General features: G+C 34.5%; 1 pseudogene; it reads right to left on the reverse strand.

Annotated features, from left to right (window-relative positions):
- Nucleotides 1-28941: 28941 nt before the first annotated feature.
- On the reverse strand, nucleotides 28942-49700 carry LOC120069668 (beta-galactosidase 15-like; annotated as a pseudogene).
- Nucleotides 49701-72089: the final 22389 nt, after the last annotated feature.

Raw genomic sequence — 72089 nt, forward strand, 5'->3', positions numbered from 1 at the left:
CTTATTCATTATCTTTTGGATAATGAATAATGAATAAATTTCCAATTTCCAATTTATTTATTTATTATTTTGTTTTTCTTCTAAATTTTCACCCCTTTAAATAAAATTTCGTTCTGCTTATTATTTGATATTTAATTTCCTATATGCGTACAAATCTGAGTCGTTACAGATCTAGCCATTAAAATATCTGAATATTTACAAATGGTTTTGAACAATTTGGTTCATAATAGAGGTTGCTAGAACAAACATAATTTTTTAAAATGAACATTTCATTTATCCCAAAAATATATACAATTTGTTCTTTACAAGATTAAAATGAAGTAAAATCAAGTAGCAACTTCTCCCACTAGATGAGCTGAGCAAATGGTCCCAAGGTCAAGTTAGCCTGGTTACCTTTCTCTACTCACTTCTCGGCAACATACTGAGGGCAGTGTCTCCTCCAATGCCCTTCTTCATTGTAGTGGAAACATTTCCCTTTAACTGCAGCGTTATTCTTGCCTTTCTTTCCAGTAGGCTTCTTCTTCCCTTTCCTTTTGCCCTTCTTCACAGGAATACTCATATTCTTTGAAGAGGAGGAAATTTTTGGCAGATGGAAAGCAATACTTTCTTGTTTTGATTTCAAAATTGAAGCTATACAAGGAAGTATAAACTCCCTTCCTGATTACCTCACTCGAGAATTTCTTCAAGGAAAAACTAAAGAAGAGAGTGAAAGAGAGAGAAAATAGCAAATGAAGTCCACTTGCAAGAAAGAAGAAAAGCATGATCAAGATCAAGAACAACAGCAACGATCAACAGTTCCTCATACCAAAGCATTGTATTCTCAAGCGTATCAATTTATCAAAGGCGAATCATCAACGATAATGGAGGATCGAAAAGAAAAAACTCCTCAAGCATTGTCGTTATCAAATAAATTTCAAAATTTGGGATCTTTCATCCCTTCAAGGCCTTTTGCCTTAACCATCAACTCTTCCCCTATCAATTGAGTCGGTATCAACAAGAATAAATTCATAGAATAAACGAGTTTTTTGAGGATGGGTTGGAATATAATGGAAATTTGACGGAAATATTTTTTGAATTTTTTAATTCATAGATTTACCTATGAATTTTTGTTCAAGAGTTGTAATGTATGAGGTATGGGTTTTGTTATGGTCAACTTCAGGCTTGGAGGACATTCCTCTCTTCTCGACAGTAGTAACATTTACTTCTGACTCTAGACCCTTTGTTCTCAACATTGTCTGGTTCGCCTATAGCTCATTCAGTAGAGTAGTCAAGTTGTATTCAATTTTATTCTTTAATGCATTCAAAATTGCAGAAAACTCTTCAGAAGAGATTCTAGAATAAAACCAACTAGACTTCTCTTGTCCATGACAGCACCATTTACTTCCGTCACGTTAAAGTGGACCATCGTGTCTAGGACATGTTCACAAACATTGGTCCCCACTTTGATGCGACTGTTGTAAATGTACTTAATGGCATCATGCCTTAGGGTGAAGGACATTTGTCCAAACATCCCTTGCAAAGATTCCATAATCTCTTTGGAAGTACTCATATCCTCATGCTTCTTTACCAAAACATCAGATAAGCTGGCGAGGATATAAGCACGGGCTTTATCATTAGCCGTGACCCATCTGTCATATACACCTCGAACATTTAGATTTGTGTTAGAGCTAAAAATGGGAGGACAATCCTCAATTATGAAAAATCGCAAATTGCCTATCAGAAGTATTGTGTTCAAATTTGAATTCCAATTCACATAATTATCCCCGACTAGTTTATCCAATGCCAACACTTGTATTATTGAACTCGTCATTCTGAAATTATAAATCCAATCAAGTTTTAGCAATTTTAATAATGTACACAAGATTATACTTTTTCTACGATACTACATCAAGACATTCTTCACTAAATACTACCTCCAGAATAACTCATATTCCAATAGTCATTTAGGTACCACTTTTGGTCAGACATTATTAATACTTAATAATTCTGTAAGTGTAGACCTACCATTTTTCAGATTTAACAAAATGGTATGAGTATGCCTCCGAAATAGAAGACAATACCCAAAATAGAACTATAAGACCCTATTCATTTTACTAAAGCCTGGGTTGTTCCGAATCCTATGTTACAAATCTCCGTAGGGATAGCCATCGTTAAACGACTAGCAAAGGGCCGCTTAAAGCTAACCAGCAGATGCAACATAGGAATCTCATGGTTCAGACTAATGGAGGAGACCGAAGGTTATTATTATTATCTTTTTATCAATGTTTGCTTTGGATTTGGATTTTAAAAATGATGTGTTGGGTTTATAAGTTTGAGATGTTCAACTATGTAATTTGTTGTTTTAGTTTGGTGCCAGTGGATTTCTAAATGACATGTGCTATTTATTAGGTTTCTTTTGTTATGTTTGTTTATTTAATACGTGTCTATGTTTTTTTGTTTAATAGGTATCCATCAAAAAGTACAAATCAACCTCCAAAAGAACTGTCCATTGGAAGATTAAGAGAATCTTAGGAATTACAATTGAACAAAGAATGCTTCCAAAATATTTTATTTACTTGCAAAAATAAACATGAAAGATACATTACTTTATTTTGTATCATTTGTATACTTTGTTCTAAGAAATGATTACATTTTTTTTTCAATGTTAATATATTTATAAATTTTCAATTATGAATGAAAGTCATAGTATTTAATATGTTATGAAATATTTAATATGCGTGGGCTGAAGTCGAGTCATGAGTTTATTTTTAACACAAATATAAAAAATCATATGCAAATTATTCTTGTTGAGAAAAAAAAAAAGGATGAGCCTTTTATAGTCATGAGCAAAGCTATAACAAAATTTATATAGTGAAAAAAAAGTGTCATCAAAAGATTATTATAGTAATTATGGCTATTAGAAAAGACCAAAATACCTTACAATAGCATAAGATTAAAGCTATAAATATTTTATTATAGTGTTAAAAAAGTGCTATTATAAGATAAAGATAGCATATTATTTTAGTTATATAAATATAACTAAAAAAAGTGCTATCGTATCTATTATTTCTTGTAGTGATTGATTCAAGGAAATCAACTTCAAGGTTAGTATTCATTCTAAATGGGGGAGCAGTAGTGAGGAGTATCAAGAAAAGTTGTATTGCTGACCCCACATTGGAAGCTGAGTACGTAGCTACAAGTGAAACAGCAAAAGAAGTAGTATGACTCAAAAAGTTCCTAACTGATTAGGAAGTGGTTCCAAATATGCACTTGCCAGTCACCTTATATGTTGATAACAGTGGAGGAGTTGTAAACTCAAAAGAACATTGAAGCCATAAACGTGGAAAGCACATCGAGCGGAACTACCATCTCATCAGGGATATTGTTCACAAAGGAGACCTAATTGTCACGCAGATAGCCTCACAAGACAACTTAGCTGATCCATTTACAAAGACCATCTCGGCTAAAGTGTTTGAGGGTCACCTAGTGGGACTAGGACTACGAGATACTTTCTATTAGAGCAAATGGGAGAAATAATAGGTCTCTGATGCCCTAGTTTACTGTATTTATACTTTTGTTTTTGTTCTTTCAGTATACTCAACAATGTATATATTTGTATATATTTATCCACTGGAGTTTTAGTCCAAGTGGAAGTATTGTTGGGTTGTATGTCCTAAAACTCACAATTTATAAAGTTAAACATATTCTATTATTGTTGGGTTTTATGTCCTAAAACACGTAGTTTGTAAAAAGATAAATATATTCTATAGTCAATAAACTTATTATTGATTCTATAAATTGCATACGTAAAAATCTAAATCCAATAAACTAAGATCCATGGCTATTATATTAATATGCGAACTTTATGTAGAGACATGGAGATGGATCAAGTTTGAGTAAATAGCTAAAATAGTGTATAGTACATGATTAAGATTGGGTACCTTATTCTGGTAACACTATTGGATGCGGCCTACTCTATAGTTGTTACAAGTTGTTGTAAAGATACCACAAATAAAGTGATCCAGATTCATTCATGTATTGACATAAGGAGCGGGGGTGTCCTATGCAATCAGTTTGTATGAGACCGGACCAAGAAATAAGTCACTCTTACTTTATAACGTTGTTTACTATATAAGACTGACTATTGCACTTAGATGACCTAGGTAAGTCGATCTTAATCCTGAGCTAACTATGAACTCCTGTTTATTCGGGATTATCCTTAGATTTTAATAGGTGAAGGTTGGCTCAACGACCCCGGCTCAATAAGCCTCCCATTTCAGGGGTAAGATCGGGTAGATAGCTGGGGACATAGGATGCAATACGGAATTCACACCTACCCGATTTAGGGATAGGAGAAAGATGTTTCTCGTAAGTTATGAAACCCAGATTTCTTTTTTCCTTACTTTAGCAAGTGATAGAAGGAATTAACTAAGTGAAAGTTAAATCCTAAGTTAAGGGGAATGAAATTTCTAAGTGCTAAGTAGATTTTCCTTGAATAATTTAAGTTGAGATTTAATTGGTAAAATTGCAATGAAATCTGTATAATAAATAGGTTGTTGAAAACAGTTAGTGTGATTGGTGAAAGAAGGAATGGAGATTTGAAAGGAGAAAATAATATTGGAAAAGTTGGGGAAAATTATTAAGTGGGAATAAATATAGAAATTAAGTACGTGGAATTAATGTGGAATAATATGAAGATTAAGTTTGGAAAATTCGGGGAAGAATACGGCTAAGTATGAAAAATTAGGTGAAGTACGGAGTAAGGAATTAAGGAAAAATATAGAAAATATTATTTTGGAATTATCCTGGAAGATCTGTGTAAAAGTCTCACAAAGTGGTGAGCAAACGTGTACGGAGAACAATGTTCGCAGTAGCTAAGAGTGAGATCGTTGAGAGTGGGATCAGCGAGATCGTTGAGAGCGAGATTGAATAGAAGATGGGAAAGAGCGAGACCAGAGAGAAAGTTGGAGAGAGCGAGAGTGGAGAGAAAAGTTAAAGCTGGAGAGAGCGAGAGGGAGAGCGAGATTGGAGAGAGCAAGACCAGCGAGATTGCTGGAGAGAGCGAGACTAGCGAGAAAGTGGGAGAGAGCGACACTGCCAAAAGTGGAGAGAGCGACACTGTCGAGAGCGGAAAGAGCAAGAGCGCCTATGCTAGCCTTGCTTTGTCCGATTCGAACGTCACGCCCACGCCTCGCCTATGCATTGAACGGCCGAGCAAGCTTCTGGGCAATGTATTTGGACTCGTTGGGGTGGATTATGCATGGAAAAACCCTAATTTGAATACAAATAAAGCTTGAAGACATAAAGGAAAACGTCAATTAAAATCTAGGTGTCCGATTAAGAGAAATTCTTAAACCCTAAGAAATTGTGTTGGATGCGTTTGGGAAGAACACATTGAACCAAGATGAAGTCAGCTTACGTTGATAAAGGGAGGATTAAACATTTGGCCATGCAGCCAAGTAGGTGCTGTCAATCCCACGAGCAATTTGAACGCCTATAAATAGGGAGTTGGGATTTCATTTTCAAATCACACAAAAATTATAAATTTCGTAGAGAAAGTAGAGGGCAGTGAGGGTTCAGAGGTATGTGTCAACTTTGGACGAGGAGATCTTCCAATATACTCGTGCAACTACGTCTCCTTTGTGTACAATATCCCTAATGAGATGGTAGTTTCGCTCGATGTGCTTTCCACGTTTATGGCTTCAATGTACTTTTGAGTTTACAACTCCTCCACTGTTATCACCATATAGGGTGACTGACAAGTGCATATTTGGAACCACTTCCAAATCAGTTAGGAACTTTTTGAGTCATACTGCTTCTTTTACTGCTTCACTTGCAGCTACATAATCAGCTTCCAATGTAGGGTCAGCAATACAACTTTTCTTGATACTCCTCACTACTGCTCCCCCATTTGTAATGAATACTAACCCTGAAGTTGATTTCCTTGAATCAATCACTACAAGAAATAATAGATACGATAGCACTTTTTTTAGTTATATTTATATAACTAAAATAATATGCTATCTTTATCTTATAATAGCACTTTTTTAACGCTATAATAAACTATTTATAGCATTAATCTTATGCTATTGTAAGGTATTTTGGTCTTTTCTAATAGCCATAATTACTATAATAATCTTTTGATGACACTTTTTTTTCACTATATAAATTTTGTTATAGCTTTGCTCATGACTATAAAAGGCTCAACTTTTTTTTCTCAACAAGAATAATTTGTATATGATTTTTTATATTTGTGTTAAAAATAAACTCATGACTCGACTTCAGCCCACACATATTAAATATTTCATAACATATTAAATACCATGACTTTCATTCATAATTGAAAATTTATAAATATATTAACATTGGAAAAAAATGTAATCATTTCTTAGAACAATGTATACAAATGATACAAAATAAAGTAATGTATCTTTCGTGTTTATTTTTTGCAAGTAAATAAAATATTTTGGAAGCATTCTTTGTTCAATTGTGATTCCTAAGATTCTCTTAATCTTCCAATGGATAGTTCTTTTGAAGGTTGATTTGTACTTTTTGATGGATACTAAGAAAACATAGACACATATTAAATAAACAAACATAACAAAAGAAACCTAATAAATAGCACAAGTCATTTAGAAATCCACTGGCACCAAACTAAAACAACAAATTACATAGTTGAACATCTCAAACTTATAAACCCAACACATCATTTTTAAAATCCAAAACCAAAGCAAACATTTATAAAAAGATAATAATAATAACCTTCGGTCTCCTCCATTAGTCTGAACCATGAGATTCCTATGTTGCATCTCCTGGTTAGCTTTAAGCGGCCCTTTGCTAGCCGTTTAACGACGGCTATCCCTATGGACAGTTGTAACATAGGATTCGGAACAACCCAGGCTTTAGTAAAATGAATAGGGTCTTATAGTTCTATTTTGGGTATTGTCTTCTATTTCGGAGGCATACTCATACCGTTTTGTTAAATCTGAGAAATGGCAGGTCTACACTTACAAAATTATTAAGTATTAATAATGTCTGACCAAAAGTGGTACCTAAATGACTATCGGAATATGAGTTATTCTGGAGGTAGTATTTAGTGAAGAATGTCTTGATGTAGTATTGTAGCAAATGTATAATCTTGTGTACATTATTAAAATTGCTAAAACTTGATTGGATTTATAATTTCAGAATGACGAGTTCAATAATACAAGTGTTGGCATTGGATAAACTTGTCGGGGATAATTATGTGAATTGGAAATCAAACATGAAAACAATACTTCTGATAGAAAATTTGCGATTTGTCATAACTGAGGATTGTCCTCCCATTCTTAGCTCTAATACAAACAAAAATGTTCGAGATGTATATGATAGATGGGTCAGGGCTAATGATAAAGCCCGTGCTTATATCCTTGCCAGCTTATCTGATGTTTTGGTAAAGAAGCATGAGGATATGAGTACTTCCAAAGAGATTATGGAATATCTGCAAGGGATGTTTGGACAACTGTCCTTCACCTTAAGGCATGATGCCATTAAGTACACTTACAATAGTCGCATCAAAGTCGGGACCAATGTTCGTGAACATGTCCTAGACATGATGGTCCACTTTAACGTGATAGAAGTAAATGGTGTTGTCATGGACAAGAGAAGTCTAGTTAGTTTTATTCTAGAATGTCTTCTGAAGAGTTTTCTGCAATTTTGAATGCATTAAAGAATAAAATTGAATACAACTTGACTACTCTACTGAATGAGCTACAGGCGAACCAGACACTGTTGAGAACAAAGGGTCTAGAGTCAGAAGTAAATGTTACTACTGTCGAGAAGAGAGGAATGTCCTTCAAGCCTGAAGTTGACCATAATAAAACCCAGACTTCATACATTACAACTCTTGAACCAAAATTCATAGGTAAATCTATGAATGAAACAATTCAAAAAACATTTCCGTCAAATTTCCATTATATTCCAACCCATCCTCAAAAAACTCGTTTATTCTATGAATTTATTCTTGTTGATACCGACTCAATTGATAGGGGAAGAGTTGATGTTAAGGCAAAAGGTCTTGAAGGGATGAAAGATCCCAAAATTTGAAATTTATTTGATGATGGCAATGCTTAAGGAGTTTTTCCTTTTCAATCCTCCATTATCGGTGATGATTTGTCTTTGATAAATTGATACGCTTGAGAATACGATGCTTTGTTTGAGGAAGTGTTGATCGTTGTTGTTGTTCTTGATCTGGATCATGCTTTTCGTCTTTCTTGCAAGTGGACTTCATTTGCTCTTTTCTCTCTCTCTTTCACTCTCTTCTTTAGTTCTACCTTGAAGAAATTCTCGAGTGAGGTAATCAGGAAGGGAGTTTGCACTTCCTTTTATAGCTTCAATTTTGAAATCAAAACAAGAAAGTATTGCTTGCCATCTGGCAAAAATTTCCTCCTCTTCAAAGAATATGAGTATTCCTGTGAAGAAGGGCAAAAGGAAAGGGAAGAAGAAGCCTACTGGAAAGAAAGGCAAGGATAAGGCTGCAGTTAAAGGGAAATGTTTCCACTACAATGAAGAAGGGCACTAGAGGAGACACTACCCTCAGTATGTTGCCGAGAAGAGAGTAGAGAAAGTTAACCAAGCTAACTTGACCTTGGGACCATTTTCTCAGCTCATCTAGTGGGAAAAGTTGCTACTTGATTTTACTTCGTTTTAATCTTGTCAGAACAAATTGTATATATTTTTGGGATAAATGAAATGTTCATTTTAAAAAATTATGTTTGTTCTAGCAACCTCTATTATGAACTAAATTGTTCAAAACCATTTGTAAATATTCAGATATTTTAAAGGTATATCAAATTATAAAAAATTATGAACTAGCCATTATTGAGAATAAGATGCTATCCCCATATAGTTTTATCTAAAGCCTATTGTATACTAACATGTTTATAAGGATTCTCTCGGCTAAAGTGTTTGAGAATCACCTAGTAGAACTATGAATACAAGATAACCTAGGGCAAGTGGGAGAAATATCGGGTATAGAGATACCAAATGGTAAAGATGGGTATGAGATGCCCTAGTTTATTGTATTTCACTATAAAACTCAGAAACTCAGTCTTATATATCGGATATAAAAGTTACCACTTGAGTTTTAGTCCAAGTGGAAGTTTGTTGGGTTTTATGTCCTAAAACTCATGGTATGCAAACAATGAAACTTATTCTGAAAAATTCAATAAAGGTGCTATTGAATAGATCTATTGCTAGAATAGAAATTCAATAAACCTAAAAGTCCCTTGACTATTGGATTAGGGTTACCCTTAGATTTGTATAGATGAGGGTTGGCTCAACAGCGCGAGCTCAATAAGACTCTCATTGCAGGGGTAAGACCGGATAGATAGCTGGGAACATAGGATGCAAGAGCGAATTCACTCCTACCCACTTTAGGGATAGTAGAGAGGTTGTTCCCTTAAGTATTGATTCTAGGTTTTGAACAAGGGATCCCGCCCTCTCATTTAGCATGAGAGCGACTCGGTTTTGTTGATTGAATCACAAAAAAATTGTTCATTAGGGGATCAGTGGGGACTTAAGGAACAAGAGGTAATTTTGGGGGTAAAACAGAGATTTGACCTAGCCGTTATTACGAACAGCCAGTGAAGGGTTGACTTACTAATCATGGTTACATTGAGTTGACATAATGTATTTACAGTGAGGGGAGTTCAACTATGAGCTTTAGTGGAGTGACCCATTAGTTAACAAATAGAGGTTAGATCAGTCTTATGAGTTTAGTTGATTAATCTCGGATCGTTGGAGCCCATGATATGTAGGTCCATGAGGTCCTCATACTAGCTCGGAAATGGATTAGCTCTAGAGTAGCGCGATAAGTTAATTTGAAATGTTCAAATTAGAATCAAACGGAATTGGAGAAAATATATTTAAATATGATTTAAATATATAAAGATGAATTTGTTGTGTAAAATTAATTTTATATTAGATATTAAATTAATTAGAATTATTTAAATTGTTTAAATAATTATTTATTAATTTTATTAGAAAATTAATTTATGAAATTAATTTGTAAAATTAATAAATTTTGATTTTAAAATCAATTTTAGATTTTGAAAATAGAAAATTACACAAAAATGAAAAATGGTTTTTCATCTTCATCTTCAACTTGCTCACTAGGAACCCACCACTTTTAAGCTTCAATAACTCCAAGCATGAGCTGCATCCCATGAAGCAAATCTCTTTGCATGATCGTCTGTAATATATTGAAGATATTGGAGAAAAGTTGAAGTGATTAAACCGAATGGATTTTTCTGAAAAATTCATATGAAGAATGTGTTCTTCATTTTTGGTTGTTGCAGTGAGCTTTCTTCAAATTCCATTTAATTTAAGATTATTTTGAGTCTCATGACTCAATCTAGAGCATCAAGAGAATAGTAGGAAAGATCTTGTGGTGGTCTACACAAAGATTTGGAGGATTTTGCAACTAGAAATAGAGATTTCAATGGTTCTTTAAATGTACGTTGTTGAAACCCATTAACTCTGTTTAAGCATGTTTCTTTTATGCCAAAATTAATCAATTAGATTCTTATGGATCATATTCTCTTTTGCTACGTGCTGATGCCGATCCAACAACCGAATGTGCACATGTCCACATTATCCTGTTAGACGTGCTATAGGAAAGCTAACAATGTCTCCGGGTACAATCTCAGTTTTAAATGCGAGTCACAACAAGCAAAATATCATGAGTTAAATCAACCAATAAAATCTAGAAAACGCACTTCCCGATCATGCCAATTTCCAAACATTACACATATATATCATAACATATATATATAGAATTCAACATAACAAAATAATAAAACCACTCACAGTCCTCCTGTTTATCCTTCAAGAATTTTCCAAGCATAACTCCTGGCCCGGTCTCCTTGAATTTCACTTCTTTTCCAGAAATTCCAAATTAGTAAAAAAAATTCCTCCAGTAATTCCCTTTTAATCCAGGACTAACTTAAAAATAAAATAAGGAAGAAAATGTATACTTCCTTAGAAAAATGAGGACAACAAAAAATTGAACCTAGAGTTGAGAGATTAAAATCATATTGAAACCTATTTTGTTTACCATGTACTATTTTATTATATGACCCCAATGCACAAAATGAAAAATCAAAAAATAAAAAATTTGAAGAAAGATACTCAAATTCATGAGCTTCACACTAATGAGACAAAACTCAAACTCAACTTTCACTATAATTGAATTTATTAGCCATACTTTATTACTCATGTGAAGTTGGTGTCTTTAAAATTAAAACCAAAGATGAAAAATGAATAAGCAAATCCTTATTGGGAAAACAGACTTTTGGTGTAATATTTTTAATTGTGTGATAGGTTATTTCAGGATAAGGTCGAACAATATTTTTGAAATTCTTTTCTAAAAAGAGTATTTTCCAAATTTCACTAAAGCAACTCATACCGATAAAGTTTGGCCAGCTAAATTCACTTACATTATTCCTATATTTAGAATTCATCAACAAATAGAGTACAAAGATTGATGGAAAGACCTATCACATATTTACATAGATTCCTTGTATATAAACACATTGATTCCGACATAAACCAAATGCCTAAAGTTGTAAAATCAAAGATGGTTAACCTTCAATGGCTTGTTCTTCCCCTCCTTGCAATTTTATCTTGCTTTTCTTTTTGTAAAGGAGATAGTGTCTCCTATGATTCAAATGCCAAAATTATCAATGGTGAACGACATGTTATCTTCTCAGGAAATTCATTATCCACACAACACCGAAGCAATGTGGCCTGATCTTATTCAAAAAGCTAATGATGGTGGACTTGATGCAATTGAGACGTACATTTTTTGGGATCTCCACGAACCTCGACGAAAATATGATTTCTCTGGACATCTAAACTTTATCAAATTCTTCCAACTCGTTCAAGAGGCTGGGCTATATGTTGTGATGAGGATTGGTCCTTACGTGTGTGCCGAGTGGAACTATGGAGGCTTTCCACCGTGGTTGCATAATATGCCGGGAATCCAACTTCGAACTGACAATTATGTCTACAAGAATGAAATGCAAACTTTCACAACAAGGATAGTGAATATGTGCAAACAAGCCAACCTCTTTGCATCACAAGGGGGGGCAATAATCTTAGCTCAAATCGAGAACGAGTATGGAAAGATAATCATGCCATTGTTTGATTAATACGCCTGAATGTTTTCTGATGACGCCTGAATGTTTTATAATGTGATTTATATGAAATATGATCATGCCATTGTTTGATTAATACGAGTTTGAGCTATTAATAAATCTTATATACGTTTCCAACCATTTATAGAATATTTTTTTTATAATTCATTGATGTTTGGAAAGAGAAAATTTATGTTTATACTAAATTACCACTCACTACGCTTTAGCTCATGCTTTCCATGTTTTATGTTTTTCCCCACCCCAGGTAGCAACAAGTTCCTGGTGCCTGCTAAGCCGTCAAATGCCACTAATGTTATTAAAACATTTGTTGTATTATTTGTGCATGTATATGAAATTATTCCAGAACAGCTAGAACTTGTGAGGTACATGTCATGGGAGGTTTTGTTCAAAATCATCCTTACCGTTGGTCTATAAATCTCTTTAAACAGTATTGTAATTTAAACTAAATCAAATTCCTAAACTCTGTTAATGAACATAGATTATTTTTGGAAATGGGTTTAGATTTCTGGGTTCGATCTTTAGTACAGGATATGTTAAGAGTTGGGACGTTAGATGTCATAGAGAGAAGTGATGTTTAATGTCTTCATGCTCCGTTCTAGGTTAGAAGGAAAATCTAGAACGAGGTGTGACAAATAGTCAGTCTTAAACAATAAACAGCGTTATAAAGTACGAGTGACTTATTTCTTGGTTCGATCTTACGCAAACTCATTGCATAGAATGCCCCCACTCCTCATATCCATACATAAACGAATTAGGATCACTTTGTTTATAGTACCTTACAACAAATTGTTACAACTACAGCGTGGGCGGCATCGGATAGTGTTATCAGAATAAGACAACCAACCTAAAGTTCAAGTATTCATATAGTAGCCATGGATCTTAGTTTATTGGATTAATAACTTATAAGTGCAATTTATAGATTCAATGACAACCAACCTTTATTGAAGTAATGTTGAATAACATCTTTATTGATAAGTGAAGGAGTATATCAGCATGCAGCGGAAGCAACAAGGATCAATAAGCATTCTAATTCATTAATTTTGGTTGTATATAAAGCATGTTCATACCATAATAAGAGGGTTTTAAGTCAAACCTTTGTACAACTTCTTTAATAACTGTAGATATATTATGTCCATTAAAGTCTATAGTTGCAATCCCCTCACTGTAGATATATTATGTCCACTCGATATAACCATGATTAGTAAGTTAACCCTTCACAGGTTGTTCATAATAATGGTTGGGTCAAATGTCTGTTTTACCCCCAAGATTACATCTTGTTCCTTAAATTCCAACTAATCCTCTAATGAACAATTGGTTTGTGATCCAGTCACTAAACCAGATCTCTCTCAGCCTAGTGAGAGGGTGGGGCCCCTTGTTCAAGACCTAGATTCAGTACTTATGTCACACCCCACATCCCTTGCAGGGATTCCATAATCTCTTTGAAAGTACTCATATCCTCATGCTTCATTACCAAAACATCAAATAAGCTGGCGAGGATATAATCACGGGCTTTATCATTAGCCCTGACCCATCTATCATATACATCTCGAACATTTCGGTTTGTGTTAGAGCTAAGAATGGGAGGACAATCTTCAGTTATGAAAAATCGCAAATTTTCTATCAGAAGTATTGTGTTCAAGTTTGAATTCCAATTCACATAATTATCCCCGACATGTTTATACAATGCCAACATTTGTATTATTGAACTCATCATTCTGAAATTATAAATCCAATCAAGTTTTAGCAATTTTAATAATGTACACAAGATTATACTTTTGCTACGATACTACATCAAGACATTCTTCACTAAATACTACCTCCATAATAACTCATATTCCGATAGTCATTTAGGTACCACTTTTGGTCAGACATTATTAACACTTAATAATTATGCAAGTGTATACCCGCCATTTTTCAGATTAACAGAACGGTATGAGTATGCCTTCAAAATAGAAGACAATACCCAAAATAGAACTATAAGACCCTATTAATTTTACTGAAGCATGGGTTGTTCCGAATCCTATGTTACAACTCTCCGTAGGGATAGCCGTCATTAAACGACTAGCAAAGAGCCGTTTAAAGCTAACCAGCAGACGCAACATAGGAATCTCATGGTTCAGACTAATAGAAGAGACCGAAGGTTATTATTATATCTTTTTATCAATGTTTGCTTTGGTTTTGGATTTTAAAATTGATGTGTTGGGTTTATAAGTTTGAGATGTTCAACTATGTAATTTGTTGTTTTGGTTTGGTGCCAGTGGATTTCTAAATGACTTGTGCTATTTATTAGGTTTCTTTTGTTATGTTTGTTTATTTAATATGTGTCTATGTTTTTTTGTTTAATAGGTATCCATAAAAAAGTACAAATCAACCTTCAAAAGAACTGTCCATTGGAAGATTAAGAGAATCTTAGGAATTACAATTGAACAAAGAATGCTTCAAAAATATTTTATTTACTTGCAAAAATAAACATGAAAAATACATTACTTTATTTTGTATCATTTGTATACTTTGTTCTATGAAATGATTACATTTTTTTTTCAATGTTAGTATATTTATAAATTTTCAATTATGAATGAAAGTCATGGTATTTAATATGTTATGAAATATTTAATATGTGTGGGCTGAACTTGAGTCATAAGTTTATTTTTAACACAAATATAAAAAATCATATACAAATTATTCTTCTTGAGAAAAAAAAGTTGAGCCTTTTATAGTCATGAGCAAAGCTATAACAAAATTTATATAGTGAAAAAAAAGTGTCATCAAAAGATTATTATAGTAATTATGGCTATTAGAAAAGACCAAAATACCTTACAATAGCATAAGATTAATGCTATAAATAGTTTATTATAGCGTTAAAAAAGTGCTATTATAAGATAAAGATAGCATATTATTTTAGTTATATAAATATAACTAAAAAAAGTGCTATCGTATCTATTATTTCTTGTAGTGATTGATTCAAGGAAATTAACTTCAGGGTTAATGTGGGGGAGCAGTAGTGAGGAGTATCAAGCAAAGTTGTATTGCTGACCCCACATTGGAAGCTGAGTATGTAGCTGCAAGTGAAGCAGCAAAAGAAGTAGTATGGTTTAAAAAGTTCCTAACTTATTTGGAAGTGGTTCCAAATATGCACTTGCCAGTCACCCTATATGGTGATAACAGTGGAGGAGTTGTAAACTCAAAAGAAAATTGAAGCCATAAACGTGGAAAGCGCATCGAGCTGAACTACCATCTGATCAGGGATATTGTACACAAAGGAGACATAGTTGTCACGCAGATAGCCTCACAAGACGACTTAGCTGATCCATTTACAAAGACTGTCTCGGCTAAAGTATTTGAGGGTCACCTAGTGGGACTAAGACTACGAGATACTTTCTATTAGAGCAAATGGGAGAAATAATAGGTCTCTGATGCCCTAGTTTATTGTATTTATACTTTTGTTTTTGTTCTTTCACTGTACTCAACAATGTATATATTTGTATATATTTATCCACTGGAGTTTTAGTCCAAGTGGGAGTATTGTTGGGTTGTATGTCCTAAAACTCGCAATTTATAAACTTAAACATATTCTATTATTGTTGGGTTTTATGTCCTAAAACACGTAGTTTGTAAAAAAATAAACATATTCTATAGTCAATAAACTTATTATTGATTCTATAAATTGCATACGTAAAAGTGTAAATCCAATAAACTAAGATCTATGGCTATTATATTAATACATGAACTTTATGTAGAGACATGGAGATGGATCAAGTTGGAGTAAATAGCTAAAATAGTCTATAGTACATGATTAAGGTTGGGTACCTTATTCTGGTAACACTATTGGATGCGGTCTACTCTGTAGTTGTTACAAGTTGTTGTAAAGATACCATAAATGATGTGATCACGATTCATTCATGTACTGACATGAGGAGCGGGGGTGTCCTATGCAATCAGTTTGCATGAGACCGGACCAAGAAATAAGTCACTCTTACTTTATAACATTGTTTACTATATAAGAATGACTATTGCACTTAGATGACCTAGGTAAGTCGATCTTAATCCTGAGCTAACTATGAACTTCTGTTTATTCAGGATTATCCTTAGATTTTAATAGGTGAAGGTTGGCTCAACGACCCCGGCTCAATAAGCCTCCCATTTCAAGGGTAAGATCGGGTAGATAGCTGAGGACATAGGGTGCAAAATGGAATTCACACCTACCCGATTTAGGGATAGGAGAAAGATGTTTCTCGTAAGTACTAAATCTAGGTCTTGAACAAGGGACCCCACCTTCTCACTGGGCTGAGAGGATCTGGTTTAGTGACTGGATCACAATCCAATTGTTCATTAGAGAATTAGTAGAAATTTAAGGAACAAGATGTAATCTTGGGGGTAAAACAAACAGTTGACCTAGCCATTATTACGAATAACCTGTGAAGGGTTAACTTACTAATCATTGTTATATCGAGTGGACATAATATATCTACAGTGAGGGGAGTGCAACTATGGACTTTAATGGACATAATATATCTACAGTTATTAAAGAAGTTGTACAAAGGTATGACTTAAAACCCTCTTATTATGGTATGAACATGCTTTATATACAGCCAAAATTAATGAATTAGAATGCTTATTGATCCTTGTTGCTTCTGCTGCATGCTGATATACTCCTTCAATTATCAATAAAGATGTTATTCAATATTACTTCAATAAAGGTTGGTTGTCATTGAATCTATAAATTGCGCTTATAAATTATTAATCCAATAAACTAAGATCCATGGCTACTATATGAATACTTGAACTTTAGGTTTATTGTCTTATTCTGATAACACTATCGGATGCCGCCCACGCTGTGGTTGTTACAATTTGTTGTAAGGAACTATAATCAAAGTGATCCTAATTCGTTTATGTATGGATATGAGGAGTGGGGGTGTCCTATGCAATGAGTTTGCGTGAGATCTAACTAAGAAATAAGTCACTCGTACTTTATAATGCTGTTTATTGTTTAAGACTGACTATTTGTCACACCCCGTTCTAGATTTTCCTTCTAACCTATAACGAAGCATGAAGACATTAAACATCACTTCTCTCTATGACATCTAACGTCCCAACTCTTAACATATCTTGTACTAAAGATCGAACCCAGACATCTAAACCCATTTCCAAAAATAATCTATGTTCATTAATAGAGTTTAGGAATTTGATTCAGTTTAAATCACAATACTGTTTAAAGAGATTTATAGACCAACGGTAAGGATGATTTTGAACAAAACCTCCCATGACATGTACCTCGCAAGTTCTAGCTGTTCTGGAATAATTTCATATACATGCACAAACAATACAATAGATGTTTTAATAACACTAGTGGCGTTTGACGGCTCAGCAAGCACAAGGAACTTGTCGCTACCTTGGGTAGGGAAAAACATAAAACATGGAAAGCATGAGCTAAAGCCCAGTGAGTGGTAATTTAGTATAAACATAAATTTTCTCTTTCCAAACATCAACAAATTATAAAAAAAATATTCTATAAATTGTTGGAAACGTATATAAGATTTATTAATAGCTCAAACTCGTATTAATCAAACAATGTCATGATCATATTTCATATAAATCACATTATAAAACATTCAAGCGACATCAGAAAACCACACCGACTCTGTACCCGAATACTCGTTTACAATGGCGGGTTACTCTGGACAAAGAATGCGCCCTGCGATGTAAACAAAATCACAAGGTCATACGTGCACACAGAGCTGCCTCAAGGCTAGGCATAGATACACACCATAGGCCCAGGTTACTCTGGACGCCCCAATATACTCTGGCCACATCTGACCCCGATGGTAGCTCCTTGATAGCCTGGGTGGTGCTACAGGTGCAGGTTCCTCTGGACTTACCGGTATACTCTGGCCACATCTGACCCCAGTAGCCCTCTGATCGTCTAAGTGATGCTACTAAAACACATTCAAGTAGCACGGGAAAATAACATCTCTTGGGTACAGAATTAGTAGTTTGAAACCACTCTCACAAACATTCAACATTTCTAAATTCAACATCAAGGGGTTTTCATATAAAACCATGCAAGTCACAATTGTGTAAACTCTGGTTCCAAACTACATTGGCATAAACCAAGCTCATATAAACCAATGAGAGTTCAGAAATTCCGATTTGAACATTTTCGAAATATTAGTCAAGTAAAACAGATCATGCCATCACATTTCATAAATCATAGCATATTATCATATATAATTACTTTCTATATCAAAAAATTCAAAAATAAACCACTCACTGTTAATCGGCTCCTCCTAATAATTTTGGTTTCTCCATCTCCTGTTTATCCTGAAATTATATTGATAATCCTCTAGTTATCCTTCACATGACCATAATCCAATTATTTGAACATTAATCTTTAAGTATAACCAATTTCACTTAAACTTTTGTCAAATCCCTAATTTGATCCAAGGTAGACTTTGCGTTGTAATTTGGTCCTTCAATTACTCTAAAATTAACTCAAGACCTTAAAATTAATCTTCAATATGAACTAGTTATATTCCAATTTTCCTTAATTTTTCTCATTAATCCTAATTAGGGTTTACTTCAAATTAACCCCTTAATCCACTTCATAGTTGACTTAGATCCCAATATCTTCTAATTTCAGGTTTAATGTATCATAACAATACCAATTGGATCCCTAATTATGCTTGAGAACACCTCAATTAACCTAAAATTGATTTTCCAGCTTTTAGGCGTCAAACCAGGAAAGTCAACTCTTTCTTCAACCTCCAGCCCAAAAATTTCCAGATTTGGCCTCTGTTTCTTTGGTGAGCGTTTCCGACTTAAATTCATCAGTTTTCGGCCATTTAAAGCTTAATTAACCTATACAAACCTTTTACCTATCCTCTTAATTAACTTACCTCAAAGTTTGGACGTCTGAGTTGTCCTAGAACTCCCGAAATCGACCAAACTCTCCACGGTGCCCCTGTTTTTCCTGCGCGAAGTTGCAGAAATTTTAGAGCTTAAAATCATAAATTTCAGCCAACAACGATCTGTTGATAGACCATAGAAGTCTAGAAGAACTTATAAGTAACTTACCTTTAAAGTTGGAGCTTCGAATTAGCCTCTAATGCCACGAATTTGTAAAACCCGAGCATTCTCTATTTTCACGATAAATCTATCGCCATTGTTTTTCTTCGTTTTCCTTACTTTTGCGGCCAAATTTCTTCAAATAAAGCCTCCTACGAGCTTCTTCTTTACTTCCTATTTAATTTGGTTGCATTTTGCCTAATTTGCCTTCACGTGAACGACCCTAATTTGGAAACAACTTTTTCATCTTCTTCGGTCGGCCAAACTAAAAAAAAATCGAAATTCCCTTTTTCTCTTCGTTTTTCAGCTTCAGTTTCCAGTTTAACACATGCCTAGATGATTAATCCTTAACCTCAAAGCCATCCAATAAGAAATTTCAATAGAAAGTACCTCAAATTTTCCAAAATCTCTCAAATTCTCTTTTTTTCCTCTTCCTCTCGGTTTTCATCATTTTCCCTTAATTTCCTTTAATTTCCAGCACGTTTATGCCCAATAAGCCTTAAACAATCCAAATTTACTTTTAAAACTCAAAAATTACCAAAATTTCACCACTTTTCAAAATGTTGACTTTTCTTCTACTTTGAAATTGACCATTTGACCGTTGACTTTGACAATTGACTTTCACCTATCCCGCATATGCAAAATTCATCATCGAATTTATTTTACATGCTTAACTAGGTCTGTTACCCCCAAATTATTCCTCAAATCCTTATTTCCTCTTCCTAAATGAAACAAACGTCAATCCAAATCTTTTTATTTTTAATTATAATCTTAACAAGAGATCCACATCAAACTTTATCTCGAGACCCGAGTTCAATCTCAACTATATGCTTCATAATATTTTAAGAAAGAGTAGAAAAAGAGAGGGCTTACACTATTTCTCTTAGATAATCTAGGTAACTCGATCTTAATCCTGAGCTAATTATGAACTCATGTTTATTCGGGATTATCTTTAGATTTGCATAGGTGAGGGTTGGTTCAACAGCGTTAGCTCAATAAGCCTCCTATTTCAGGGGTAAGACCTGGAAGATAGCTGGGGACATAGGGTTCATTAAGAAATTTACGCCTACCCAATTTAGAGATAACGAGAAAAGTTGTTCTCTTAAGTACTGAATCCAGGTCTTGAATAGGAGGCCTCACCCTCTCATTGGCCCGAAAGAGATCCGGTTTAGTGATTTGATCACAAACCAATTGTTCATTAGAGAATCAGTGAAACTTAAGGAGCAAGATGTAATATCGATAGTAAAACAGCATATTGACCTGGCCGTTATTACAAACCACCAGTGAAGGGTCTACTTACTGATTATGGTTAAATCAACTGGCCATAAATATATCTATAGTGAGGAGAGTGCAACTAACGAGCTATAGTGGTGTGACTTGGTAATTAAGGAATACTGATTAATTGGGTCTAAAGAGTTTTAGCCAATTAATCTTAAATCGTTGGAACTCATGATCTATAGGTTCATAAGGTCCTTTTACTAGCTCGTAAAATATACCTTGAATTATTGAATTGAATGAATATAGAATGATATCAATTTGAATTGTTCAAATTGAATTTCAGTTTGAAAATGTTCGAATTAAAATTAAGGTTTGAATCCTAAAAAGTTCAAATTCAAATTAAGGTTTATATTAAATTGTTTTTTTATTAATTAAATATGTTTAATTAATTAAAAATCAAATTAATTTCCATTTTCAATTCAATTTCAGAAACTATATTTTGAAATTTTTTTATTTAATTAATTGTGAATTATTTAATTTAGTTTTTAATTAATTTTAGAATTAATTAAATATAAAGGAATTGAAAATAAAAAAACCTTAGTAGTGTATCCACAATCTGTGAACGCATGAGGTGGTTTTATTCTGATACACGCACCTAGCACTCTTTTGAGTGAAGTTTGAGGTGGCTTTCAGCTGGATCTACATACCTACAATTAGAAGAAGATTAAAATTTTGCTGAAATATCTAGTTGAAGAGTTGAATTTTTTTTTCCTGAAAAAGCTCTTCTTACATAAAAAACCCACAGAAAGTCTCTTCAAAATTCACTCCAATTTTGAGTTCCACCATTCAAATTCAAAGCTGAGAATAGTAGAGAAGATCTCTTGGTGGTTCACTGAAGAGTTGGAGTTAGAATCACATGAAGAGAAGCTTGAAATTGGAAGAATTCATCAAAGGTATGTAGCTTAGAAACCGTTTTTTGAAGTTTCTATTTAAGCATTGTTTTAGAAATCAAATTAAATGTAATTAGAGTGCTTATTGATTTTGTTTGCTTCCGTTGCATGTTATCTTATCCTAACACTATAGTGGTATGTCTCAGTTGTTAATGAATATTGATTAAATTCAGGTTTAAGAGTTTAACCGATTAATTTTGAATTATTTGAGCTCATGATCTATAGGTTTATAAGGTCTCTCTACTAGCTCGTAAAAGATTAAACCTTGTATTAGAAAATTGAGCGAATTTCAAGTGTTCAAATTCGAAATTAGGGTTTGGAATTTGAAATATTCGATTTTATTTTTAGGGTTTGGATAACTATATTCAATATAATTAAACGTTTAAATTTATCTAAATTAAACGTAATCGGAGAGTTTAAAATATTTAAATATTTATTTAAATATTGAATACATGAATAAGATTCATGTTTGAATTAGGTGTTTTATTAATTTAATATTTGATATTAAACTATTTATTTAAATACATCAATTTTTATTTTTAAAATTCAATTTTTAGAATTGAATTTTATTTTCATCTAAATTAATTAGAATTATAAATTATAAATTAAAATTAAAATTTAATTTGAGTGGAAAAATCCAACATTGATTTTTAGTGGATTTTTCCACATTTCAACACCTAGGCCACTCACTTAGTGCTGATGGGAGCCTTAATTAGCTGAATAAGTTAGTGCTTGCACGATCTATCTTGATGAATAGTCCAGATTTCAGGAGATTACATTCATGCAATCTTATTTTCTGAGAATTTCAAGCGATAATTGTTTTCGCCTTCAAACTCTCTTAATCACACTCAATCCCCTTCAATTTTGAGTTTCCACCCCTCAATCCTAGGCTTATAATGGTAGAGAAGAGCCTCTTGGTGGTCTACTAGCGTTTTGAAGTTTCAATTTTATGGATTAAGGAAGGAGCAAGAGGAAATCAACAAAGGTATACACACATAAAATCCTATTTCTATTGAAACTATTTCTTTGCATGCTTTGAACTCAAATGAAGTGTAATTAGATTACCTAATGATTCTGTCTGCTTCCGTCTTATGCTTGTTCACTCAATCATGAAGGATATGCTACATGCCTGTGTACTGTAGTTCAAAGGAAGCTGGGATTCTAATCTACCATCGATAGAATTTGCCTACAATAACAGTTATCGTTACAGCATCGGAATAGCACTATATGAGGCATTCTATGGTAAAGGGTAGAAGTCCTTTATGCTAGGATGAAGTTGAAGAAAGGAAGTTATTGGGACAAAAACTAGTTCAAGCTGCTATTGAAAATGTGAAGCTGACCAAAGAGAAATTGAATACAGCTCGAGATAGACATAAGAGTTATGCAGATAAACGATGTAGGGATTTAGAATTTGAGGTTGGTGATAGGGTCTTCCTCAAATTATCTCCATGGAAAGGTGTCCTACATTTTGGAAGGAAAGGGACACTGAGCCTGAGATACATCGAACCTTATGAGATTCTGGAACGCATAGGACCATCAGCCTATCAGTTATCACTACCTATGAGGTTATCTAAATATCATAATGGCTTTCATGTATCCTTCTTAAGGAAATATGTCCCAGATTAATGCATGTTTTTGGGTCTCAACCCATGCAGCTAAAGGACAACTTATCATATGAGGACGAGCCTTTGTGGATATTAGACAAGAAGGAGTAGGTGTTATGAAACAAGACGATACTGCTGGTTAAAACACTGTGGAGAAACTACATAGTAGAAGAAACAACTTGGGAGGGTGAAGATCGGATGAAAACCAAGTAGCCACATCTATTCTCCTGATGACGTTCACTGAATTTCAAGTACAAAATTTCAATAAGGTAGTCATAACTTGTAAGCATTAAATCTTTGTTATTTTACTAATTTTTTTTTATTTTACTTAAGCTTAAGTTAGATTTAAATAACTCATTAGGGATTTGCATGAATTAAAGTGAACTCTGTGAAATTAAGGATGCAACTTGAGTAAATTTTAGTCAAAGTGTTGAATATGAAAATAAAAAGGGAATTTTTTAAAGGATATTATTACTTTTCAAGGAGAACTAATGCCAAATATGAAATGTAGGGGAAAGAAGTTAAACTATGTGAAGGAAATTACCTAAGGATTGTAAATATAGAAAGGGAATGAAAGAGGTGTGAGACCCGGGAGGCATAGAGTTAGAAGTTTTCAAAATTATTTAGGGAATTTGAGTAAGAATTGTATAATGTTAAGTAATTTCTTTTATATGAATTTCAAGATAACGAATGAGGATGAGATAAACAAGATTTAGTTGGTTGAAAAGTTGGAGGAGGAGCTGGCAAGAAATTAAGTGAGGCAAGGGATGTGTTGTTGGTTGCATATAAAAAAGGAGGTAGAATTGGCCAGTGTTCACAACTCACTTTTGAAAACCGAGAATTTCTTCAGCCAAATCTCATAAAGATCAAAGAAGTAGAAGATGGAGGAAAACAATGGTGAATCTTGATCGAAAGGTTGGTGAAAATCAAAGGAAACCAAAAGCTGGTCTAAAATTCGGGCAAACCCGAGTATGGTGAAGATATGAGTTGATTTTTGGCCGGTGAAGAGGACTCAAAGGCTCAAAATCAAAGGTTAGTTGCTTTAAAGGTTATTTAAGAGTTTTATGGAAGAAACTTTTGTTCAATTCGGCTAGAAATGGAGAATTTTGTGATGAAAATGCAATTGGAAACAAGGGTCTGATCAAGGGGCTATCGGTTGAAAGTTGAAGAAGACTAGCTTGTTGGAGCCTGTGGACACATCGTTGGGCAATCGATACCTCACGCACACCCATGCATTGACATATGTGCGCCAACCATGCACTCCACACCCTTTCTGCATTCAGCAGCGTCTGTCCCCTCATCCTTTGCCTTCAACAATGTTTGTCCATGCATTCCTTGTGTTCGACACTCAGTGCACAGACCTTGCGCTCAGTAGCACCTTACGCCTAATGCATTGCAGCGTGTTGTCTAGCACCCATAAGCCTGCCCTTATGCACGTGTCCCAACGCCCACACCCTAACCTTTTGTTTCAAAATGTTCAAGAAAATACCAGATGAAACCAAATGAAAAATAAGGAAGTCAAAGATTAAGAAAGAAAAACATGAGGGAACTGTAATGGTTGAATCCTAAGAAGGGTTCTATATTCATTCATAATGTCATAGTCTTCTATTATTATGAGCTAATACACATTAAAAAACAAGCATTCAACATCAAAAGAAATATAACTCTCAACTTGATCATCATGATCAAGCAAAAGTCACTTAGTATTTTTCCCTCACACTTCTTCTTACTCGTCAAATTATAGCCATAAATGGCTAAAAGGTATTAGATATATAGTGGGATTCGAAATAAGATTTCCATGTGCTGAAGAACGAAATCCACAACAAACATTGAGCAATCGAAGCTTCTATGTCAGATGTACATTCAGTCAGTCATTCGGTCTTCATAACTCATAGTGGTAGATTGAACACACTTAGATATTATGCCCACTAATTCTACTACTCTAAAATTAATTTTAAATCTAAAACGTTTTTTTTTAATTTTCTTATAAATAGACGACAAAGAGTTTGATTTTAGAGATAGATTTATTTCTCCCTATTTTCCATCTCTTCGATTTTCTCCAAGCAAAAGTTTTTTCTTGTTTCCAAGACTTTTCTGACGAGCGCTCGTCTGTCAACAGTGTTATGTTAACCTTAGGGAGAAATCGGTGTGAGATGATTAACACTACATAGATCTGTAACGATCAAATGATTTTAAAACAATAGGTTTGTAACTGTCATGCACTTTTATTGAAACATTAGATATGTAATCGTTTACTGGTTACAAGATCTGTAACCATCAAAACGACAAGTCATTCCCAACAACGCTACAACTTCAAACCTAAAAGATCACATAAAACATGATTTTGATGCAGTAGAATATAACAGATTTTTTTTAATTTTCTTTTGAATGTAACGATCAGTGTATCCCCTAAGTAAAAATGAATTTTTTTTTTTAACTAGGATTATCACAAATTTTTTTTTTGAAAAATAATATTTTGATTTAAATTAATTTGTGAAATTATGAAGATATCAAATCATACAAATAATATGTGTTTTAAACTAAGATATGATTATCACGAAATTTTTAGAAAAAATAAATAAATATTTTGGTTTTTGAATTAAAGATTAAAATTAGGAGGACAATCAAATCATTCAAATGAAAATAATGCCAAAAAGAAAAAAAAATTAAAAGATGGTTATGACGAAATTAAAAAGAAAAATATTTTGCCTTTAAGTTAAAATTTGAAATTAAGAGATAATCAAATAGTCCAAATAAAATATTTATTATATTTAACCCTCTAATAACATTCATATATTTTTCATCAAATACAACTAAAGTATGTATTTTTAACATGATAAAACATGTGCACGTTCAACTAGTTTATTACTAGTATTTTATATCTCTTTTCCGAAAATATAGTGACTCCACTAAATATAGGATATTTGTAATATATAGTAGAATAAGCGAAAAAATCTAAAAATATATTACATCTTTAAAATATTTGTAAATATGAATGAGTTGGCTAGTCAATCTTTAAATTTTTTTAATTTTCAATTTCGCCCTCCATTGTTTATCTTGTTGTACATTTTTTTTGTAGTCTTTTTTTTCTCCTCTTTGATTTTTGCTTCTTTCCTCCAATTTTTTTCATATATTCCTTTTCTTTTGAGAGCTTTTAATTTGAGAAAACTGAGGAGAAGCAAGAAAAATGGAGGCTAGGCATGAGATTTTTAGTCTTTTACTAGTTTTTTGATCTATATATGCAATTATTTTATCCTTGTACTATATATTCTACTATTTTGGGCTTGAATTCTATTTATGCAACTAGCCCTTAAATATAAATTTTTGAAAAAAGGAAAACAAAATATATTTTAAATTTTAGTTAAAAGTTATCGTATTAAAAGTACATGTTTTTCTTACAATTTCAATATTATTGGGTTTTCGATAATTTCTACGAACAGACTATTGGTTGTTTACATTATTTAGACGAAGCTTCGGAATATTTTATTATTTTTTTTATATTTTTAAGAAGAAAAACTTGTGTAACGACCCGACCCCCCAGGACTTAAGTTAGGCCATTACTAAAATACATGCATGCATGACACTTAAAACGACACTCCTTTATGTTGAAATAAATGCTAAATAGATAAGGAAGTTCAAAAGTTCTTTATTAAATACAAACGTCGAAAACAAGATTAGGGTACCCATAAATCATAAAGATTAATAAATAAATATGATAAACAATTCTTACTAATAAGTTTCGAACAACAAAACTAACATTAAGAGAAATATGAAAAGAACTTTAAATCTCGTTATGCAGAAGCATAAAAACTAGTCCTAGTGGCTCGATCACGAATTTCGTTTGTCCATCGCCGGTGCATCTCTACCCTTACCTGAAACAACAACATGAGAAAGAATGAGTATAAAATACTCAGTAAGTAACCCCACTACTGGGGTCAGGCTGGGTATCTATATCCTCTAGATACCCGCCTATGGCACATATACACATGAAACAAGGAGACTAAGTTCTATCCTACTGTAGTTAAGCATGCCCCCTACCTCTGATGAATCCCGAAGGAGACACAAACTGGTGAATCCCGAAGGAAACACAAACTGGTGAATACCGAAGGAAACACAAAATCTAATGGGTATCTAACTAATGAGTAAGGATAGTCACATGGTCTCAACATCAAAATCATCATCGTACGAATCTATGACATACATGTAATCCTCGATACCATGACTCTACCACATACACATATACATCAACAACATGTTCTACAACATTCATGTATATCTTAACATCATAGTTCTACAACATACATGTATGCTTCAACATCATCAGGTCATATACAATTATATGGAAACACATACCATCTCATACTAGCATTCAAGTATCTATGTGTATATTTAAACAATTCAGATCTCGTGCCAGAACATACTTTGATTCAGATCATACTATAATTTATCATGCTAACATTTTCCATAACATACACTTATCATACTAGCATACAACTAAAGCCTGGCCCATGGGCAGTTCCAGTAGTAGGATTACTTACCTCAAATAAAGTCCAAAAGTTAAGTCAAGTGAACAAACTCCTTTTTAGCCCTCCAGAACTTTGGAATGAGATCCTAGAATATGGACAAAAATCGATCTTAGCCTTTAATCCCAATTTTTAATCATGAAATTATTCCTAAATTACCAGCACAACTTACCCAATAGTGGTTTGACCAAGATCACCTCAAAGTTCTAACACCAAAATTTTGTTGGAATCATACTCAAGTCGTTCGTGTCTAAATTCAAAACTTCTCTAAACTTAAATCTAAAGCCCAAAGTGTAGTTTGTTCCAAATTGTCTTTCTCTCAAATGCCTTAATCTAAGAAATTCAATAATAATGGTTAGAACCTCAAACAAATTCCAGCAACAACATTTTAATTCAAAACTTCCAAGGCTTAATATACTTACAAAAATGTTGCTTGGTCCAAAATTAGTTTCAAACTCAAATCCCTTTGCAAACCCAACATAATCCTACACCATGCCTGGCAACACACTTCGACCTTAAAAATTCATTCACTGCTTGAATCTATGGCCCAAACATAATGGGTGTTAACAATTTTAGCCAAAGCCAATTGAGTAACCAAGATCTTTAAGAAAAAATTCTAAAAGACTCATATCTTACCCAAAATTTCACCACAAGCCAAAATCTGACGAACGCGACGAAGGGAGGCAGTGACTGGCGAAGATCGACGGCTAGGCTGGCAGCATGACGAGACTCAGATGGCTCCTCCGGCTGGCGAGCAGTGCGATTCCGATGACGGCTCTCTAGCTGGGCGAGCGGGGCGAGCTCGGGTTTGGGCAGTGAGGGAGGCAGCGGCGAGATGGGTTTGGGTAGTGAGGGAGGCAGCTGCGAGATTGGGTTTGGGCAGTAAGGGAGGTGACAACGACATGGGTTTGGGCAATGAGGGAGGTGGCGACGAGATGGGTTTGGCTCGTGCGGCGAAGGAGGGTTGTGACCGGTAGGAGAAAAAATTGGGGGAGAGGGTTTCGTGCGTGAGGGAGAAGGGATGGGTTTTCTTTTTATTTTATAATAATAATAATAATAACTAAAAAGGAAATAATATAATTACATTTAAATCATTTCCTTAATCCACTTTATACTATTTATTTCCTTTTTTTTTCAAAAGAAAATTAATTCCTGCCATTAATTTTCAAATTAAAATTCAAAAATTGAATAATTTTCACATCAACACTTAAATTCCCGCACTTATACTTCAAGTCCAAAATTCCAAAAATGCCCTCCAACTAAGGACAATTACTGAATTTCCAAATAATAAAGTTACTGAAAATTACATTATTATTAAATAAAATGTGTGGGGTGTTACATTTTTCCACCCTAAAAGAACTTTCATCCTCTAAAGTTCATCCTTGAAAAAGCTCTGGGTACTGGGCCTTCATCTCATCCTCTCGCTCCTAGGTGGCTTCCCTGAACTGGTGATTCTGCCACAAGACTTTCACAAAAGCAACTTCCTAATGGCGCAATGTTTTTACCTCTCTGGCGAGGATCTCTATGGGCTTCTCCTCATAGCTCAAGTTGTCATTTAACTGTAAGGGCTCGTAGTCAACTACATGGGATGGGTCTGTCACATACTTCCTTAACATCGAAACATGAAAGACATTATGAACTGAAGACAGTGTTGGGGGCAAAGCCAAATGGTAAGCTACAGGGCCAACTTGTTTCAGGACCTCGAAAGGTCTAATGAATCTCTGACTCAAGTTTCGCTTCCTGCCAAACCTTAGAATACCTTTAATGGGTGCCACTTTTAAGAACACTTTCACACCAGTCTCAAATTCCAGGTCTTTACGTCTTACATCAGCATAGCTCTTCTTTCTGCTCTGGGCTATTTACATATGAGCCCTCATCTTCTGTATTGCCTCATTCGTGGTCTACACCAATTCAGGTCCTAACAATCTCCTCTCTCCTACCTCATCCCAACACACAAGGGACCTGCAACCCTTCTCATATAGGGCCTTAAAGGGTGACATCCCAATAGTGGACTGGTAGCTGTTATTATAAGCAAACTTCATTAAGTGCAAGTGAGCATCCCAGCTTCCTGAAAACTCTATGGCACAGGCACACAACATGTCTTCCAGTATCTGATTCAATCTCTCTGTCTGCCCATCAGCCTGAGGGTGGAAAGCTGTACTAAAGTCTAACCGGGTCCCCGAAAGCTGCCTGGAGACTTTTCCAGAAGTTAGACATGAAAGGAGGGCCTCTGTCTGACACAATGGACACGGGCACTCCATGCAATCTTATCACCTCCTTCATGTATAACTGTGCCCATTTATTCACTAAAAAGGTGGGCTTTCCAAGTATGAAATGTGCTAACTTTGTAAGTCTGTCTACAACGACCCATATCACAGTGAAACCTTTGACTGTCCGAGGCAACCCCACGATGAAGTCCATAGACACATGCTCCCACTTCCATTCTGGTACACTCAATGGCTCTAACAAGCCTGCTTGCTTCTGCCTCAAGGCTTTCATCTGTTGGCACACCAAACACTTACTGATGAACTATGTAACCTTTCTTTTCATATCATTCTGCCAGTAGTAACGTTTCAGGTCCTGTACATCTTGGTCCTGCCCGGGTGAATCGAAAATAAGGAACTATGAGCCTCTGAGAATAACTCATCTTTAATATCACTAACTGCTAGAATGCACAGACTCCCTTGATAAAGGAGGCCACCTTCTGCTGAAACTGAGAATTCGCCATTCGGGCCTGACTCTACCCTATAAACTCTCTCTTCCAGATAAGGGTCATCTCGCTGTGCATCACTAATCTTCTGCCTTAGACATGGTCGCACCGACAACTGTGCTAACTGTGCTGTGACCATTCCCACAACCACTACAATCTCTGCCGTCTCCATATCCCTGCACAAGTGAGTCTGTCTGGTAATGAGGGCTGTTGAATGGGCCACTTTCCTACTTAAAGCATCTGCCACTATGTTTGCTTTTCCTGAGTGGTACAAAATTTCACAGACATAATCCTTCACCAGTTCCAACCACCTTCTTTGCCTCGTGTTTAACTTTTTCTGAGTGAAAAAGTACTTCAAACTTTTGTGGTCGGTGAAGATCTATATCTTCTCTCCATATAAGTAATATCTCTAGATTTTAAGAGCAAAAACCACTGCTGCTAACTCTAAGTCATGTGTGGGATAATTCAGTTCATGCTTCTTCAGCTGACGTGAAGCGTAAGCAACTACTCTACCATGCTGCATCAATACGCATCCCAACCCCTTCTTGAACGCATCACTGTAAATGACAAAACCACCTGATCCATCTAGTACTATAAGAACTGGGGCTGAAACCAGCCTCTACATTAGGTCCTGGAAGCTATTTTCACAAGCCTCATTCCAAACAAATGTTACTTTCTTCCGGGTCAACTGAGTTAATAGGGCGGCTATGCGAGAGAAGTCCTTTACAAATCGTCTATAGTAGCCTACTAACCCCAGGAAACTGCGCACCTCACTCACTGTGGTTGGACGAGCCTAACTCGTAACTGCCTCAACCTTTTCTGGATCCACAGAGACACCTTCCTTCGATATTACATGCCCTAGGAAGGACACCTGTTTCAACCAAAATTCACATTTAGAAAACGTAGCATATAACTTATTGGCCCTGAACGTCTCCAACACTTTTTCGCAAATGCTTCTCATGCTCGACCTCTGTTATGGAATAAATCAAGATGTCATCAATAAAAACAATCACGAAAGTTTCGAGGAATTCCTTGAACACCCTATTCATTAGTTCCATGGACACTGCTGGTGCATTTGTTACACCGAATGACATCACTATGAACTCATAATGTCCATACCTCGAACGGAAAGCTGTCTTGGGTATGTCACTGTCTTTTATTCTCAGCTGGTGGTATCCTGACTAGAGATCAATCTTAGAGAATACTATAGCTCCCTGTAACTGGTCAAACAATTCATCGATCTTGGGAAGGGGATACTTGTTCTTGACGGTCACCTTGTTCAGCTCTCTATAATCAATGCACAAACGTAACGATCCATCATTCTTTTTGACAAACAAAACAGGTGCACCCCATGGTGACACGCTAGGGCATATGAAACCCTTGTCCAACAACTCCTGCAATTGGACCTTCAGTTCCTTCAACTCTGCTGGGGCCATCCTGTATGGAGCCTTTGAAATAGGGGTTGTGCCTGGCTCCAATTCAATGGCAACATCTATCTCCTGCTGCGGGGGCAGTCTGGGAAGATCTTCTGGAAAAAACGTTTGGAAAATACCTCACTAATGGCTCCAAAGTCAAGATGACTTCATTCTCTCTGGTGTCCACCACACTGGCCATAAAGCCCTAGGCTCCTTGGTTGAATAGTCTACTGGCCTTCAATGCGGATACCACTTTGGGTAGGACTATGGTCCCAACCCCTTTAAACTTAAAACTAGGAAGTTGAGTCTATCATAAGTATAAATTAAAACTAGAGAAAGGAAAAGGGAAAAATGGGTAAGTTAAAACCAAAGCGGCGTCGAAAAAAAAAAAGGGTTACCTACGATATAGAAGTCGGGTAGTACTAGAAATTGGTCTAGGTCTGAACCTAAAAAGGATAAATATAATGATGTATAGTAGGAAAGTCTGAAATGAATAACGAAGGATTAGGTAGGGTTAGGAAAAGAAGTAAAGGATAATTGGTGGACATAGGAAATCTCGAGGAAAGGAAAAAGGGAATAAAAATATTAGTAGATAGTAACCTGAATAATGTCCACTATAGGAAATGGATCCGAGCAAAAAGACCTGATGGTGGTACGACTCTTGGAAGCAAGAAGAAAACCGCGACGTTAACTCAGGGGAAATCCTTGAAATGTCTGAACATAGTGTGAATAATAATATCGAACAACCCACTTCGATGACTAATACAAAGTTAATGGAATCTCGAAATAATAAGGATTTCCAAGATGTGGCAAGGATCATAGCGGTCCATGCTTGATGGGGACCGGAATCTATTATGGATGTGTTGGATGTGTTGGATGATGGATGCATTGGATGCATTGGATGATAGATGCGTTGGACGCGATGATGCGATGGATGTGGCAGTACAATACTATGTGTTGGTAATGCACTATGCGTAGGTGATGTGCTATGCGTTGGTGATGTGCTATGCAGTGGTGATGTGCTATGTGTAGGTGATGTGCTATACGTTGGTGATGCGCTATGCATTGGTGGTGTGCTATGCGTTGGTGATGTACTATGTGTTGGTAATGTGCTATGTGTTGCACATCTAAGGGTTTGTGGGTACATAGGACAAGCTAGTAGTATGCATTGAAGGAGTGTTGGCCATTATCCTAGTTGAGCACATAGAGCAAAGGTAAGCCATACATATACGGCAAAAGATGAGCTTGCGAGCATCTAGCATTTGTGACTAAGTTGCATTAATTAGATGCACAAGGTAAAAGTGAATGGATGCATATCGCCAGTTGATGGTGCCCGGACATAGGTAGGTTGTGGCAATTGGATGGGCACATTTGTAGTTAACGCATATGTGGTTGGATGAATGCATATGAAGGACAAACGCATATGGAAGATGGACGCATTCAAGGACGTCATCCAGACATGTGGCTAGTTAGGAGGAAATCTTAAGCCTTAAGCAAATTAGGTGGATGCATAAGAAGACATGTAAAAGTTGAGGGCTACGCGTTGGTGAAAGGAGAGCAAGACACCTTGGGTTACGCTGATGCAAGATTGCATTGGTGGTGTAAGAAAGAGACACTTGGACATGTGGCAAAGTAGGAGGTGTCGGCCGTGGAGCGATCTTGGACGCCTATAAATAGGGCCAAGGACTTTAATGAGAACTCAAATTCTCTTCAAAGGACGTCCCTTCACACATGAGTCCTTTTTGACCTTACACTTAGCCAAATTTCACCAATTAAAGCTTAACTCAAAACTACTCGAGGAAACTCTATTCAACACTTTGAAATTTCCTTCACTTCAACACAGGATTTAACTTTCACTTAGTTAATTCCTTTTAACACCTACTTAAGTAGGGAAAATGGAAATTCGGGTTTGACATTTACTTCCCCCTTAAGAAAATTTCATCCTCGAAATTTACTCGAACTAACTCTGGTTTAAGGTTTCATAACAACCACTGTTGCAAACTCATATAACCTTGTCTATTACCACACTTCCACTGCGCTATTCTGATATCAACTTCCTTAGTTTGTCCAACGATACCTCATTTAGCCATCTCTAAGCTAGATGTTAAACCAAACTATCTACAACATAATCATTTCTATCTCAAACACTAAATGAGAATAACTTATATTCATACTTACCTTCCTCGGTAGATCTTCGGTAGCGTTGTCAGTTCGAGCTCCGGTTGGCTGCTAGGTCATGCCACTTCCGCTATTCCTCTTAGTCTCAGTTTGACTAATATAATTCTAGAACAATTTTAACATTTACCTTTTATCTAATTGAGATTAAAAACATTGACATGTCTACAATAACCATACAAATTTCTATACATGTAGTCTAATTTTCCTACAATTTTTCTATTACACAGTCCGAGCCATGCCTTGAAAGATTACCAAGTTCCTGGTGTTTGGTGGTTGAATGACTCTTCCATGAACGTTCCGCTTCACAACCTGGGGGGGGGGATAGAAGGAAAACATTTGAAAAAGTGTGAGCTAATAAGGCTAGTGAGTGGTGCCTTTTAAAATAAAAATAGCTTTAATTACAAAAACATATTTTTGGGAAATCATAACATAATCAACAATCACATTATAACCTTTGCATACACATTTGTAACCTTAATCAAGCATTTTCCACCAATCACATGCTATTCTTAACATGTCCACAATATGAATATAATAATGATAAATAACTTTCATGGAAACTTTTCTATACCCCATTTTCCTGCCAATGTGCACATCGACAACTCTTTCCCGCTAACTATGCTTAGGTAGCTTGACAATATTTCCTGTTGGTCGTCATTGACTATCATTTCCCGCCGACTGAAGCCGACTATATTTTCCTGCCAAGTACCCTTTTAAGCATGCTAACTATATATTCCAGGCATAATCTCAGTTTCCTTAGTAATTATACAGACAATATCATGGCAAGCATAATAACATTACAATCATGCATCTTGTTCATACATATGCATTTATACATACAACAATGCATAAATCTTAATAACCACTCACCATTTGCAAGGTTTCCTATTGGAACTTACTTTGAGAGTATTTCCCTGAGATTTCCTCTATTTCAATGAAAATTAAAAAATTTATACTATTATATCATTAAATAATGTCACAACAGTCAAAATACCTTTTTATATTAAAACACCAGCTTACCCTACTCAAAAATTTTGTGAAAACCCCAAAATAAGCCCTTAAGAGGTTATTTTAGCCGTGGCTCGTGCGTGCAAGGATGCTGGCAGGCAGCTACGGCATCCAACCTTGTGCAGGAGGCGTGCTTGCTGCATTGCATAGATGGCCACAGCGTCACGGTCGACGCGTTGGGCCGATGCCGACTGATGGTTACGGTTGATGCGTTGGACTGGCACACTGTGTTGCACTGAGGACCGCAGCATTACGATGGATGCGTTAGCGGGGGCGAGCTTATGCGTCCGTGCGATCCTTCAAGTTTATCAACGCAACTTTGACTCCTTTGAACTCTAATTATTTTGGTAGCCTGAGTACGTAAGCTTAATAATCTAAATAGGCTTTTAACACCAAGATTTTTGAAATGGCACGAGTGGATTGTTCACGCCCGACCCTTCTATTTATAGCTACCCTGAGCTTTCCCCCTTGTGACAACTCAACCTACAGATGTCTCCTCTTTAAGCTCCCAACACTAAATCCCATCTAGCAATGCTTTGAGTTGTATTAATCTTGGTTTGCTAGCAAAATTATTTACTTTGCATGTAATCTCTAGCTTACACCTCCTGCTTAAGTTGATAAGAGTCATTTTTGCATGAAATATCCTTTCGCCACCTCATTTACTTAGTTCCTACGAATGTTTATCCATATAATTTAGTATGCCTATGGACAGATCTCTTGGATGGTGCCACCTTTTCTTGAGGTATTTGTCAATGCAACCTTTGATCATCGCATCCTTGGCCGTCTACTTTGAAGTAATAAGCCCATCAATTTCCAACGACGCATAACCTTGTAGTATGCTATAGTGTTGCCATGCATCGTAGACACATGCCTTCGATAATCGGTGTATTATGCATTGCTGCACATCATCAACGTATGCCTTTGACAATCGTTGTCGTGCATCGTCCACGCATGCCTTCGACAATCGGCGTATACTCCCATTGCCGCAAGCCTCATTCGCCGCACGCCTTGGTCCGTATCGACGCATGCTTCCAACTCCGCGTGCCTTTGCGTCAGTGCATACCCTTGCATCAACTACTCACGTGTGCAAGCCTACGGCCGCATCCCTTGCATCCAATAATCAGTGCAATTTGGAGCCAGCCATCCACGCATCCTAAGGGCCAGCCATCCACATATTCTTTTTGTTCAGCGCACTTAGGCCCCCACATGCGCTGTAGTCAAAACATTTGTTTTTCTTGGCCACCTTTTGAACCTCTAGAAACTTAGCACTAACACATAACCAATACCATCCCAATATTCACCATTTTTTCTTGATTCAATACATATTTCTTTTAGTAATATTTCTTTACAAGATTAGTTACTTCTTCGTACAACATTTTACTACTTAGAATTTTTTCTTAGTAACCTACTACCCTGGATTTAGGATTAGGGTCTTACATTTACCACACCCTTAAATATAATTTCGTCCTCGAAATTAAACGAATCTTATTTTACAACCAAATTTTTATTAATTGATTTGCTTAATATAGTTTTATAACATAATAGCTTGTATCCTAGTCCTTTAGAATTTTCTCTTTTCCCTTTCCCACGTCTGGTACATCTTCCTCCCTAGCTTGAGCTAACCCATATAATTGTCCCAACGTCATTTTTTATGTTTCCTCTTTTCTTCCTCCAACAATCCGTCCTCCCTTAACACTTGTTGGTTTCATTCCCAGGTTGTTAATAGGTGAAGGTTGGCTCAATGAACCCCGGCTCAATAAGCCTTCCATTTCAGGGGTAAGATCGGGTAGATAGCTGGGGACATAGGGTGCAAGACGGAATTCACACCTACCTGATTTAGGGATAGGAGAAAGATGTTTGTCTTAAGTACTAATCTAGGTCTTGAACAAGGGGGGCCACCCTCTCACTAGGCTGAGGGGGATCTGGTTTAGTGACTGGATCACAAACCAATTGTTCATTAGAGGATCAGTTGGAACTTAAGGAACAAGATCTAATCTTGGGGGTAAAAACGACATTTGACCCAGCCATTATTACGAACAACCTGTGAAGGGTTAACTTAATAATCATGGTTATATCGAGTGGGCATAATATATCTACAGTGAGGGGAGTGCAATTATAGACTTTAATGGACATAATATATCTACAGTTATTAAAGAAGTTGTACAAAGTTATGACTTGAAACCCTCTTATTATTGTATGAACATGCTTTATATACAGCCAAAATTAATGAATTAGAATGCTTATTCATCCTTATTGCTTCCACTGCATGCTAATATACTCCTTCAATTATCAATAAATATGTTATTCGACATTACTTCAATAAAGTTGTCATTGAATCTATAAATTGCGCTTATAAATTCTTAATCCAATAAACTAAGATCCATGGCTACTATATGAATACTTGAATTTAGGTTGGGTGTCTTATTCTAATAACACTATCGGATGCCGCCCACACTGTAGTTGTTACAATTTGTTGTAAGATACTATAAACAAAGTTATCCTTATTCGTTTATGTATGGATATGAGGAGTAGGGGCATCCTATGCAATGTTTTGCATAAGATCGAACCAAGAAATAAGTTAGTCGTACTTTATAACGTTGTTTATTGTTTAAGACTGACTATATGTCATACTTCGTTCTAGATTTTCCTTCTAACCTAGAACGAATCATGAATACATTAAACATCACTTCTCTCTATGACATCTAACGCCCCAACTCTTAACATATCCTGTACTAAAGATCAAACCCAGACATCTAAACCCATTTCCAAAAATAATCTATGTTCATTAACAGAGTTTAGGAATTTGATTCAGTTTAAATCACAATACTGTTCAAAGAGATTTACAAACCAAAGGTAAGGATTATTTTGAACAAAACCTCCCATGACATATACCTCCAAGTTCTAGCTGTTCTGGAATACTTTCAAATACATGCATTATAAAACATTCAGGCTTAAATTTTCTCTTTCCAAACATCAATGAATTATAAAAAAAACATTCTATAAATTGTTGGAAAGGTATATAAGATTAGTTAATAGCTCAAACTCGTATTACTCAAACAATGGCATGATCATATTTCATATAAATCACATTATAAGACATTCAAGCGTCATCAGAAAATCACACCAACTTTATACCCGAATACTCGTTTACAATGGCAGGTTACTCTGGATAAAGAATGTCCCCCGCGATGTAAACAAAATCACAAGGTCATACGTGTACGCAGAGCTGCCTCAAGACTAGGCATAGATACACACCACAGGCTCAGGTTACTCTAGACTCCCCGGTATACTCTAGCCACATTTGACCCTAGTGGTAGCCCCCTGATAGCCTGGGTGGCGCTACTTGAATATATACTCTGGCCACATCTGACCCCGGTAGCCCCCTGATCGCCTGAGCGATGCTACTGAAACACATTCAAGTAGCACGGGAAAATAACCATCTCTTGGGTATAGAATTAGTAGTTTGAAACCACTTTCACAAACATTCAGCATTTTTAAATTCAACATCAAGAGGTTTTCATATAAAAGCATACAAGTCACAATTGTGTAAACTATGGTTTCAGACTACATTGTCATAAACCAAGCTCATATAAACTAATGAGAGTTCAAAAATCTTGATTTAAACATTTTTGAAATATTAGTCAAGTAAAACAGATCATGCCATCACATTTCATAAATCATAGCATACTATCATTTATAATTACTTTCTATATCAAAACATTAAAAAATAAACCACTCACTGTTAATCGGCTCCTCCTAATAATGTTGGTTTCTCCATCTCTCGTTTATGCTTAAATTATATTGATAATCCTCTTGTCATCCTTCACATGACCATAATCCAATTATTAGAAAATTAATCTTCAAGTATAACCAATTTCACTTAAACTTTTGCCAAATCCCTAATTTGATCCAAGGTAGACTTTGCTTTGTAATTTGTTCCTTCAATTACTCTAAAATTAACTCAAGACCTTAAAATTAATCTTCAATATGAACTGATTCTAATCCAATTTTCCTTAATTTTTCTCATTAATCCTAATTAGGGTTTACTTCAAATTAACCCCTTAATCAACTTCATAGTTGACTTCGATCCCAATATCTTCTAATTTCAGGTTTAAGGTATCATAACAATACCAATTGGATCCCTAATTATTCTTGAGAACACCTGAATTAACCTAAAATCGATTAACTTACCTATCCTCTTAATTAACTCACCTTAAAGTTTTGACGTCCAAATTGCCCTAGAACTCCCGGAATCGAGCAAACTCTCCACAGTGCCCCTGTTTTTTTGGCGCGAAGTTGCAAAAATTTTAGAGCTTAAAATCATAAATTCCAACCAATAACGATCCACTTAAAGACAATAGAACTCTAGAAGGACCTTATAAGTAACTTACCTTTAAAGTTGGAGCTTCAAATTGGCCTCTAACGCCACGAATTTGCTAAAAACCCGAGCATCCTACGAGCTTGTTCTTTACTACCTATTTAATTTAGTTGCATTTTGCCTAATTTTCCTTCACATCAACGGCCCTAATTCGGAAACAACTTTTTCCTCTTCTTTGGTCAGCCAAACTAAAACAAAATCGAAATTCCCTTTTTCTCTTCGTTTTCCAGCTTCAGTTTCTGGTTTAACATGTGCTCAGATGATTAATTCTTAACCTCAAAGCCATCCAATAAGAAATTTCAATAGAAAATACCTCAAATTTTCCAAAATCTCTCAAATTCTCTTTTTTCCTCTTCCTCTCGGTTCTCATCATTTCCCCTTAATTTCCTTTAATTTCCAGCACATTTTTGCACAGTGAGTCTTAAACAAGCCAAATTTACTTTTAAATCTCGGAAATTACCAAAATTTCACCACTTTTCAAATGTTGACTTTTCTTCTACTTTGACTTTGACCATTTGACCGTTGACTTTTACAATTGACTTTGACCTATCCCGCACATGCCAAATGCATCATCGAATTTACTTTACATACTTAACTAGGTTCGTTACCTTCAAATTATTCCTCGAATCCTTATTTCCTCTTCCTAAATGAAACAAACGTCAATCCAAATATTTTTATTTTTAATTATAATCTTAACAAGAGATCCACATCAAACTTTATCTTGAGTCCCCGAGTTCAATCTCAACTATATGTTTCATAATATTTTAAGAAAGAGTAGAAGAAGAGAGGGCTTACACTATTTCTCTTAGATGATCTAGGTAACTCGATCTTATCCTGAGCAAATTATGAACTCCTATTTATTCGGGATTATCCTTAGATTTGCATAGATGAGGGTTGGCTCAACAATGTCAGCTCAATATGCTTCCTATTTCAGGGGTAAGACCTGTAAGATAGCTGGGGACATAGGGTGCAATAAGAAATTCACACCTACCCAATTTAGGGATAAGGAGAAAGGTTGTTCTCTTAAGTATTGAATCCAGGTCTTGAACAAGGGGCCCCACCCTCTCGTTGGCTCGAAAGAGATCCGATTTAGTGATTTGATCACAAACCAATTGTTTATTAGAGGATTACTGAAACTTAAGGAGCAAGATGTAATATCGGTAGTAAAACAGCATATGGACCTAGACGTTATTACAAACCACCTGTGATGGGTCGACTTACTGATTATGGTTAAATCAACTGGCCACAAATATATCTACAGTGAGAGTGCAACTATCAAGCTATAGTGGTATGACTTGATAGTTAAGGAATACTGATTAATTTGGTCTAAAGAGTTTTAGCCAATTAATCTTAAATCGTTGGAACTCATGATCTATAGGCCCATAAGGTCCTTTTACTAGCTCGTAAAACATACCTTGAGTTATTTAATTGAATGAATATAGAATGATATCAATTTGAATGTTCAAATTGAATTTCAATTTTAAAATGTTCGAATTAAAATTAAGGTTTGAATTCTAAAAGGTTCAAATTCAAATTAGGGTTTATATTAAATTGTTATTTAATTAATTAAAATAAAATTAATTTCCATTTTCAATTAAATTTTAGAAACTAGATTTTAAAATTTTTGATTTAATTAATTGTGAATTAATTAAATTTAGTTTTTAATTAATTTTAGAATTAATTAAATAGAAAGGAATTGAAAATAAAAAAACCACAGTAGTTGATTTATCCATAATTTGTGAACGCATGAGGTGGTTTTATTCTAATACACGTACCTAGCACTCTTTTGAGTGAAGTTTGAGGTGGCTTTCAGCTGGATCTACATACCTACATGTAGAAGAAGATTAAAATTTTGATGAAATATCTGGTTGAAGAGTTGAAAATCTGTTTTTCTAAAAAAGCTCTTCTTACCGCAAAAACCCACGCAAAGTCTCTTCAAAATTCACTCCAATTTTGAGTTCCACCACTCAAATTCAAAGCTGAGAATAGTAGAGAAGATCTCTTGGTGGTTCACTGAAGAGTTGGAGCTGGAATCACGTGAAGAGAAACTTGGAATTGGAAGAATTCATCAACGGTATGTAGCTTAGAAACCCTCTTCTAAAAGCATGGTTTTAGAAATCAAATTAAATGTAATTAGAGTGCTTATTGATTCTGTTCGCTTCCGTTGCATGTTATCTTATCCTAACACTATAGTGGTATGTCTCGGTTGTTAATGAATATTGATTAAATTGAGGTTAAAGAGTTTAACTGATTAATCTCAAATTATTTGAGCTCATGATGCATAGGTTTATAAGGTCCCTCTACTAGCTCGTAAAAGATTAAACCTTGGATTAGAAAATTGAGCGAATTTGAAGTGTTCAAATTCGAAATTAAAGTTTGGAATTTGAAATGTTCGATTTTATTTCTAGGGTTTGGATAATTATATTCAATATAATTAAACATTTAAATTTATCTAAATTAAATATAATTGGAGAGTTTAAAATGTTTAAATATTTATTTAAATATTGAATACGTGAATAGGATTCATGTTTGAATTAGGTGTTTTATTAATTTAATATTCGATATTAAATTATTATTTAATTATTTATTTATTTAAATAAATCAATTTTAATTTATAAAATTCAATTTTTAGAATTGAATTTTATTTTTATCTAAATTAATTTTAAAGTAAAATTAATTAGAATTAAAAATGATAAATTAAAATTAAAATTTAATTTGAGTGAAAAATCCAACATTGATTTTTTTTAGTGGATTTTTCCACAATACCTAAGCTACTCACTTAGTGCTGATGGAAGGCTTAATTAGCTGAATAAGTTAGTGCTTGCACGATCTATGATGAATACTCCAAATTTCAGGAGATTGCGTTCATGCAATCTTATTTTCTGAGAATTTCAAGCAATAATTATTTTTGCCTTCAAACTCTCTAAATCACACTCAATCCCCCTCAATCTAAGGCTTAGAAGAGTAGAGAAGCTCTTCTTGGTGGTCTACTAGAGTTTTGAAGTTTCAATTTTGTGGATTAAGCAAGGAGCAAGAGGAAATCAACAAAGGTATACACATATAAAACCCTCTTTCTATTGAAACTATTTCTTTGCATGCTTTGAACTCAAATGAAGTGTAATTAGAGTACCTAATGATTTTGTTTGATTCCTTTTTATTAATGTTTACTCAATCATGAAGGATATGCTATATGTCTGTGTACTGTAGTTCAAAGGAAGCTGGGATTCTAATCTATCATCAATAGAATTTGCCTACAATAACAGTTATCGTTCCAGCAACGGAATAGCACTGTATAAGGCATTCTATGGTAAAGGGATGTAGAAGTCCTTTATGCTGGGATGAAGTTGAAGAAAGGAAGTGAACTCTATGAAACTAAGGTTGCAACTTGAGCGATTTTTAGTCTAAGTGTTGAATATGAAAATAAAAAAGGAAATTTTTTAAGGATATTATGACTTTTAAGGAGAACTAAGGCTAAATAGGAAAATGTAGGGGAAAGAAGTTAAACTATGTGAAGGAAATTACCTAAGGATTGTAAATATATAAAGGGAATGGAAGAGGTGTGAGACCCAAGAAGCATGGAGTTAGAAGTTTTCAAAATTGTTTAGGGAATTCGAGTAAGAATTGTATAATGTTAAGTAATTTCTTTTATATGAATTTCAAGATAGCAGATGAGGATGAGATGAACAAGATTTAGTTGGTTGAAAAATTGGAGGAGGAGTTGGCAAGAAATTAAGTGAGGCAAGGGACGTGTTGTTGGTTGCATATGAAAAGGGAGGTAGAATTGGCTATTCTTCACAACTCACTTTTGAAAATCGAGAATTTCTTCATCCAAATCTCATAAAGATCAAAGAAGTAGACGATGGAGGGAAATCATGGTGAATCTCGATTGGAAGATTGGTGAAAATCAAAGGAAACCAAAAGCTGGTAAAAAATTCGGGCAATATTGAGTATGGTGAATATATGAGTTAATTTTTGGTTGGTGAAGAGGACTCAAAGGCTCAAATTCAAAGGTTAGTTGCTTTAAAAGTTATTTAAGAGTTTTATCTAAGAAACTTTTGTTCAATTCGGCTGGAAATGGAGAATTTTGTGCTGAAAATGCAATTAGAAACGAGGGTCTGATCAAAGGGCTATCGGCTGAAAGTTGAAGAAGACTAGCTTGTTGGAGCCTGTGGACGCATCATTGGGCAATCGACACCTCGCGCACACCCGTGCATTGTCACATGCGCGCCAACCATGCACTCCACATCCTTCCTGCATTCAGCAGTGTCTGTCCGCTCATCCTTTGCATTCAACAATGCTTGTCCATGCATTCCTTGTGTTCGACACTCAGCGCGCAGACCTTGCGCTCAGTAGCACCTTACGCCTAGCGCATTGCAGCGTGCCATCTAGCACCCATAAGCCTGCCCTTATACGCGTGTCCCACCGCCCACACCCTAACCTTTTGTTTTAAAATGTTCAAGAAAATTCCAGATGAAACCAAATGAAAAATAAGGAAGTCAAAGATTAAAAAAGAAAAACATGAGGGAACTGTAATGGTTGAATCCTAAGAAGGGTTCTATATTTATTCATAATGTCATAATCTTCTATTATTATGAGCTCATACACATTAAAAAATGAGCATTCAAAACATCAAAAGAAATATAACTCTCAACTTGATCATCATGATCAAACAAAAGTCACTTAGTATTTTTCACTTACACTCCTTCTCACTCGTCAAATTATAACCATACATGGCTAAAAGGTATTATATATATAGTGGGATTCGAAATAAGATTTCCATGTGCTGAAGAAAGAAATCCACAACAAACATTGAGCAATGGAAGCTTCTATGTCAGTTGTACATTCAGTCAGTCATTCGATCTTCATAACTCATACTGGTAGATTGAACACACTAAGATATTATGCCCATTAATTCTACTACTCTAAAATAAACTTTAAATCTAAAACGTTTTTTTTTTTTTTAATTTTCTTATAAATAGACGACAAAGTGTTTGATTTTAGAGATAGATTTATTTCTCAATATTTTCCATCTCTTTCATTTTCTCCAAGCAAAAGTTTTTTTCTTGTTTCCAAGACTTTTGTGATGAGCGCTAATCTGTCAAGAGTGTTATGTAAACCTTAGGTAGAAATCGGTGTGAGACGATTAGCACAACATATATCTGTAACGATCAAATGATTTTAAAACAATAGGTTTGTAACTGTCATACACTTTTATTGAAACATTAGATATGTAATCGTTTACTGGTGACAAGATCTGTAACCATCAAAACGACAAGCCATTCCCAACAACGCTACAACTTCAAACCTAAAGGATCACATAAAACAAGATTCTGATGCAGTAGAATATAGCACAATTTTTTTTGAATTTTCTTTTGAATGTAACAATCGGTGTATCCTGTAAGTAAAAATGAATGTTCTTTTAACTAGGATTATCACAATTTTTTTTTGAAAAATAATATTTTGATTTAAATTAATGTGTGAAATTATGAAGATATCAAATCATACAAATAATAAAAAAGATATATGTGTTTTAATCTAAGATATGATCATCACAAAATTTTTAGAAAAAATAAATAAATATTTTGGTTTTTGAATTAAGGATTAAAATTAGGAGGACAATCAAATCACTCAAACGAAAATAATGCCAAAAGAAAAAAAAAATTAAAAGATGGTTATGATGAAATTAGAAAGCAAAATATTTTGGCTTTAAGTTAAAATTTGAAAAAAAGAGATAATCAAATAGTCCAAATAAAATATTTATTATATTTAACCCTCTAATAATATTCATATATTTTTCATCAAATATAACTAAAGTACGTATTTTTAATATGATAAAACACGTGCACATTCAACTAGTTTATTACTAGTTTTTTATATCTCTTTTCTGAAAATATAGTGACTCCACTAAATATACGATATTTATAATATACAATAGAAGAAGAAAAAAAAATCTAAAAATATATTACATCTTTAAAATATTTGAAAATATGAATGAGTTGATTAGAGTTTTTTTAATTTCCAATTTCGCCCTCTTTTTTTTCTTTCCTTTATTTTTTCTTTTCTTTTTTTCCTTTTCTCATTCTCTTTCTTTTTTAATTTTCTTTTCTTTCTTAGTTTTTTGCTTAATTTTTTTTGTTTTTATTTTCTTTCTTTGGTTTTTTATTATTCCTTTTTTATTTTTATTTTCTTTCATTTCTCCAATTTTTGCTTCTTCTCTTCTCTTTTCTTTTTTTATTATTTTATTATTTTAATTTATTCTCTTTCTCCCTTCGTCCCTTTCTTTTATCTTTTTTTTTTTAATTTTTCTTTCATTTTTTTAGTTTTTGCTTTCTTTTTTTCTATTTAATTTTCTTTCATTTCTTTAGTTTTTTCTTATTCTCTTTCTCTTATTTTTAAAATTTTTCTTTCCTTTATTTGAATTTTTTCTTCTTCCCTTTTTTTTCACAAGAATTATGAGGTTGAGTTTCGTAACCAAGACTTGAAAGTACTCAATTCATAAGTGACTTAACACCAACAAAACAATCATCTAATTGTTATAACAAATAATAATTATAAATAGAAAACGAAAATCTATCAGTGATAGCTACTAATATTTTCTATCATTGATAGCTTAATCTTTGATAGAAATCTAACATTGATAGCCAACTTAGTGAATTTAATTAATAAAGTTGAATCTCGAACTAAAATGTAGATGGAATGTCTAGAAATTATCACTAATAGCATGTTTATCAGTGATAGAAGCTATCATCGAAAAGAAAAAGGACATATAAATGTTTGGAATGATAAGAAAGGGGCAAAAATGTGTTCAGTGGTTATGATTGATAGAAGCTACTACTGATAGCATGTTACAAGTGATAGAAGCTAATACTAATAGCATATTATCGGTGATAGAAGCTACCCAATAAGACGTTATCAGTGATAGAAGCTACCATCGATAGCACATTATTGGTGATAGAGAACTATCACTGATAGCATGATATCGGTGAGATCATTGATAGCAACTTATTAGTGATGTTATCAGTAAAAGAAGTTATCATTGATAACCTCAATATGAGTCATGTTAGTGATATTGGTGATAGAACTTAGGTGATATCTATATATCGAGTTTCTTTCAAAGGTGATAACCAGTTATAGAAGTCTATCATTGATAACTTTAAGTGTTAATATTTCAAGGTTGATTCTAATTGATGAAAGTCTATCAATGATAGCGACTAATAGCTTCTATAAGTGATAGCCATGGCAAAAGATTATTAGTGATAGCTATTGTGGTAATCAAAGTTGTTGGTCTCCTTTCAAAGTTGATCACTATTTATAAATCTATCATCGAAAGCTATTGATAGCCTTAAGTATTGATATTTCAAGGTCGATTCAAATTGATGAAAGTGAATCAATGATAGCTACATATAATTGATAGCAAATTAAAAGCTAATATTTCAAGATTGTATGAATTTTTCTCAAATTGAAAGCTATCGTTGATAGCAATTATCATTGATAACAATTGATAAAAGCTATCAGCGATAGCAGCTACCAGTGGCTATCACTGATAGCTGCTATCAATAATAGTTTTTAATTTGAGAAAACTTGGAAGAGGCAAGGAAAATGGTGGTTAGGCATGAGTTTTTTAGTCTTTTACCATTTTTTGATCTATATATGGAATTATTTTTCCTTGTACTGCATATTCCACTATTTTGGGCTGGAATTCTATTTATGAAACTAGCCCTTAAATATAAATTTTGGAAAAAGGAAAACAAAATATATTTTAAATTTTAGTTAAAATTTATCGTATTAAAAGTACTTGTTTTTCTTACAATTTCAATATTATTGGGTGTTAGATAATTTCTACTAACAGATTATTGGTTGTTTAGATTATTTAGACGAAGATTCGAAATATTTTATCATTTTTTTTTAAATTTTTAAGAAGAAAAACTTGTTTTGAAGTTTCTAATTTCTCTTAGGTTTGTGATTAATAAATCATACTACGAAAAGGAAAGAAAATCAATTTGTTAGCTCGAATGATAATATATATATTACATTACTCGATTCATTGAGCATAGTGCTTGAACTGCTAATCTTGCAGATAAATTGGTAGCATTGCCCAATCCAAACGACTTTGCAGATACATCAATTGAACAATTTTCCATACCAATGCAAGTCTATTCCACCAAAAGAGCACTATTTGAAACATCCCATGAACCTTTTCTAAATGAACCACATTTTCCCTCTGGATTTCCATAGCTAGCAAATTGGATCTCAGAGATGATATGCCCTCCCTGACAAGACAACTCAAGCATTTCCACATAATGTTCCTATAGTGATGGTCTGAACTATGACTTGTTGAGGATTTCCACCAATTTCTTCAAACAAAACCAACGTGTTGGTGTCATCCGATAGAAACAATCTTGGAACATGATACTATCTTTGGGAAGGATTCCCATAATTTCCAACGCACTTGCTAGGATCATATGCACCTCTATAGTCACAGGTTGAGCTGCAACTATCATTGCCAGCAATGAAAGAAGGCCAAAATCGACCTATGCTTTGTCCATTTACCCAAGACTGACCTTTTCCCATTCCTTGCATGTCCAATGCTACAGGGTCAATTCCTGAATGTTTCTTAAAGCTTGTTTTGTACCATGTCATTCTCCTGCCAATAGATTTTTTATTTAATGTGCTCCATTTTGTTCTCTATGAGAACATTGGGTTGTAAAGTTGCTTCATTTCTCCATTTAATCCAACCTTATAAGACCATAAATTTGATGACAGATCAGTTGTGACATTTCCATCTCCAATAAGATAAATGGGACCTCCATCAATTCCAGTTGGCACCGTGTCATAAAATGCATCATAATTTTTCAATCCTACTGTTGCACTCAAAAGGGTTATGGTGTTGGTTCCGACTTTTAATAGAATGGGTTTCTCAAATAAAAAACTCTGACCATTGCTTCCCTATTGCTATCCAATGTACCGTCTATCAACAAAGGCATGAAGCACATGACCGTTTGTATTCACTTGTAGAGTTACATTTTGAAGTGAAGATGTTGAATTAGTTTCAACATTTGCCACAAGTGGTCACTAAAATCAACCGTGGTTCCTTTTTGTTCCAAAGGAAGGTTTGCATTAAATGTACCTTTTCCTTGTAGAGTATCTCTCATGGGCTCCGGAGCCCAAACCCACGACAGTTGTGCGTTTTCCTTCTCATTCTGCACCTTTACAAACATAGATGTTTGGAATTGATCTTTGCAATGTTGAAAACCTCTTTGTTTCAACCGTTAAGAATGCTTACAGACCAAACTGGTATAAAGTACTTTCCATCTGCCTGCAAATCTATTGTAGCATTATTGCTGGCATCAATGTTGTTCAAAAAACAAAACCACTCCCCTACTGTGGGGTTGGAGAATTTCGTTAAAGTAACAAAGCTACCAAATTTTTGGTCTAAACTGGTGCCGTTGGTGAGAATCTTCTCTCCCATTTTGATTGATTCATGGAGTTGTTTGAGATGTGGGTTGATTCACGTTTCCATATTCATCAAGTGGGGCGCTGTAATCATATGACGTAGTAATGAATAGACCTCTCGATGTTCTTCCAAAGTCTGTGCCTCCATGATACATGTAATAGTTGTTAAACACACCACCAGATCGAAAAAATCTTGCCACAGAAAAAGTTACATCTTCTGCACTTCTATAAGGGTCTTTATCACCCCATTTCTTGAACCATCCCACCTAATTTTCAGTAAACATTTTTGGGCTCTTAGGATTGTTAGGACTAAAGTTATCACAATAGAATCCATTGCATGTATTAATGATAGGTTGTGGGGCATCACTTTGTTGGCACATGATCCATGGAACACCAATATTGAGAGATTCAGCCATTTGAGCACACCAGTTGATATATGTTTTTCCTGCGCTTCCATATGGGGTCATGACGTTTCCATACTCATTCTCGATTTGAGCTAAGATTATTGGCCCCCCTTGTGATGCAAAGAGGTTGCCTTGTTTGCACATATTCACTATCTTTGTTGTGAAAGTTTGCATTTCATTCTTGTAGACTTGATTGTCAGTTCGAAGTTGGATTCCCGGCATATTATGCAACCACAGTGGAATGCCTCCATCGTTCCACTTGGCACACATGTAAGGACCAATCCTCATCACAACATATAGCCCAGCCTCTTGAACGAGTTGGAAGAATTTGATAAAGTTTAGATGTCCAGAGAAATCATATTTTCGTCGTCGAGGTTCGTGGCGATCCCAAAAAATGTACGTCTCGATTGCATCAAGTCCACCATCTTTAGCTTTTTGAATAAGATCAGGCCACATTGCTTCGGTGCTGCGTGGATAATGAATTGATCCTGAGAAGATAACACGTCGTTCACCATTGATAATTATGGCATTTGAATCATAGGAGACACTGTCTCCTTTACAAAAAGAAAAGCAAGATAAAGTTGCAAGGAGGGGAAGAACAAGCCATTGAAGGTTAACCATCTTTGATTTTACAACTTTAGGCGTTTCGTTTATGTCGGAATCAATGTGTTTATATACAAGGAATCTACGTAAATATGTGATAGGTATTTCCATCAATCTTTGTACTCTATTTGTTGATGAATTCTAAATATAGGAATAATGTAAGTGAATTTAGCTGGCCAAACTTTATCGGTATGAGTTGCTTTAGTGAAATTTGGAAAATACTCCTTTTAGAAAAGAATTTCAAAAATATTGTTCGACCTTATCCTGAAATAACCTATCACCCAATTAAAAATATTACACCAAAAGTCTGTTTTCCCAATAAGGATTTGGGTATTCATTTTTCATCTTTGGTTTTAATTTTAAAGACATCAACTTCACATGAGTAATAAAGTATGGCTAATAAATTCAATTATAGTGAAAGTTGAGTTTGAGTTTTGTTTCATTAGGGTGAAGCTCATGAATTTGAGTATCTTTCTTCAAATTTTTTATTTTTTGATTTTTCATTTTGTGCATTGGGGTCATATAATAAAATAGTACATGGTAAACAAAATAGGTTTCCATATGATTTTAGTCTCTCAACTGTAGGTTCAATTTTTTGTTGTCCTCATTTTTCTAAGGAAGTATACATTTTATTCCTTATTTTATTTTTAAGTTAGTCCTGGATTAAAAGGGAATTACTGGAGGAATTTTTTTTTTACTAATTTGGAATTTCTAGAAAAGAAGTGAAATTCAAGGAGACTGGGCCAGGAGTTATGCTTGGAAAATTCTTGAAGGATAAACAGGAGGACTGTGAGCGGTTTTATTATTTTGTTATGTTGAATTCTATATATATATGTTATGATATATATGTGTAATGTTTGGAAATTGGCATGGTGGGGAAGTGTGTTTTCTAGATTTTATTGGTTGATTTAACTCATGATATTTTTCTTGTTGAGTCGCATTTAAAATCGAGATTGTACCCGGAGACATTGTTAGCTTTCCTATAGCACGTCTAACGAGATAATGTGGACATGTGCACATTCAGTTGTTGGATCGACACCAGCACGTAGCAGAAGAGAATATGATCCATAAGCACTCTAGTTCATTAATTTTGGCATAAAAGAAACATGCTTAAACAGAGTTAATGGGTTTCAACAACGTACATTTAAAGAACCATTGAAATCTCTCTTTCTAGCTGCAAAATCCTCCAAATCTTTGTGTAGACCACCACAAGATCTTCCCTACTATTCTCTTAGTGCTCTAGATTGAGTTGTGAGACTCAAAATAATCTTAAATAAAATGGAATTTGAAGAAAGCTCGCTGCAACAACCAAAAATGAAGAACACATTCTTCATCTGATTTTTTCAGAAAAATCCATTCTGTTTAATCACTTCAACTTTTCTCCAATCTCTTCAATATATTACAGACTATCATGCAAAGATATTTTCTTCATGGGATGCAGCTCATGCTTGGAGTTATTGAAGCTTGAAAGTGGTGGGTTCCGAGTGAGCAAGTTAAAGATGAAAAACCATTTTTCATTTTTGTGTAATTTTCTATTTCCAAAATCTAAAATTGATTTTAAAATCAAAATTTATTACTAAAATCAAAATTTATTAATTTTACAAATTAATTTCATAAATTAATTTGCTAATAAAATTAATAAATAATTATTTAAATAATTTAAATAATTCTAATTAATTTAATATCCAATATTAAATTAATTTTACACAATAAATTCATCTTCATATATTTAAATCATATTTAAATATATTTTCTCGAATTCCGTTTGATTCTAATTTGAATATTTCAAATTAAGTTATCGCGCTACTCTAGAGCTAATCCATTTCCGAGCTAGTATGGGGACCTCATGGACCTACGTATCATGGACTCCAACGATCCGAGATTAATCGACTAGCTGGATTTCTGTTCGAACAACTTCCCTTTATTCACAAGAGTCTAAACTTAAGCTAAAAAATACTTTCAGTAGGGAGGTCACTTCCAGAGTGACACGAAGTACGCTTAAATCCAAACTGTGAACTCTTAGGGACACAAGAGCTAAGAATAACATACCGTGTAGGTTATTAATCTCCTACTAAAGTTTTCTAATAACTCTATCATATAGAAGTTATTCACTACCACGGAAGTGTTCCAATTTTTGTGTAACTATATACTTAGGTTCTTTTCCGGCTAATAAAAACAACCCTAAGTCCATGTGGTTTATCCAAGTATAACTCTTATAAATGGACTTAAACCTACGATGTCTAGGTGATAAACCCTTTTATTACCTCACATCGCTCACGAATACTCATAAAACTGGTTACCAACACTCAATTATTCAGCCATAATCCCCTGGTAGGAGGTGTTCCGTAGACCGTCAACTTAAATACCCCCAACCTTCGACATGGTTATATACTTGTTGAGTTTGTAACCCTAGTTTTACAAGTTTAACGACCTATTTTAACTATTAAAACAAGTGGTTAACCTATATGAGCATGCAACTGTTCTTCGTTATGGAATAAATGTCTAACCCAATTTTTTAATAATTTATAAAACTTTAGACATGTTAAAATCCACAAAATACAGGCATTCAATATCTAATATAACACTTATATTAAATAAAAGAAACTGTAACATGCATATTATATATTATATCAAATTATAACATACTATCAACACATGTTGCATGCTTCCTACGATGGGATTTTAAATCTAAATGGCATACTGTATGCACATACAAGATTTATTTAATTATAACATACATCCAATGCATACATAATTAAACACGGATTGATTTTATTTTAGTTTTGACAAAAATAAGCAAACAAAAGCCTAATTATTACAAAAACGACTTCAACACCGCTCGAACCGCTCCAAAACACTTGAACCAGACCGAACGGTCTGAATCGGACTAGCAGAGTCTAAATCGTACTAGCAGAGTCTGAACTGGACCAGCAGAGTCTGAACCGGACCAGACACAAACTATTTGAAGCTAAACCGAACCAGACCTTAAGAGAACCGGTCGAACCGGCTATTCTTGCTCTTGCTCAACATCTCGCTAAGGTGGATCATTTAGCATTGACGACCATCGTCATGTGTTTGCCTGATCATTTAGCGTTTGCTTGATTGTTTAGCAATTAATGCCTATCACTTAACAAAGCTACACGATCATGTAGTGTTTGCCTTCTATCGTATAGTGTCATCATCTAGTGTCGGAGGACGATACACGATTGCTTGGTGTCAAACACTTTCGTGCAGCTCCATCGTTTAACATGAACATTTACTACACAATCGCTGATCTTTATCGAATAGCGCCACATCTTGATCGTTTAGCACATGCCCGAGGTAAGCGATCGGTTAATGCTATCGCATAGCTCTCGACGCATCGCCCAGCTGCTACTCAGAGGTAAACAATCGCTTAATGCTATCGCTTAGTATTTCAACACATCACTTAGATATCGTATAGAGGAAAACGATCGCTTAGTGGTATCGCTTAACATTTCTATGCATCGCCTAGCTGTCGTGCATAAGTAAACGATCACTTAATGCTATCGCTTAGCATTTCAACGCATCGCTTAGATACCGCATAGAGGTAAACGATCTCTTAGTGCTATTGTATAGAAACTTAACATATCGCTTAGCTCCCGATTAAAGGTAAACGATCGTTTAATCGATCGTTCAGTGCTCAACACCTAAATGATCAACGCTCAAAGCTACACGATCGTTTAGATTTTTCTTCACATCGTCTAATGCATGAAGCTAAATAATCGCTTAGTTACTGAAGCTCAACGGCGATATGAATAGAGGCTGATTATCTAGAATCTGCAACTCGGCCTCTTTGCTTGTTTATTTGAATTACAACTTAATTTCAACTCTAATGACTCCAAATAAATTACAACTCTTGAGAAGACATATAAGCTCATGAAACAAGAGCCAATTACAAATTTAAACGAGAAAGTAAAGAGAAATTAAAGGCCAAAACTCAGAAAACTATATTAGTACAATAATTTCATATTTTCATATAAAACACCCACCAAACCAAAACTAAACCGAATTGAATGCTTACATGGTGTTCTGATACCAATTGTTGGATCAACACCACCACGTAGCGGAAGAGAACAAGATCCATAAACACTCTAATTCATTAGTTTTCACAGAAAAGAAACATGCTTAAATAGAGTTAATGGGTTTCAAGAACATACCTTTGAAGAACTGTTGAAATTTCTATTTCCAGTTGCAAAATCCTCCAAATCTTTGTGTAGACCACCAACAAGATCTTCCCTATTATTCTCTTGGTGCTCTAGATTGAGTTGTGGGACTCAAAATAAGCTGGAATCAAAGGAATTTGGAGAAAGCTCACTGTAACAACAAAAAAAGAAGAACACCTTCTTCATCCGAATTTTTCAGAAAAAATTTTTCGGTTTAATCACTTCAACTTTTCTCCAATTTGTTCAATATACTACAGAATATCATGCAAAGAGATTTGCTACATGGGATGCAGCTCATGCTTGAAGTTATTGAAGCTTAAAGGTGGTAAAGGTGGTGGGTTCCTGTCAGCAAGTTGAAGATAAAGATGAAAAACCATTTTTCATTTTTATGTAATTTTCTATTTTCAAAATCTAAAATTGATTTTAAAATCAAATTGTATTTCTAAAATCAAAATTTAATTTTACAAATTAATTTCATAAATTAATTTTATAATATAATTAATAAATAATTATTTAAATAATTCTAATTAATTTAATATCTAATATTAAATTAAATTTACACAACAAATTCATCTTCATATATTAAATGATATTTAAATATATTTTCTCCAATTCCGTTTGATTCTAATTTGAATATTTAAAATTAACTTATCACGCTATTCTAGAGCTAATCCATTTCCAAGCTAGTATGGGGACCTCATGGACCTACGTATCATGGGCTCCAATGATCCGAGATTAATCGACTAAACTCATAAGACTGATCTAACCCCTATTCATTAACTAATGAGTTACTTCACTAAAGCCCATAGTTGAACTGCCCTCACTGTAGATATATTATGTCAACTCGATATAACCATGATTAGTAAGTCAACCCTTCACAGGCTGTTCATAATAACGGCTGGGTTAAATCTCTGTTTTACCGCCGAAATTACCTCTTGTTCCTTAAGTTCCCACTGATCCCCTAATGAACAATTATTTTGTGATTCAATGAACAAAACCAAGTCCCTCTCATGCCAACTGAGAGGGCGGGATCCTTTGTTAGAGACCCTGAATCAACACATAAGGGAACAACCTCTCTACTATCCCTAAAGTGGGTAGGAGTGAATTCCCTCTTACACCCTATTTCCCCAGCCATCTATTCGGTCATACCCCTGAAATGGGAGTCTTATTGAGCCGATGCTGTTGAGCCAACCCTCACCTATGCAAATCTAAGGGTAATCCCGAATAAACAGGAGTGCTTAGGATTAAGGCCAAGTTACATAGGTCATCGTTTTGAAATAGTTAGTCTTAAACAGTAAACAAAGTTAGAAAGTAAGAGAAACTCATTTCGTGGTCTAATCTTGTACAAACCTTTTTGCACAAGGGCACCCTCACTACTCATATCCAATAGTGTTAACAGAATAAGGTACCCAACCTTATCCATATACTATAGATCATTTTGACTATTTACTCGAATCTGATCCACCTTTATGTCTCCATATAAAGTTCAAGTACTCATCCAATAGTCAAGGGACTTTTAGGTTTATTGGATTTCTATTCTAACAATAGATTTATTCAATAACACCTTTATTGAATTTTTCAGAATAAGTTCCATTGTTTACATACCACTAGTTTTAGGAAATAAAACCCAACATCGACGAGCTATAAGGGTACTAGAATTGTTTCCAATCATTCATATCGGAAATTTATGGGAATTCCCGAGGATACATGATCATGCAAGAGATATCCAGTTACGAGGCTGGATGGGTTGCAAATTATTTTCCCACAAATGTATTCCTTAAACCAAACTTGTTTTCATTTTTGAAGGATAACACTCACTGGGCTCTCTAACTCACATTTTTCAATGTTTTACTTCGCCCCCGCCCCCAGGTAGCAGAAACCGGAACGTTATGAGAAAAGCAACACTAGATTTGGAATTGCTACTCTCTAATAGTGCGAGACTCAGATTAGGTTGTCTTTGAAAGTCATTAGGATTGCTAAGGCTAATATTGTATGATAGTACAAACACTTGTAACTGTTCATAAAAATTAATTAAGTTCTTATTTAAATATGTTTAATTAATTAAAAAAATAAATTAATTTCCAATTTCAATTCTATTTGAGAAACTAGATTTTGAAATTTGGATTTAATTAATTGTGAATTGATTACATTTAATTTTTAATTAATTTTAAAATTAATTAAAGATAAAGGAATTGAAAATCAAAAACCTTAATAGTGGATTTATCCCCTATTTGTGAAAGCATGAGGTGATTTTATTCTAATACACACACGTAGCACTTTTTTTAGTGAAGTTTGAGGTGGCTTTCACCTAGATCTACATACCTGCATGTAGAAGAAGATTAAAAGCTGTTAAAAAATTTTGCTGAAACATCTGGTTGAAGAGCTGAAAATCTGATTTTCTGAAAAGCTTTTCTTAACTAAAAAACCCACACAAGATCTCTTCAAAATTCACTCGAATTTTGAGTTTCACCATTCAAATTCAAGGCTAAGAATAGTAGAGCAGATGGTATTTTATGAAATACTCTATGGTATTTTTCAGCCACTTCCTAACACTCGATGCTCGATGACCCATACTCGATGGTACTTGATGGTATTTTTATGAAATACTCAATGCACGATGTCATACTCAATGATACTCATTGCTCATACTCGATGGTATTTTATAAATTACTTGATGCAACTTGATGGTATTTTGTGAACTACTCGATGCACGATGCCATACTTGATGGTTTTTGATGTAATTCGATGGTATTTTGTGAAATACTCGATGCATGATACAACAATCGATGGTACTCGATGAGTAACTTGATGGTATTTAGTGAAATACTCGATGTTTGAGGGCATACTCGATGCTTGATGGCATACTCGATGCTTGTTGGTACTCGATAGTTTTTGGTCGGTTTAGCCCATTTTTAAGCATTGGAGGTCCAGTTCAAGATTCGGGTCCGGTTCAAGGCAGCTCGAGTGATCCATAAGTGTTTTGGAGCCGATTTTTGCTGATGTTGTAATAATTAGGTATTTGTTTTCTTGAAAATGCCAAAAACTAAAACCATATTAGTTTGTGTTTAATTATTTATGCATGTGATGTATGTTATAATTAAATAAATATTGTATGTGCATAAAGTATACCATGTATGTAACAACCCAAATTTGAACGCATACAGGAAATTTAATGTCAAATAATAAGCAAGGACGAAATTTTATTTAAAAGGGTGGAAATTTAGAAGAAGAAAAAATAATAATGAATAATTGGAAATTGAAAATTTATTGGATTAATTAGAAATTTATTCATTATCCAAAAATAATGAATAAGGGAGCAGAATCAGGGAGGATTAATTGGAAGTTGGACGCTAGCTAATTCAGGAGACAATAGGCAGTAGATAACTTTTGTTTGGACACTACTCATTAGAAGAATTGGAGGTGAATTAATTGCCCATATACTTTTAAAATTTGAAAAAGAGGAGGTGGAATCCACAAGTAATGAAGCAACCACGCGTGAAAACTAGCGAGAATGGAGAGAACATTGGAGAGAGCGAGATTCTTAGCGAGACAGTAGGAAAGAGCGGAAGCAGAAGCGGGAGCGAGAGGTAGAGCGCGATCGAGACCAGCGAGTGCGAAAGCGCGACCAGCGACAATAAGAGCGAGAGCGGAAGTCGCGAGAGCCAAACCAACGAGAAAGCTAGAGAGAGCGAGATTCTGAGAACAAAGAGAGCGAGATTTGGACAGAAGCGTGGATTATGCGTTGAACTTGGCCACGATCTTATAGATTATACATAGAAAAACCCTAAAATTGAATACAAACAAAGAATGATGACATAAGGGTAAACGTTAGCCAAGATTAGGTGTCTTATTGAGAGGAATCTTTAAACCCTATGTAATTTTAAAGAAGCCACTTGTATGATGATTTGTCACACTGAGAAGAGCTGAAAACTACTATAAATAGGACCCTTTGCCTAAAGATTTAACCCATTCTCAAAAAAAACTCAGTAACAAAGAATCGTGTGAAAGAGTAAGTGTGAATGAGGAAGTTTTGTGAGGTTAAAAGAGAAAAGCTCGGGTGAGGTGCTGCCCAAATTTCTGCCAAAATTTCATTCTAGTTTAAAAAGGGAAAGCTCTACTGATCAAATCATAAAGAATAATAAGGAATAACTAGATCACAATAAGTAGTTTATCTCACCCTCTCTTTAAGTGTTCTATTGTATTATATCTTTATTATGTTGCATGGTTATGTTAATTGCTATATTGCATTACATGTTTAGAACACATTTCTCTACAAGGGACCCCATGCATTATATTTGTTCACGATTACGTTAAAATCAAGTTTTAATTAGGTGTAAGTTATGCTTCCAGTCTAATCTTACGTTTATGTTAATGGTTGATGTTGGATGCGACTCTAGCCCTACTGACTGCATGACCCGCTAATCATTAGATGGGTTAGTTTCCACTTAAGTTCTCATCTTCCTATTAGGGCGGAGAAATTTATGCTTCCAGGGCTGGCAGGGCATGTATGGTTGCACCCCTCCAGGCCTAATCTTACGTTATGTTTATGCTAGGGACTAGCAGGGTATGTATGGTTGCACCCCTCTAGTCCAATATTACGTTTATGCTAATGGTTAATGTTGGATGCGACTCTAGCTCTACTGACTGCATGACCCGCTAATCATCAGATGGGTTAGTTTTCGCTTAGGTCCTCATCTTTCTATAAGGGTGGAGAGATTTATGTTGGAAGCATAACCGACCACCACATGTTATTATACGTTTTCGGTCCCGATCATATGTTTTCATGACATGTTGCTTGTGATTGTGCATTTGGTCACTACCCTACGTGAGAACTACTTACTGGGTATATTATATACTCATTCTATATTTTTACAGACTTTGTAGTTAAGGACATAGCGTAGATGGCAGAATTAGACATCGCTTAAATGGCCAACCATCAAACTCACTATTATAGGCATATGCATTTTGTACCACCACGCTATTGTTTTATGGATCCTGGTGTTTTGATAAATAAAATTTTTTATATAATTTTCTATCTAATTAATAAAATTTAGATATGTTCGTTGAAATTTTTACCAAACTCATCTCATGATAGAAAAGTCTAAGTATGCATGTCGTAGCGGTCAGATCATAATGTATAAGGATCCGGTCGTTACAATGTAGATTTAAAATCCTACCATAGGGAGCATGTTACATGCATTGAAATTATTTATAAAGTGTTATAATATATAATATGCATGTATAGAGTTTCAAATATTTTAATATAAGTGTTATATATTAAATGTTGAATGCCTTTGATGTATGTTGTTGATGTTTAGCATGTCTAAAATTTTATAAGTTGTTATAAAATTGGGCTAGACATTTAAAATCCATAACAAAGATAAGTTGCATGCTCACGTAGGTTAACTACCTATTTTAATAGTTAAAATAGGCTGGCATCTTGAAAAATATTGTTACAAACTGAACCGGTATATAATCCTGTCTAAGGATGGGGGTACTTAAGTTGACGGTCTATGGAACATCTCCTACCTGGGGATTATGGCCGAATAATTGAGCTTTACTAAACAGTTTTATGAGCAATATATGAGCGGTGTGAGGTTTTAAGACTTGTTTATCGCCTAGATATTGTAGGTTAAATCCAAATATAAACGTTATACTTGGATAAACACTTAGACTTGGGTTGTTTAATTAGTCAGAACAAACCTAAGTAAAAATTTACCCAAACAAATATTAGAACACTTCATTGGGAGTTCAATAGCATACATGATATTTATTATAGTTTAAAAGTAGGATAAAAACATTTTTGATCCCTAAGTTAGGAGACTAGTATTTATTTGGTCCCTATATTTTGAAATGATATACACCTTCTCCTTCAACATTAATGTTAATGGTTGTTGTTGGCTTTAATGAAGTTTAAGAAAGAACTTCATGATCTTTTGAAATAGTTGTTACTTGTTAGTACTTTGTGATGTTTGTGATATTTGGAACTTGAAGAAATTGAATTTGGATTGAAAATACCATTCTTATTTTTCTCAAAATTAATTCATTAACATCTTAATTTACCAAACAGTTAGGTTGGCCATTGGCTTGTTTTAAAAATGGGGGACATGGTTCATACACCCAAATGAAATTACCTTGTTCAACCTTAACTATCTACTGCATCGTCGTTAAACAAATATGCTGAAATCATTAGAGTTCAAGTCAAAATTGGACCTTTTGATTCGGATTTTCGATCTAAACTTACCATCTTTTCTTTTTCTTTTTTCTTTTTTTTTTTTTTAATTTGAAGGTTGTTAAAGATGGATTTCGATGGAGGAAATATGATCAAAAGGTCACTAGAATGTCTGTTAAAGATAGCTCCAAATGATCAATGCTGATTATAGTGAGATACATCCTCCTCTACAATGGTAAACCTCTAACTTTACAAAGGCAATATACATAGAAGAAATATGAAAAATCGGAAGTTGGTAAATCAATGTTGGTTTATTCTTTTTCTTCCAACAATAATTTTTAGCTTTATGATGATACCGTGATCAAAATGTTAGGCTTGACCTATTTTTAGCTTTACGGAGTGTTTATTGTGAGCTAGACTCTTATAATCTAGGATTAAGAAATTTGAGTTTGCTTGTGTTAAGTTGCAAGTTTGATAGACCATTGGCTGCATAAACTCGAGCTTATAAAATTTACATTACGCACTGCAGTCTAACTTTTACGTATACATTACCAAACATAAATTTCACAAACTAGGTTTGTGAAATCCATTTCTTTTGCAATGCAAATAGACTATATCAACCCAAGCTTCCTAGCATGAGGCTTGTTAAATAACATTAAAAAATTGCGAGGGAGATATCCCCTTGGGGACAACCTATGCAAAGTCGCTCGCAGAGCAACTTTTTGATGATGAAAACGTCCGGGTGAGGATTAAAATATCTAAATATATGGAACAAATACTCAGTTTCACGCCTCCTTGGTGCTTCTTCTGGGTTAAATAACTCTTCTTCATCATATGGAACAACAACAATGTTTTAGTTTATGGGCTTTAATGAACAAAAACTCACTGGTGTTTGTGATTTTTCAGGTATGTTGGACATGAGAAATGAGGGTGCAACCCACAGAGGCAGTAAGGTTGAGGCCTTACAGTGTTGTTTTGTTTGCTGAAGTACAGAAAGCTTGTTGAAAAGTTTGTCATTATTAGTGTGACTTTTGGGTTTTGTGACTTTTAATTTTTTGTAACCAATAGTGATTTTTGAGTTATAGGAGTTATGTGAGTTATGAGCATTTGATGACATTTATAGCTTTAAATCATTGGCATTTCTATGGTTATGTTTGTAAGCCTATATAAAGGCATGCTTAGTTGAATGGAAAATATATCTCTCACTTTTCATATTTGTCGTCCACATTTTTTTCTAACAAAGCTCACATCTTTATCTTCAATGCTCTTCTCCAAGTTTTAGACGATGGAAGATTGATCGATGGTCAAACCCGTACTGTAGACTTCAGAAATACAGTCATTATCATGACTTCAAATCTTGGAGCTGAACATCTCCTTTCAAGACTGATGGGGAAATTGCTGAATCGATTCATGCGAGAGGTACCAAAAATAGAACCAAGTTCTTTGTTCTTTCTGTGTGTAAATCTTCATTTGTTCATTACAATATAGCTAATGTTTGCCTTTTCTTTCTGCTGAGAAAATACATTAGGCTATAGATGCTCAATCGTATGGATGCGATTGTTGTATATGATCCGCTCTCGCAGGACCAGCTGAGGAAAGTTGTTGCGTGACTAATGCCACGCTCGATTATATCTTAGTAGAGAGCTACGATCTAGTAAGCATAGATGAAAAAATGAACATACAACCTCTTGTTGTTTGAGTGTTGAAGTTTTATAGTAAGTGCTCATTGTGTATGCTTGTGTATGTTTTAATGATTCTACTTTCTTTTGGTTAAGCTTATCAAATATTTAAAGTATGCTACATTTTGAGTGCTAATTTCGAACAACATCCGGAAGGGCCTAATTTCAAGTACATTTTTTTAGGGAGAGTCGGAGACAGGATTTCTCGTCAACCATTCTTGTTTTGAATTCAAAGATAAAGGTTCTAGCGCCTATAAAATTAGAAAGAAAAGTTTCCTGTGCCTATAAAATGTTTTAATGAGTTCTCAACAATGTTTAGCCAAAAACACAAATTGAAGCTCAATTAAGGAAAGTCTAGCTCTTAAATTAGCCTAATTGAGTATGCACAACTCATAAAATATATATGGTAACTATACTTTTTTTTCATCTTCATCTCTTGATTTTCTTGTCAACCCCATTTGTTTCATCTGAATCTAGTCTCGATGTCGAATCTGCTCAATATGATTTTGAATTATGTCTATTCTAGTAAATAACTACTGGGTTTGCCATTTCTTCAAAGTAACTATTGGGTTTACTTTTCCTGGGTAAATGAGGTTGAAATATCCTCGTCTTTATGCTTTTTTTTTTCTCATAATACCAACTTATTTTCCTGGGTAATTGTATGAGTGCATGTGGTGATTAATGTGTTTTTATTAGAGAATTGCTAAAATGAAGTTGTTGTGTCTGTGGAGATTCTTAAACTTATTTTGATATTGTGCTTATTGTTTTCTTTGTCCTTAGTGTAAGAGGATGAAATGTACTGAGTTAATTTTTTTCGTGGCTTAGTTTTCAATAGGTTCTAAATCATAGTGTCAAAAATTGTAAGATACTAGAAATTTTGGCTGTTTTGAGTTCATTTATTTTTAGTTAGGTTTGAAATCATATTTTACAAGTACTTTATTTCTTTATTACATGAGGTTGCCTATTTGGAAGATAAAATTAAAGAGACTCACAATTTATAGAAAGCATCATAAAAGTAACAAAAACAACTTGACGGTCAAGAATATTCCCTTTAAGGTTACATGGCATGCCGATTTTATTTTGCCAATTGACGGTCAAGAATAAACCCTAAACATCTTAACAAAAAAAATTTATTTTGTCAAGAACTCACCCCATAAGAATTGTTTAATACTTCGAGTTTGCCGATTTTATTTTGAATTCTTTATTTGTTTACTTATTTTCTAGGAGAACAGGTTTTGAAAGATTGTTGATTCCCTCATTATCTCTTCCACTCTTCTTCTCTTATTCATTTTCTTCACTTCCTAAGGTACAATCCTCTCTCGATTTTCTTTTGTTTAGAGATTCATTACCATGGGTTTAATCAAGATTTGGATTTTCTTTTTGCTACCATTTCTGTATTTTAGCACTCTTATGAGCTTTGATCTAGTTATTATTATTATCTTCTTATCAATCTTTACTTTAGTTTTGGATTTTAAAAAAGATGTGTTGGGTTTATAAGTTTGAGATGTTCAACTACGTAATTTGTTGTTTTGGTTTAGTGCCCGTAGATTTCTAAATGACTTTTGCTATTTATTAGGCTTCTTTTGTTATGTTTGTTTATTTAATATGTGTCTATGTTTTTTTGTTTAATAGGTATCCATCAAAAAGTACAAATCAACCTTCAAAAGAACTGTCCATTGGAAGATTAAGAGAATCTTAGGAATTACAATTGAACAAAGAATGCTTCCAAAATATTTTATTTACTTGCAAAAGTAAACATGAAAGATACATTACTTTATTTTGTATCATTTGAATACTTTGTTCTAAGAAATGATTACATTTTTTTAAATGTATTATATTTATAAAATTTCAGTTATGAATGAAAGTCATGGTATTTAATATGTGTGGACTGAGCTTGAGTCATGAGTTTATTTTTAACACAAATATAAAAAATCATATACAAATTATTCTCGTTGAGAAAAAAAAGTTGCCTTTTATAGTCACGAGCAAAACTATAACAAATTTTATATAATGAAAAAAAGTGTCATCAAAAGATTATTATAGTAATTATCGCTATTAGAAAAGACCAAAATACTTTACTATAGTATAAGATTAAAACTATAAATATGTTATTATAGCGTTAAAAAAGTGTTGTTATAAGATAAAGATAACATATTATTTTAGTTATATAAACATAACTAAAAAAAATATGTTATCGTATCTGTTATTTCTTGCAGTGATTGATTGAAGGAAATCAACTTCGGGGTTAGTATTCATTCTGAATGAGAGAGCAGTAGTGAGGAGTATCAAGCAAAGTTGTATTGTTGACTCCACATTGGTAGCTGAGTATGTAGCTGCAAGTGAAGTAGCAAAAGAAGCAGTATGACTTAGAAAGTTCCTAACTGATTTGGAAGTGGTTCCAAATATACACTTGCCAATCACTCTATATGGTGATAATAGTGGAGCAGTTGTAAACTCAAAAGAACCTTGAAGTCATCAACGTGGAAAGCACATCGAGCGGAACTACCATCTCATCAAGGATATTGTACATGAAGGAGATGTAGTTGTCACGCAGATAGCCTCACACGACAACTTAGCTGATCCATTTACAAAGACCCTCTCGACTACGAGATACTTTCTAGTAGGGAAAATGGGAGAAATAATAGATCTCTGATGCCTTAGTTTATTGTATTTATACTTTTGTTTTTGTTCTTTCATTGTACTCAACAATGTATATATTTGTATATATTTATCCTCTGGAATTTTAGTCCAAGTAGGAGTATTTTTGAGTTGTATGTCCTAAAACTAGCAATTTGTAAAGTTAAACATATTCTATTATTGTTGATTTTTATGTACTAAAATTTATAGTTTGTAAAAAGATAAACATATTCTATAGTTAATAAACTTATTATTGGAAAGAGCGATGCTTGCGAGATTGGAGAGAGCGAGATCCTTAGTGAGAAACCTGGAGAGAGCGACACTGCCGAGATCCAAGCTAGCGAGAAGGCTGGAGAGAGCGAGATCCTTAGCGAGAAACATGGAGAGAACGACATTACCGAGAGCCAAATGAGCAAGAAGGCTGGAAAAAGCGAGATCCTTAACGAGATTGGAGAAGAGCGAGAGTTTGAGCGAGAGAATGGGAGATAGAGCGAGAGTCGAGAAAGCGAGAGTTGAGCAAGAAAGTGGGAGAGAGCGAGAATGGAGAGAGCAAAATTGTAAGCGAGAAAGTGGGAGAGAGTGAGAGTGGAAAGAGCAAGACCAGCGAGAAAGTGGGAGAGAGCGAGAGCAGCCTGAATGCCTCATTCGAACGTCACGCCCACGCAATCAAAGGAAACTGCCTGTGCATCAAACGGTCAGGCATTTATGTTTTGAATTTGGACACGATCTTATAGATTATGCATTGAAAACCCTAAATTGAATACAAACAAAGCTTGAAGACGTAAGGGAAAACGTCAATTAAAATTTAGGTGTCCGATTAAAAGAAATTCTTGAACCTTAAGAAATTGTGTTGGATGCGTTTGGGAAGAACACATTGAACCAAGGTGAAGTCAGCCTACGTTGATAAGAGAGGATTAAACATTTGGTCATGCAGCCAAGTAGGTAGTGTCAACACCATAGGAGGTTTGGACGCCTATAAATAGAGCATTTGGGATTTCATTTTCAAATCACAAATCATAAAATTTGTAAAAAGAGGGGGAGAGTAGAGTCCATTGGATAGTAAGGGTAAAGAAGAATGCATCAACTTAAGACGAGGAGAACACCTAATCTACTCGACCGTTTGATGTAATTTCAAAGCCATCTGAAAGATAAAAGAGTCTAGTTTTCATGATGAGGCTGTCAAAGAAGAAGCTCTAAGGAATTGGGCTGGAGAATGAGAAAAAAACAGAGGGTCGAGCTATCGGGTAAGCTGGGCCAGTCTTGATGTCTGGATGATTCCGGCTAAACCATGAAGAGTTATGAGCTAAGATTTTATGGTACGCTTACATTTTAGAATAGTTTTGTAGAAGAAAGTATCTTAAATAAGGTTTAGAACTATGAGTAATCTAAGCTGTAATTTGGATCTGGATTCTAGGGGTAAAAAGGGAGCCCGAGGTAGAAAAGGGAACTATTAGAAAGGCTCCTAAGCAATTAAGGTGAGTGTTATAGCTTTGATCATTAACACATAGTGTGAGTGTTATAGAGTTATAGTTCCGATATATTGTGAGTGTTATAGCTTTGATAATTAACACATAGTGTGAGTGTTATAGCGTTATAGTTTCGATATATTGTAAGTGTTATAGCTTTATAGTTTCGATATATTGTGAGTGTTATAGCTTTGATCATTAACACATAGTGTGAGTGTTATACCTTTGATAACTAACACATAGTGTGAGTGTTATAGCGTTATAGTTTCGATATATCGTGAGTGTTATAGCGTTGATATTTAACACATAGTGTGAGTGTTATAGCGTTATAGTTTCGATATATCGTGATTGTTATGTTGCTTTGATAAATAAAAAATATTGTGTGTTTATATAGTGTTGATAGTAAATGCATATTATGAGTATTCACTTAGCTTTATACTCTCATATTGGAATATATGCATCTGTAGATACAAAATACATGCTTTTGGTGATAGGATGATTGCCATGATATTGTTCGTGTATGACTGTGGAAACTGAGATTATGCCCGGGATATAGTTAGCATGCTTAACAAAAGGTGCTTGGCGGGAAAAATATGGTCGGCTTCAGTCGGCGGGAAATAATAGTCGATGACAACCGACGGGAAATATGGTCAAGTACCTAAACATGACTAGCGGGATAAATAAAATGGTCGATGAGCACATTGGCGGGAATTGGGATCATAGGAAGGTTTCCATAGGTGATTGTATTGATTGATGATATGATATGCATGCCACGTATAGCATTTTGGAATAAAGGTTAATCATTACATGAATAAATCCATGATCATGCATGGGTACACTATGATTATTATTATGTGCTTGATTTCCCAAAAAATGATGATTTTCAAAGTGATTTCTATCCTAAAAGAACCACTCACTAGGCTTAGTAGCTCACACTCTTCAAAATGTTTTCTTAATTCCCCCCAGGTAGTGGAAGATGAGGAGTTCCAGGGTGCTACTAAGGTCAAGGTCTGCCACGTGGCCCAATTACACTTCCAGAGAGTTTTTACAGTTGTCGTTGTAAACTTTATTGTTAAGTCTTTAAGTTGTATAAACGTTATATCACTATCGTAATAAAACATGGGCCTACTTAATCCATTATAGTTTATCCCTTTGACTTAATCATTCTGCTGTGTATAAGTTATAGTATGGTATCAGAGTTATTCCGCAAGAATCATTAGGCAGTAAGTGTCAGCTCAAGGGTTGATAACTGCTACAGTCGCATCCCTCTCCTAGGCTGAGAAAGTGGTCTGGGGGCGGGGTGTGACAAAACCAGATCCCTTCTTCTTCATTTTTCCCATTCTTCGCATTTTTATCCTAGGTAGCCCGTCGCCGCCGCCACTGATCCCTCTCCCTTTCCCTTTGCCGATCCCTCTCCCCATCCTTCTTCCCCGCTGATCCCTCTCTCCCCGCTCCCTCCCTCGCCGATCCCTTTCCCTTTCCCTTTGCGTTTTGCTCCTTCAAGGAGCCGCCACTGCTGTATCTTTCAACCACCATCGTCTAGTCCAGCCGCTACTGCCTCCCCTTCTTCAGCCACCTCCTTCAACCGCCAGCCGTCGCCTGCCGGTAATCTTCCCCCTTTATGTTCTCTTGTTTTGTATATTAGTTTAAATCATTATTTTTAAATTATAGCATGTTATTGTGGATTGAGTTTTTTTATTGTGAATGTTATTATGGATTGTTTTTAATTAGCATTATTTTTTTTTATTTAAGCCATGGATTGTAGATGTTTCAATTTATGCAATTTTTTGATTATGGATGTTATAATTTACTTAATTTTAGACTTAGTTTAGGGGAAAAAAATCAATAACATTAGGGGGAAAAAAGTCAAATCACCTATTATGGATTATTTAAAATTTTAAATACTCTGAACAAACTTGGAATTTTGTATTAAGTTAATCAAAATTCATGCTTAATAAAGACTTTGTACTTTATCCTCTAATCCAGGTTATTATTTTTTATTGCAGGTTGGTCAAAAAAGATTTATCTTTAAGGATGAATAAAGAATGGATTAAACTAAGGAATAAGTTATCAGTGGAGTATAGAGAAGGAGTATCCCAGTTTTTAGATATGGAAAAGTTTCATGTTAATGATTCCGGACGAATAAGATATCCATGCAAGAATTGTATGAATTCAAATTGGAAAAAAAATAGATATTGTGGAACGACATCTATTAACATATGGAATATCTCCCTCATACTGTGAATGGGTTTATCATGGAGATCCAGTAAACTTATCTAGAAGTTTTGAAAGTCATAAAACTCATTCAATACAGAATGATGAAGTAGATAGTATAGAGAGTAATGTTGTCGAAGAAAATGAGATGTTGAATCTTATAAATGATTTACAATTTCCAATTGAAAACGAAAATGCAAATGAAGAAAGGATTAAGAATGAGATGTCCTCTAATGGTCAAGAAAGAGATACCACGAACTTATTCGAGGATTTAATGATCAAAGCACGTAATGAATTATTGTAGGACTGTATCAACAGCAGCAAAAGCACAAGGACCATCTAAGCACTCAAATTCACTAATTTTGGCATAATATAAAGCATGCTTCTGCAGAAAAATGGGTTTCAAGACATACCTCTTGTAGAACTTCTTCAAAACTCCTTCTCCAGCTATAATCTTCTCCATATCTTGTTGTAGACCACCTCAAGATCTTCCCCACTATTCTCTTGGTGCTCTAGATTGAGTTGTGGGACTCAAAACATGCTTGAATCAAGGGATGAAGGAGAAAAGCTCACTGCAACAACCTTTGTTAAAGAACCTTTCTTCAAACCGAATTGTCTCTCAAAATTCTGTTCATTGCATGCCCAATTTTCACTCCAATCTTCTCATTATATGCAGATCAACATGCAAAGAGAAGAGCTGCATGAGTTGTAGCTCATGCTTGGAGAAGACAAGGTCAAGACAATGCAATATGTGTGAGCTACTTGGTGATAGATAATGGAAAAATCCATTTTTCTATTTTGTGTTTTTGTTTTCCAATTTTTTCAATTTTATCTAAAAATAAAATTTTGATTTAAAAAATATATTTGATTTTAAAAATGAAAAATTAATTAATTTCATAAATTAATTATTAAATAAAACTTCATTAATTTAATATCAAATATTAAACTAATTTTAACACATATCCATCTTTATATATTTAAATCATATTTAAATATATAAATTCTCCTATTCCATTTAATTCTAAAATTAAACATAATTATATCTCATATAATTACTAATTCCCTTAATTCTAATTTGAACGTTTCAAATTAACTTATCACGTTATTCTAGAGCTAGTCCGTTATGAACTAGTAGGGGGGACCTCACGGACCTACAGATCATGCACTCCAACAATCCGAGATTAATTGGCTAAACTTATTAGACCAAATTAATCTCCATTCGTTAATTAATGGGTCACTCCACTAAAGCCCATAGTTGCACTCCCCCCACTGTAGATATATTATGTCCACATGATTTAACCATAATCAGCAAGTCGACCCTTCACATGTTGTTCGTAATAACGGCTGGGTCAAATATTTGTTTTACCCCCAAGATTACGTCTTATTCTTCAAGTCCCTACTGATCCTTTAATGAACAACTGGTTTGTGATCCAATCACCAAACTAAACTTTCTCGGCCCAGTGACAGAGTGGGGCCCCATGTTCAAGACCTGGATTCAGTACTTGAGAGAATAACCTTTCTCCTATCCCTAAATCGAGTAAGCGTGAACTCCGTCTTGCACCCTATGTCCCTAGCTATCTATCCGGTCTTACCTTTGAAATTGGATTCTTATTGAGGCGGCGTTGTTGAGCCAACTCTCAACTACGCAAATCTAAGGGTAATCCCGAATAAACAGGAGTTCATAGTTAGCTCAGGATTAAAATCGAATTACCTAGGTCATCTAGGTGAAATAGTCAATTTTAAATAGTAAACAATGTTATAAAGTAAGAGTGACTTATTTCTTGGTCCTGATCTTATGCAAACTCATTGCATAGAACGCCCCCACTCCTCATGCCATAACATGTACGAATTAGGATCACATCGTATGTAGCACTTTACAACTCTTTATGACAACTACAGAGTAGGTTGCATCCAATGGTGTTACCAGAATAAGGTACCCAACCTCATTCATGTACCATAGATCATTTTGACTATTTACTCGAACCCGATCCACTCTTATGTCTCCTCATAAAGTTCACGTACTCATACAATAGTCATGGGTCTTAGTTTATTGGATTTAGACTTTCATACAATTTATAAGATCAATAACAAGTATATTGATAATAGAAAATGTTTATCATTTTATAAACTGCGAGTTTTAGGACATAAAACCCAAAAATTATACCCTAGTTCTTCGCAATTTTCTTCCTTGAACTTTTTAGTGAAGTTGATGCATATCAAAGTTCTCAATGGCCGGAATTGTTAAAACAGTGTTTCCAGCTGACACCTCTATACCTACTTCCTTTTATGAAGCTCAGTGAAAATTGCGTGATTTAGGCCTAGGTTATGAGTCTATTCATGCGTGCAAATATGATTGTGTATTGTATTGGAAAGAGTTTGTAGATTTGTAACAATGCTCTGTTTGTGGCGAGTCTCGGTACAAAGTTAATGATGGCATGGGTAAAAAAATACCACATAAGGTATTGCGTCATTATCCATTGATACCAAGATTAAAACGATTGTTTGCATCAAAAGAGGGCGCTTCTAACATGAGATGACATAAAGATAAGCGAGTTGAAAGGGAGGATGTATTGCAACATCCAGCTGATGCAGAGGGATGGAAACATTTTGATCTTGAATTCTCTGTAGATTCCCGAAATATTCGTTTGGGATTAGCTTCAGATGAGTTCAATCTGTTTGGAAATATGAGCACTTCTTATAGTATGTGGCCTGTGGTGATAAATCCTTATAATTTGCCCCCTTAGAAATGCATGAAGGAAATAAACTTCTTCATGTCTTTGCTCATACATAGTCCAAAATCTCCTGGAAAGAAAATTGATGTTTACTTGTAGCCGTTGATTGAAGAGTTGAAAGAGTTATGGACAATTGGTGTGCGAACTTATTATTCTGTTACTGGTGAGTTTTTTCAACTATATGCTACCTATTATGGATGACTAATGACTTCCCTGCGTACGGTGACCTATCTAGATGGAATACAAAAGGTTATCAAGCATGTCCAATATGCAAAGAAGATAATTTGTCCTTCGGGATAAGAGGGAAAATATCATTTATGGGACATCGACCTTACTTTCTAGAGAATCTTAGTTTGCATCAAGTAGGCAACATGATGGAAAAGTTGAACGTAGACTTCTTTCAGTCGTAATGAATGGAGAAGAGATCTTATAACAAATAAATACGCTAAACTTTTCTGTGCTTAGCAAACATCCATCAAAGCAAGATAAAAAAAGAAAACGAATTCTAAACTGGACTAAGAAAAGTATTTTTTTTCCAACTTCCATATTGGTCCAGACTATTGTTACGACATAAATTGGATGTAATGCATATTGGAAAAAAAAAACACATGCGACAATTTGGTGGGCACATTGTTAAATATTGAAGGAAAGAAAAAGGATACAACGAACGCTCGATTAGACTTACAAGATTTGAAGATAAGAAAGGACCTACACTTGATACAGGTCAATAACAGATTTGTAAAATCACACATAGCATACACATTAACTAATGGTGAATGGATTTCGTTTTGTACGTATTTGAAATCAGTGAAATTTCCTGATGGATTTGTATCTAACATATCACGATGTGTGAATGACAAAGATGGAAAAATATCGGGGTTGAAAACACATGACTGTCATGTGTTGCTTCACAGACTACTCCCTATTGGTATTCAGCATACCTACCGAAGAATGTATCCACTTCTATTGTTGAATTGTGTACATTCTTCGTGATTTATGTGGAAAGACAATATGTGTAGGTGATTTGAAAAGACTCTAAGCATACATCATAGTCATACTTTGTAAGTTGGAGAAAATATTTCCGTCTGCCTTATTCGATATAATGGTACACCTTGCAGTTCATCTACCATATGAAACCAAAGTGGTGAGTGCAGTTAGTTACAGTTGGATGTATCCTATTGAAAGAAGTTTACAAACATTAAAACAATTTGTACGGAACAAAGCACGTCTCGAGGGGTCTATAGCGAAAGCATATGCAATGAATGAATCATGGAACCTCTGCTCACGATATCTAATTGGGATTGAAACGAGATTCAATAGAGA

The sequence above is a fragment of the Benincasa hispida genome, chromosome 7, assembly GCF_027475165.1.
Source record: "Benincasa hispida cultivar pf3 chromosome 7, pf3_genome.v1.1, whole genome shotgun sequence".
Classification (NCBI taxonomy): Eukaryota; Viridiplantae; Streptophyta; class Magnoliopsida; order Cucurbitales; family Cucurbitaceae; genus Benincasa; species Benincasa hispida.